The sequence below is a fragment of the Ruditapes philippinarum genome, unplaced genomic scaffold, assembly GCF_026571515.1.
Source record: "Ruditapes philippinarum isolate M1 unplaced genomic scaffold, ASM2657151v2 ctg1290_1_1_1_1, whole genome shotgun sequence".
Taxonomy (NCBI): domain Eukaryota; kingdom Metazoa; phylum Mollusca; class Bivalvia; order Venerida; family Veneridae; genus Ruditapes; species Ruditapes philippinarum.
The window spans coordinates 134,535-200,335 of NW_026861025.1; the positions used below are offsets into that span (position 1 = coordinate 134,535).

The 65,801-nt window shown below is 32.6% G+C and overlaps 1 protein-coding gene and 2 long non-coding RNA genes across 3 annotated transcripts; 1 reads left to right on the forward strand and 2 right to left on the reverse strand.

The window, feature by feature from the left end:
- Positions 1 to 2,540: 2,540 nt before the first annotated feature.
- Positions 2,541 to 11,579, reverse strand: LOC132714280 (uncharacterized). The gene is made up of 4 exons (XR_009623543.1): positions 11,428 to 11,579; positions 5,015 to 5,066; positions 4,022 to 4,078; positions 2,541 to 2,994 (listed from the first exon to the last, which is right to left on the reverse strand). It is a non-coding gene; the product is annotated as an uncharacterized LOC132714280 (long non-coding RNA).
- Positions 11,580 to 17,423: 5,844 nt separating this feature from the next.
- LOC132714276 (apoptosis-inducing factor 1, mitochondrial-like) lies at positions 17,424 to 60,691 on the reverse strand. Its single transcript, XM_060697105.1, has 19 exons — positions 60,592 to 60,691; positions 53,577 to 53,734; positions 52,951 to 53,108; positions 52,841 to 52,863; positions 51,230 to 51,351; positions 50,863 to 50,993; positions 48,716 to 48,803; positions 48,177 to 48,261; positions 47,105 to 47,181; positions 44,281 to 44,389; positions 43,683 to 43,727; positions 43,011 to 43,073; positions 42,302 to 42,390; positions 41,601 to 41,741; positions 32,257 to 32,399; positions 31,490 to 31,586; positions 20,790 to 20,910; positions 19,646 to 19,773; positions 17,424 to 17,991 (listed from the first exon to the last, which is right to left on the reverse strand). The coding sequence occupies exons 1-19, from the start codon at positions 60,659 to 60,661 to the stop codon at positions 17,920 to 17,922; spliced, it is 1,920 nt and encodes a 639-aa protein (XP_060553088.1). The 5' UTR covers positions 60,662 to 60,691; the 3' UTR covers positions 17,424 to 17,919.
- A 1,178-nt stretch (positions 60,692 to 61,869) lies between these two features.
- On the forward strand, positions 61,870 to 65,653 carry LOC132714282 (uncharacterized). Its single transcript, XR_009623544.1, has 4 exons — positions 61,870 to 61,977; positions 63,183 to 63,238; positions 63,882 to 63,955; positions 65,578 to 65,653. It is a non-coding gene; the product is annotated as an uncharacterized LOC132714282 (long non-coding RNA).
- The last annotated feature ends 148 nt before the right edge of the window (positions 65,654 to 65,801 follow it).

The following is a 65,801-nucleotide window of genomic DNA, read 5'->3' on the forward strand; positions in this document are numbered from 1 at the left end:
GGGGCACAGGAATGATGAAATAGTCATACATAAAGAAAACAGAATCCCTGTAGAACGTCCAGAATAATAAAATTGAACATGTTGCCTGCCCGATTTGATTGAGCATGTTCATAGGCGGTACATGTAAGTGCAAGCTACCCCTAGCACGGGCTTAAGCAGAATTCAACATTTAAACATGAAAACTTATAAACTACAACGTCTATCTGTGATATAAACCTTACAAGCTACTAAAACTGATTCTAATATATGGTTGATTGCTCCCCACACCATAACACCGCCTCCATTGTAATGGTCTTACTGTTTCACACAGTTATTAAAATAACATTCGTTTCGAACCTAATGTGCCAATAAGCATTGAAATAAAATATTAAATCGTGAATCGTCACTAATAAAAAAAGTTTTTCCAACGATTCTGAAGATGATGACGAGTCCATAGAGGACGTTGTTGACGGTGACGTTTGTTTAGAATGACTCCGTGGTATGATCTACGACACTGTTTGCCTCGCTCCAAAACGGTGTCTTACAGTATAACGACTAAAGCCACGACACGATTACCAATCACTGAACGAGAAAACTTGTCACGTACGTTTGCAACGACATTACCCTGTCTAATGGTTGTCACACGAGGCGCACTTAACGTGGCATCCCCGCATGTCAGCAAATGTTCAGGACTGTGTCTCCGCGTCGAACAAATCGTGTTATTGTTGATCGTAAAATATTTAGGAAATAGATATCAGTTTTAGTGCATTTTTGTAGAATAATGCGCAGTTCGAGTTCAAATGCGTGAGAATGTAATCACAAAAGTCATATACTATAATACACGAAGAATAAATTTATTTCTATTTTAAAATTCAAATAGAAAAAGATATTAATAAAAAATATATTGAACTACATTGAGCGTAAAAGTAATTTTTCAGGCGTCAGTTGGTTAATTGACGTCATATCTAACGCCATATGACATACAAACATTCCTTTTCATGTTGTGCATATATCGTGCAATAACGCACTTGACTTTCCTATTTTTTGTTAGGGGAATATTGTGAAGCATGTTAGAATTAAAAGACTTTCTCCCCTATTTTCAATAAGCCAGCATTTCGACATGGCTAAAACCCGAGCTGTCTTTGCTATATAGTCGCTCGTTTTCGTACAGTTTGTATTGTGACACACGCACTTACACGTATGATTTTACAACATGACATCGTATGGAGTCAGTGCAGCTCATGACGGTAGGATTGACTTGAGTCGGAAGTTAATTTTTACCGTTACATTGAATAAAATAGTCGACCATAATGCATGTCAATTGATGGGTATCCGGCTTCTTTCTTTTGTTCATTTGTATTTTAGTAAAGCGATAGTTTGGTATCTCATCAGTGTATATCAATCAATCTTCATACCGACAAAAGAAACACTATTTCTTTGCCTAAAGATGTAAATGACATGCAAATTATAAACTGAATTTTAAATACTTTATTAAGTTAAGTAATATTTTACTTACACAAAAAATAAACATCCTGCTGTTAAAACGGATATGATCACAAAAAAAACTCAAATATCATCATTATTTAAATTTCACACGGGTAGGCGAAAATAAAAAGATTTTCATATAAAGGCTGCATGATTAATAGTGGGGTTTATTCAGTTTATGTATAATGTTACCCGGAACTTGCCAAATGTGGTGTTTTCCCACGTTTGTTAGTTTGTTTCATAATACGCCTTTTTTCACCAGTATTTCAGTCATAGGCGATTTTTCCCATGTAAACTCGGGGTAAAAAACAACTTTCACCGTCACGGTTTACTATATTTAACAGTAGGGTAATCAACGCGTATATTATCTGCAAAGTTACCTCAGTAACTATGAGGCTTTCAGTCATCCAAAAAGCTCTTATTTAAAGGAATTAGCCCTTTGGAAACGTGGCAGTAAGTTGCGGAAAGAGGGGGGGATCGGTGCGGGTCAAGGTTAAAACCACAAATGTCTGCCATGGTATTCTTACAAGTGACATCACCGTAAAGAGGAGATTATTGAGCCCTTGAATAAGAAATTTGGTGCACTAACTCGCTGCAAGTGTGTTGCAGAGCATATTGATTAAACTAGGTATTAATGTTGAAAATTGAAAGCTAAAATGTTATTGCGAAAAAGCAGCAGCTTCTTATGCCTCTCATGACCTCGTTTCTGAATCAATAACATTATATTTGAACCGCGTCATGACAAAATCAACATAGTGTGTTTGCGACCAGCATGGATCCAGACCAGCCTGCGCATCCGCGCAGTCTGATCAGGATCCATGCTGAACGCTTACCAACTCTATTACAAATAGGGAAACTGATACCGAACAGCATGGATCCTGATCAGACTGCGCTGATGCGCAGGCTGATCTGGGTCCATGCTGGTCGCAAATGCATTATGTTGGTTTTGTCATGACGCGGCTCTTATCCTATATTTCCGTTAATGGAAGACTAACTGGTACAGGATATAAAAATTAGCTCTCATTCTCAATAACAAACAAAATACGCTACTGAAAACAATACAAACTATTCAAAAATAAAATTAATATTTTATTTAAATCAGCAAATACATTTTGATCTTTCTTTGAACAATTTCGGAACTTCTCGGCATGAAGGCTAAAAAAACTGTCAATTCATCTTGAGCGTCATCATATTTGAATCAAGTTCAAACATTTCAGCTCAAATGATGAAATTGATTTGTCCTTTTCCGAGAATGTCGTCATTACATACAATTATAACTAAAATGATAATTAATTTGCTTGTAAAGCCACTACTTATAAATGATTATGTATATAAAGTGATATAAACGCAAAAGGAATTTACTCGCTATATGACCGTATATAAATAAACGAGTGTTAAATAATCTAGAGTCTTTTCAGCAGAACGATGTTTATCTTTAGTTTCTTAATAAGCCAAAGATAAAGGCTCCAGTAAGAGCAAAGATTATTTGAAATATCACAGACGTCCCTTGCACGCTAACAGCTCCTGCTTCTGTAATAAAGTAAACAAATGATTTAAATTATTTTATCGAATAATACTAACATCAGCAACAATATTCAAATACGTGCAGACAAAAGAAGTAAAACCTAAACAACCAAAGTCATTTAAGGATTTATAAATTTGAAATTATTTCATTCAATATAAAAAACGTGAATAATCTGATTGTAATGTAAGCTCAAATTACCAAACTTTTGCATGTGTTTTTTTTAAATCTTATATAATATTAAAAGACAAATCTTTGCTTATCTCAACTCCTTCAAATTCGGAATTTTTTTAGTTACTTTCTGTGTCTTGTTTATTTTTTAAATGCTTCATACAATACACAGTCGCGTTCCTAAAGTAAGCGCCGTTATGATATGAAGCAAGATACAGTTTCTCTAAATCATGGCATTCGTTCAATTAGCGTCAAATAATAAGGATTCTAACACAACCAGCATTGTTCCCTATTGAACATAGAAGGACAGAAACTTTGTGTTATTATGCAATAAAATCACTGTTTACGTTCTATATTAATAAATGTGACGTAACCTATTGCTGAAAATAAACTTGTACCGAAACAAATCAGGCGCAATTTAGCTTAATATCCGCTACCGCAACATTTATTAGTTGATGTCGTGTTAGAATCGAAATACATGTAATATATCCAAATCCGTGATTTTATCGCTTGATAAAATCACTGTTTGTCGTTCGGATGCGCATCATTATATCACTCGAGCTACGCCCTCGTGATATAATTCCTCGCATCCGAACTCCAAACAGTGATTTTATTGAGCGATGAAATCTTTGTTTGGGAATTAGCGATAAAATCACTGTTTGGGAATTGGGATATATTATTTCTTAAACAACATACAGTCATGTCACGTCACAACGTTCCTTAATTAATTGCCGATATAATAAAAACAATATTCAGCCCAATAACAAGGCTATTATGAAAACACTTAATTGTTAGAATTATAGTAACTGTATTTATATGAGAAGACTAACACTTTTAAAATAAAATATTTTAACAAATGCTTACTTTGTGTTGTGCTGTTGGAAGGCGCCATGGTTGATGATTGGTTGTTTTGAGCATGAACTGAAGATAAACATACAAAAAAACATTTAAACATTTATATAAGTGGATCTATAAATCATAGATTACCAAAACGGAAGCTGAAAAGAAATGTAAAATACCCGTTCCCTTTTCGTTAATAACTCAATTTAGAGAATTAAAGAAATAACCACTCTTAATCATTAGATAACACAAAGCAAACTACTGTAGGCGAGTATATTCTTGATTTCAAAACGTTGATGATTTAATAACTGTTGATGTTGATAAATTTAAGAATTTGAATGTGTTGAAAAATAATCTCTATAAGAAAGATGAAAATGTATAGCAGATATATGTTTAGCTAAAGGACGATCAACGATTAACGTCAGATTAGAAGGGGTTGTCAATCTTCATATGTTACATTTTGATTTAAATATTTAAAGCCCGTACTTTTCTTATAAAATGCGATAAATTAATGATAAAACTGGTATCAAGTTTCCAGTTAATATTACATTTCACTGTTAATTAAGAAACAGACAAACTGTTTCTTTAGAGTATAAGTTTATAAAGTATAAAGATAAAATGCTACACAATTATCATTTCGGATTATTGAAGGTCATTATCTTCGCGATTACAGCTATAAGAAGGCGACATACATCTGCTCTAATTGGATTTTAATCTAAATCTAACACAATGAATGAGGAAGTACATGTACAAGTACATATATACATGTATACTCAAATGGACAGTTTGCAAAGTAGATGTAAATTTTGATAACAACATAATTTCCGCTTTATACCAACAATAGAACTTAGTGAAGGAAAATGAATGTTGAAACGAAATTATAAGAAGTTTCAACACATTCAAAAATTGCACTGGACACTATTGAAATAAGATAAGATATAGTACAATGAAAATAAAGTAATTAAAATAACGTAATTTAAAATGTATTTTGATAAATCTTTAACTGATAACACTTACCCAATGATATGGCGATCAGGCCAACAAGGAAGCACACAAGAGCCGTCTTCATCTGAAATGTATTAGTTAAGTTAATTAGTTAAGTACATGTATCTTTCACAATAATCCATACAAAATATAGAGGATATTGAATGAGTGTGGGTTCAAAACTAATTTTGAGCCGCGTCACGACAAAACCAACATAAAGGGGTCTGATCAGGATCCATGTTGTTCGTTTACAAACCGTATAACACGTAGAGAAACTGATAGCGAACAGTATGGATCCTTATCAGACTGCGCGGATGCTTGGATACTTTGGATACTTGCTGGTCGCAAACCCATTATGTTCGTTTTGTCGTGACGCGGCTCATTTATTGAAGGTGTCTCTGGCGAGCATTGTTTTATTTAACAAGATTAATAAATTTAGTTTTGAATCTACACGAATCTAATATTCTATTAATCGCTTCTTTTTCTTCTTCATACCCTAAATATGAACTGTATAAAATGAAAAAGAATCACCTTTACATCGACGCGGTAACATTTAGAGCGTCTTTATCCCGGTATGTTTGTTACAGTTATAACGCAAGTGACCACACGTCAAAATATATGCACGACCGTGCAGTACCGTTTTAACGGAGTCACATGAGCGGCACGGGTGTATGATAAAGTATACAATGATATTTAATTTAAAACTGCTAGTATTACGTGACCGCTGACATTTCATAAGACTCGTTTATATGCCAGCTTGTCTCACAGAATTGTAAGGCCAATGTATATATAAACAACAATATAATGTTTCGTCGTAAATAAATTGTCGCAAAAAATATAAATTTACATGACAGTAAAGAAAATAACTGAAAATTTCACCCGACATTAGTTTATGGCAAGTGAAATACATGTAAATGAATAACTCTTATAATTATATACGTAAAATTTCAAACGAATTATCAATTATCAACATTTGGTTTGATAAAGAAATATGTCAAGGTGATCACATGCATGTCTGTATTAGCGTGTTTCCTGTATATACACAGTTACATTACACTCTCGTTGTTATACAAAAGTAAAGTATATAAAACGAGATTTGAGCCGCGTCACGACAAAACCAACATAGTGCGTTTGCGACCAGCATGGATCCAGACCAGCGCAGATCCAGACCAGCCTGCGCATCCGCGCAGTCTGATCATGATCCATGCTGTTCGCTTACAAACTCTATAACAAGTAGAGAAACTGATAGCGAAAAACATGGATCCTGATCAGACTGCGCGGATGAGCAGGCTGGTCTGGATCCATGCTGGTTGCAAACCCATTATGTTGGTTTTGTCGTGACGCGGCTCATTTGTATTTACAATACAACAATTGTTTCTCAAATGCCATTTGAAAACATCACAATAATCTAATCCAAAATTTGGTTATTAATTTTATCGCACCAATTAATCGAATTTTATCACACCGAATTATGGCTATCAATTAAGGTTTCAGTTTTATCTTGGTAAGAAATTAACGTTAATGTAGCATATTTGTGTATTAGTGAAATGTCGTTTGAATATACCATTGTATTCAAAATATTTCCATAGCTTTCAAAATTGTCAAAAATGACTTTATACAAAAAAAAAGAAAATACCATGTTCCATCAGCAAATAACGTTATTAAATGGTATACTGCATAAAGAAATACATGTATAGTCAAAATGAAAACTGTATGTAATAGAATTAAGTAAAACAAAATTGGGCCAAATAGTTCGTTTTCGAGTCTTCTGCCCTTGACTTTGCTAATATTGCATCTTAAATGCAGATAATTCGCAAATAGCGTAAAGCAAGGCTTTATTATTACAGCTTTTCATGTAGCTGAGCAAAATGGAATATATGTATATATGTTAGATAGGACTTTATGAAAGTCTGGAGCGAAGTAAATAAAAAGAACAACAACTAGAAACCAATAATAGAAATAAGGTTTGTCAGAGCCACGTATCTGTTATGAGCATTTGTTTTAAATAAAATCAATGGCAAACTACTCAAAAAAACGAGCCCGATGCACTTTCTCCGCTGAAATGTTTCTGTTATCACGTTCTTTTTTTACAGTTTTCAATGTCCCTATAATTATTTGTCTTTATGTAACTTTAGCACACGCCTCATATGAGTCATTCAGATTATAAACTAAAATACATATAAATAAATGTCCGTGTCTGTTATTTTCAATAGTTTACAAAAACTGTTTAGCAAGGTTATTTTTTCTATGATAAAATTATTTATATGACAGTTTATTTGAAGTTCTTATTTTACTTTTTTGAGAACGACTTATTATTTCTTATTTGGAGCATCGCTATAGATGTGGTCATTATAACAGTGAAAATAGGCGCATGGACATACGCAATGCCTTCTATAAAAGTTTGTATATTTTGTATCAAAAAATAGGGTAATACTAACTTAAAGATATACTCAGGCAAATTAATGACAAAATATCAAAATGATTTTATGTACTCAACTCACGCTTAAAATGACATTTTTTAAAGTCCCAGCATGAATTTCTGTATAAATTCTATATATTATATATTTTAGTATTGTGTACTTTAACGTTTCCAGAGTTCACTGTGAGAACTATTGTGAAATCATATGGCTCTAACCTGACCCTCGTGGGTCAAGTTAGGATTCTTTATGGGGAGAAAAGGTTTGTTCATGTGACTGCTTAGTGTATTCATTTTAAGGACATTTACATAATATTGAATGAAAAATTCAAAACTAAGAAATGAAAATGTTGCTTGTGTCTCCCTTTAAACTATGGAAAAACTTTAGCCAAAAAGAGGAAAATACATCTTCTGCATCAGCTGATGATTATCAATACTCATACTAGGTCAAAGGTAAATGTATATGAGCCGTGTCACGACAAAACCAACATAATGGGTTTGCGACCAGCATGAATCCAGACCAGCCTGCGCGTCCGCGCAGTCTGATCAGGATCCATACTGTTCGCTATCAGTTTCTCTACTTGTTATAGAGTTTGTCAGCGAACAGCATGGATCCTGATCAGACTGCGCGGATGCGCAGGCTGGTCTGGATCCATGCTGGTCGCAAACCCTTTATTTTGGTTTTGTCGTGACGCGGCTCATATGTTCTTAAACAACATATTGAAATCCCATCAGACAAAATAAGTTAAGTTTGTTTATTTGATCGTGATGATAACAAAAATAGCAGAGATTGATCTAAGCCAGGAATTATGAGAATAATTTTTAATTGAGACGCATTTGAAACCAACACTATCTTAGTAACATCGGCATGTTATCCTTGAAATAGACTCAAAACTACTGATCAGATCAATGGCCGTTGAAAAATGATAATGCGCGATAGAAACAGCTGAATAGGTCCATCATTAGACTGTCATTGGCAAATCCCGATGCAGAAATTATATGCTTAACATCAATTACTGTGTCAATTAAAATATCATAAATCATTTAAGGATAAACAGCTAAAATCTTTAAGATAAACCGGTTTGTTTTGTGTTTGAGAAAAATAATTGTAAAGAATTCAAAGCGTAAAGTATACTGATATAAGAATCATTCATATTTACGTTGACTTTCTTACTTGTGGATTATCATCACCAAAGTGGTTACTTATACCTCCATTGGCGTTGATACAAAAGAATCAAACGCTTTAGATTTGTAACTTTTGAATTTGCTGTGAGTGTTTAAAGTAACAGGAAAAAGGTAGCATCGTTCAACATTTATCACAAATGAGCAAATCTTATAAATAAAAGAGCGCAAACATTTAATGCAGCATGCCTCGAGATCAGCCAAAATATTTCAAGTAAATCAAACTTGAAACAAACGTACTGATCGAGATCTTAAAAAGATTCAAAATTCAAGTATATTTTACATGTTATGCGCGATTAATGACTGATTTTTTGTAGTATTTATTATTATATTTTACTGCGTTACTAACGCATTAACGACTACTATCGTATATTTGAAATCTTCGTCTCTTGGTAATTTACGCGGATTGCAACCGCCGTTTGCAATGTGTAAATTAATATATTTGTAACAATATTCTACTTTTAAATATGTTTTAAGTGTCCATGAAAATTAGCATGAATCTGAAGGCATGCTGCTTTAATACTAATAAGGAAGTTTTGTGTATGATAAAGATTTTGAACACAACAGAAACTGTTCACGATCCATGGCAAGTTGATAATAACCGTAATATAATACTCCAACCAGACAACTGTATCTTATCTCACACGCATGGTTACAACGTTGATGCGAAATACAACAACTGTAAAAAATCAAAGGGCTGCAAGCTCTGTGGTATTTTCTGATCTTTGCAATCTAAATCATACTGACTATCTGTATGTATTTTCCTATATCAGTTTATTTTTATATACTATAATTCATCTTACGCAGCGACTGCGTTAAGAGTTTTTTCTATAACAGTTTGAGATTGATACATATGGAATTTTGCATGACTAGAGTTGTATCAAAAATCATTTTTTATGCCAGCCACACTTTATCCTTGCATATTGTGGCTACTTCCTTAAAAAAGACACTTCAAAAAAAAGTTGCCTCAACTAGGATTTGAACCTTAGGCCTCTCACACCCTAAACGAGCGCGATACGAGCGCGATACCCCTGCACCACGGTGAAGTAATACGTAATATGTAGCCTGAATAAAAACAAATACATTGTAATTCTAAATTGAGAATTTCCATTTCGTGTTTGTAATCCTTATCAATTTCGAGGTATTTTGTTCACGATAAACCTGTTTAACACTGATAGAAATAATTTAGCGAAAATCTTCTCGCCAAAACAGTCCGACATGTATATATTCCACTACTCGGTAGTCAGATTTATTTGTGTACTACGCCCTGGAGTATTCAGTAATCGACATAGCTAAAAATAGCATTTTCATTGATTAAAATGATATTCATCCGCGAAATTTGTGATTGTAACCTCATATTTCTATTGACTTATCTGAACTTTCAATGCACTGTAATTCGTTAAATGCCTACATTAAAAATTATTCTGTCTTTTAAATTGCTGGTTTTTAAGCAGTTTTGAGTGAGAACTACTTTGCGTTGTTAGGTCTTTTAGGAAATTTTGTGTTAGACCGTGGATGTTAGCTATGTATTTACTGATCTTGCGATCAGAAAATACAAAAATTTTTTCCCCCTGTTTAAATCATTCCAGTTGTACTTCAAATTTTACCTATTCTTTAACTAAAAAGATGGCTTTATGTCGAAATATGACTGTATAATTATAATATAAGTAAGAATTCAGCTAGAAAAACAAATGTACCCATACGCAATTTTCAATTTTTACATGACAGTACAGAAAAATTAAAACAAATACCTCCCATTATATAGTAAAAGAGTTACAGTAAACAACAACAACAACAACAACAAACCAACGAAAATCATATGTACTGAATGTCAAATTATTATTCAAAGTCTATTGCTATAGTCAGACCACATACGACCAAACCGTATACATATGAATATTTTAAGCTGCATGCCTGCATGCCTCCAGATAAAACAAAATATTTTAAAACAAAAATTAAACATCAGAAAAATTTACTAAGATTTTAAGAAAAATAAAAAGATTCAAGTAACAATGTACATGATATGTGCGCTTAATGATTGATTTTGTGGTATCTATCACCATATTTCTACTACTTCACTAACGCAGTAAGGACTACTTTTGCATATTTTGATCTCGTTTTAGTTATTTACGTGAATTGTAAGTGCCGTTTGCACTGTGGACATTACTTTCTTTGTCCACTTTTTACTTCAAAATACATTTTCAAATTTTTTATGAAAATTAGCATTAATCTAGAGGCATGTTGCTTTAAGTTACTGTAAAATCTCATCCAAGGACCATACTGGCCGTTTGATATAACACAAACATTTGTTTTAAGGGAAAGTTTTTAAAAAGCGAGTGGCTGATTAGAAGAACACGTAGAGACTGGCATTAATTTTATAATTAAATTTCATTTCACACTGAAAATTGATAGAGTTCCGGTTCATGTCTGTACATTATAATTATTTCGAGATAATTAAATGAAGCATTTTGAACGTTTACTCTTATTCATGAACAAGTTCTGTTCTAATTCATGTATGCATGAACAATCTACATAATAAAATTATGTATTACATTTTATTTTGTTTAGAACACATTTTGAGAAAAGTAAATCATGCCTTTGATAAAATTAAGACACAATTAAATTATTCTCATTTATAATTAACTTGTTACTTTAAAAATAGATAAACACAATCAACTTAACAACAAAAATTATCAGCATATATGTACACTTCTGTCAAAAACGCCCAGACAAATCATAAGTGCTTTCAATTAAAAAGAAATCTGGTAATTTAAACTCAACTTATCATTATAATTAATATTATTTTAGTTGTACTTTAAGATAAAAAAAAATAACTTAAATAACTCACATTTTCGTCCAGGAAATTTAAATTCTTAACCGCATATAAAGAGAGCAGTCTACTTGTGAACACTTTTGTCGCCTGCCGCCCTTTTAAATCAGCAAGTAGATAGGCCAAAGTAGGCCAAAGTATTTTTATCTTTGTTTTAAGTCAATCGTTGTTGATATATGTCATTCAAGAACTAACGATTTCTATCATATTGAAATATTGATGAAAGCAGATATTATAAAGTTAACAAAAGTCCTAAATAATCCGACGATACATTTTATCTGTATTTTGAAAGTCAATCATAAAAAAGCTTTTGAGAAAAAGAAAAAGGAAATCATTTCTGATGCATAATGGGCCTTTAACGTTGTCGGTGCGACATGCGCTGCATCAAAGTGATATTGTATCTAATATTATTCTCGATTTAAAAAATTATGTATATACCATGATTATCAATACCTCATTTTTTGTGATTTTGATACCAAATACTTTTACTCAGTGTTAATGATTTCCTGATTTGGAGACGGCCAATGTTTCCGTGCGTAGTCAACAGTCATCGCGTTATATCGGCGCGATTTATGTTTATTATGCTGTGGGCAGGGCTTGTTTTCTCTGGCATTTACCGACATGATTTGTATTACTATTTACTCAAACATTTTTGCAATCATATTTTACACAATTTTTTCCCTAAAACCAAATAACTGACATATATAGTTGATCTCTTATTAAGTAGTTTTGATATCATAAGGATATATTATATGTTTGAGTTCTCTCAAAAATATTCCGAATATGAGTCTACAAACAGGTTTCCAGCTTCGTACATGAAGATGGAATTTCAATTCATAGACAAATACCGAATTCCGCATGTTATAATGATAACAATGTACGAACCCACAAACTTACAAATACGAGATGCCATTCGGATAAAGACCCGTACCTGAGGACCCTTCTGTAATTAAGCCATACATCTTCATGAAATAACGTAATATGTTTACTGTTCGATGGTCTAATACTTTATCTAAAGTGTTACGCAAAATCCCTGTTTGTTTATTTATAAAAAAAACATTCGTAACTAATAATAATTGCCAGATGGTCTATATTTTATCTTGAAAAAATGACGAATCATGATCATTTATATTGCGTCTAAACTTACTGAAAATCCGTACCAAAGTATAGGCCTACTTACTATTTAAAATGGCAATTGAATATGGCGGGCAGTACAGTAGTGCTTTATATCTGTTGTCAAAAAAACTGTTTAAAATTAGTGTTTATATTAAAAACGGTTATCAAATCATCGGGAAAGGCTAGTTTATGGGTATGTTTATGCGATAGTATAACTTATTTGACATTTGATATACGCCCAATGGACCATAATAGTGATTTTGCAGTGACAACAAAGAACCGCTTTCAAATTTTGCAGGGGCGGGAAAAACTATTCCACAATTATTTACTCAGAAAGCTACAGTGCCAATAACAATGGTATTTATAAGTAGACAAACTTTTGCGAGTAGTTCAATTGATACGAAGCTAAACTATATGTTTGATTAACCTAAACATATTAGCAAAGAGTAATTGAGTTGTAATCGGGGGATGGCAAACGTTGAAATATAAACGACAAAGTGAATATAGCGATTCAAACCACCAATAGGCAAACTGACCTTTTGAAGGCATTAGCCTATAAGTCTATAATTGTTTGAAAAACAGTTTCATCGTTGTAACAGATGTCCCGTTCGTGTTTAAATATTAAAATAATTTTGAAAGAGTGTGCGTGCGCGTTGGTGCGTGCGTGCGTGCGCGCGCGCGCGCGCGTGTGTGTGTGTGATTTTACGGATCTGAAGAATTAAATGGAATTGTACAAGAATAAGTATAAATAAGACTTGTTTACAAAAGAATTAATATGAAATATAACTGTTGTAGCAAGAAATGTATGTAAATATATACAACATATATGTACATATAAATATGACAAACTGCGTGTTTGTACAGATTAATGTCTCATTTATATATACATGTGACATTCATAATATGCAATTAGCAGACTCCATTAGTAAATTGTTGCTTTCCTTGCCATTTAAACATCATCATAACAAGCGCCATGGTAACTCGGTTTAGTTCTTCTGTTTAACTTAAACGTTTGTTTGTAGTTGTTGTTTTCCGTTGTTAAGAACGGCTGATAAAAGTTTTTACCTCATCTCTAATTATTTTTTTTTTCATTTCGGAAAATTCAGTAATTTAAGATAAGAAGACAATGCTCATAATTTATTTCTTCTATTTTTTACCAAATTTACCGATTTTCATAGTTAATTGTTAAATTTACCACAGTGTTCCCTTACATCTTTGGAATTTGTTGCATTTCTTTTTAAATCAGCCATACACATCACCAGGGCGACACGTCTTGGTGGCGCTAATGTGACACGCACCTTTCATTTCAACATACAGCTACTGTCAGGCGCAAATGTAAACGGAAAATAAATAGAGTTGATAAACAGCTTTTATATTAAATTAAGACGATATCAATCGAACATTGAATTGAATACCATTTAAGAATCCTAATATCTAACATCATTTCAAATTTATATGGTGTACTAGAAGATCCGTAATACTAGAACATGGTATCGTTAAAGTAGATAATGGAGAATAATACTGGCTTTATTACTTAAAGGAAAATATTTCTTACGTGTGAACTAATATGATAATGAAGAATAATGACAGGTACTGTAGTCTAATTTCATTAAAAACTAGAAATGTGTCCATAGGACACCGGTGCCCCCACACTCCACTGTTTTGTCAATCTTAATTACTCTAGATCAAATATTTTTTGGGATACATGTGCCACAAATTGAAAACTAAAATTCTTTTACTAAGTTAAGAGAAAGAACTTTTAATACTGAATATATTCACAAGTGAACCCTAAGGTGCATAAGTACACATGCTGACCAACATCCTTGTAAACTTTCTGGCCTACAGGTCAAATACTTTATGAGCTATGCATGAACAAGTTGAAAGTTGCAAATTTATACTAAGTCAAGGGCAATAACTCTAACAAAACTGAAGAAAAAAATCCACATGCAAAATCCCAGGTGCATAGCTTCACAGTGTTGTTGATCATTATTCCTTCAAAGTTGATTGATTCTAACTCAATCACTCAAGGAACAAATAACACAACATAATGAAACGGTTTTTATTTTGTCAAGGACAATAACTCTACAAATACTGGATAAATCCACAAGCGAAATCCAAGGTGCACAACAACATATGCTGACCAACATTCGTTTAAAGTTTCATGACTCTAGGTTAAATACATTTTGAGGTACGCAGGGTACACTTTGAAAATTTTCACTTAGTCAAGGGCAACTCTGACAAAACATATCAATTCACAAGCGAAACCCCAGATGCAAAACTTCACATGCTGATCAACATTCCTGTAAAGTTTCATGAGTCTATGTCAATACATTTTGAGCTAGATATGACAATTTGAAAATTGCAATTTTTAACAAGTCCAAGAAAACTACAAATACTAAATACATCTAAACGAAGATACCCCGGTGCACAACTACACATGCTGATCAACATTCTTGTAAAGTTTCACGACTCTAGGTCAAATTCTTTTTGAGCTACGTGCGACACAAAATGAGAACGGACGGACGGAATGACTGATGGACGGACGGACAGGGGTAAATCTACCCCCCCCCCCCTAAAGTGGGGCACAAAAATCAACAGCTTTAGGAAAATAAATTATTTACATTAAGGGTTCTTTTCTTCAATACAAGGGAACGCGTTCTGATAACATATAACATTTATACAACTTCAAAAACAAGAAAACATTAGCTAAAAGTGTAACCAGAGAAATAAAGACGCGAGTACTATACGGCCTACGTGAGCCATATCTTGGATCGGACAAGACGCGAGTACGATACGCCCCACGTTAGCTTTATCTAGGATCGGACAAGGAGAGAAAGCACGTAGCTTTCTTCTCAATTCTATTTTGTATTTGATTGTAATGCGAATGTTTGATCGAAATAAAATATTGTTTAAACGTTATAGTTTGTAAAACAATTGCAGCAACAATGACCTTGATTTGCAGCAACATGATATGCCACCAAACCAGGCCTAGAAGTTCCGTTAGAGTATAAGCTTTTTATTGTGAAGGGCACATACCAAAAAGCAAATGGAAAAACATAACGGATGGACGAATGACATTCAGTTGATTTTTCATCAGAAACATGACAGAGACGTTAAAATACAATAATATAAGCTTTAAAATGCTTCAAAAGTCAGACATATAAATGTATTTTAACGTCTCTAAAATAAATAAAACGCATCTGCTCATAATACAGATAAAATGTCCTAAAAAGTGCTCTTGTTTTCAAATTTATAACTTTCATTTTATCTTAAAATATTTATTACTAATTAAGAACTTGACGTATTTGTTTTCTCTCTCTCTCAAAAATGAAGTTATAAATATGAGCCGTGTCATGACAAAACCAGCATAGTGGGTTTGCGACCAGCATGGATCCAGACCAGCCTGCGCATCCGCGCAGTCTGATCAGGGTCCATGCTGTTCGCTATCAGTTTCTCTACTTGTAATAGGGTTTGTAAGCGAACAGCATGGATCCTGATCAGACTGCGCGGATGCGCAGGCTGGTCTGGATCCATGCTGGTCGCAAACGCACTATGTTGATTTTGTCATGACACGGCTCATATTATGGTACTATGGTAAAACTTGTGGTACATATCCACATTTAATCAAGTGAATAGCTTAAAACTAATCATTGTAGAAGAAATTTGTGCTACTGAATCATTCAAGAAAATGTATTTCTTTTCTAATTCTCAGCAATTTGTTTTTCTCTAGAACTTATGTATGTATATATATGACATGTGATTTATATATGTAACTCAATACATTAAAGACATATTAAAACAGGAAATAAGTAAAATACTAGTAAGTGCAGCGACTTGTAACAAACTGGCAAGTATATTATATGCCTCACTCTCTACTTTTGAATAAGCTGTTCACCTCCGATTCGAACAGTCATAGAAATTAATTTAGGATTTATTTTCATATTGTACATACAATTGGTAATAAAACTAGAAAGGCCTTTTTTCCTCCCCAACACAACGTGACAACTACTCCATTTCCTGTCACAGTGTCTTAGCTACTTATGTGTAATTCACGATTGTCAAGTGTTATATTAAGAAGTAATAAATGCATGTATAACAGGTAAATTTCACAAACCTTTGACAAAGGAAACTAGGCTTATTCCTAGACTTATTATTGGCTGATTGGAAAGGGACTTAAAGCAATGTTTCACTGTAACATTGACCTTTGAGGTCAGTCAATAGGTGTCAATTCATCTGCCATGGGAAATGTCCTAACAAAGTTTCACAAATCGACTTACTCCTTTTCAATTCATTGCTATTCAAGGACTTCACACTGTCATCTGACTGACTTTAACCCACAAAATCTATAGGGGTCACCTGCTGATTATGGACATTGACCCTACATTGTTTTAAAAGCCTCGTGTTCATACTTTATTGTCGGTAAAGGATTTCACAAAAAGTGTCACTGTGACCTTGACTTATGACGTAAATAATCATTTGAGAAAAATCATGTACAGCCACTTGCAATGACCCTACTAATTTAAGCAAACTTAGGCTTATTCCTTAAGTTTTTGACAAGGTAAAGATTTTACTTGATTCAGCTTGACCTTTGAAATGACCCTAAAATCATCAAATGACCTATTTTGATAACAGATTTTTTTTAGTTGCAAAAATCCACTATGACATGAATCAAAATGAGGTTTTTATTTTAGCATAAATAAAGAGTGTTTTTTTATATGACTTAAATTTTTAACCTAAATAAACTTGTCCAAAGTGTACTACACACACATTCAAAGCTCGATTAGTATCAAGTATAACTGGCACCTGTACAGTGTTATCAACTCTTAAATGTTGACATCAAGACCTAAAAGCACACTTGAGCACTATATTCTCAGAGGAGTTAAAAACAAATTAACTACTGAGTAAAAACTTCTGCTAATTTTAATAATATTTCCACGCTAACATAACAACATGTATATTACACATATATTACAACTTGATTCATTTTTCAACCATTTCTACCTTATAGTTGATTTTCCGTATCTCTATCTTGTGCAGTGAAAAACCATATTTGAGCTGCATCATGAGAAAACCAACACAGTGCGTTTGCGACCAGCATGGATCCAGACCAGCCTGCGCATCCACGCAGTCTGATCAGGATCCATGCTGTTCGCTTACAAACCCTAGAGAAACTGAAAGCGAACAGCATGGATCCTGATTAGACTGCGCAGATGCGCAGGCTGGTCTGGATCCATGCTGGTCGCAAACCCACTATGATGGTTTTGTCGTGATGCGGCTCATATAAAGTGTTAACATAGATTCTCTGACACAGTTCTGATGCTCACACTTCTGGTTCCCTCTCATCACACTTAAGAGACAGTGATAGTTTACTGTTATTACAGAGTTTTATGCCAATCAGACAGCATAAACATTAAATAATTTGGCAACTTCTGATAAATCTTTTCCTTTGGCACCATCTGCTACCACCTGCAAAAAATGATGTCATTAGCTGAGAAGCGTAATATAGAATATTCTTCATTAAAGACAAATTATGTCACAGAAACCAATCAATTTTAACTTCTTTAGAAAGGGCAAACAAGAGTTTTATAATGTTAAACAATGCTTTAACAAGCATGTTAGATGCTTATCACATGAAGAAAGTAGCACACAATATGAAATTATTTGTCATAAAATAAGCAAAATAGTATTTTGACTTCCATTCAAAATCACGATAATAATACTTATTGCTAAAAAGCATGAAAAACAAAAGATGGTTCAGGTCAAAGGCCAATGTGAAATATTTTAGAAACACTAACAGGACACAAAAAATAAGAAGTTTTTGATAAATCCTTTCTTACACATGATGGGCCTTTAAGTGATCTCATTTAGACTTACACATAATGCAAAAAAATTTATGTGCAATACATTACTTCACCTATGTTACAGGGTGAGAAAAATGTGCAGCCTGACCTACCTAAATAGTGAACAGTTTTAACCGTAATATTGTAAATTATACAAAGATTTCATACCACCATTTTTAAGTTCTAAATACAAGGAGTACATCAATATAGTTTTCAGATTATTTTTTTCAAATGGACAGAATTTACAACACTTAATCATCAAAGTGAACTTTGACAATAAACTCAAGATTTGAATTTTACAAGTCCACTAATTAAATTATGATTTTAGATAAAAATGTGCTAAAACAATAAAGATCCAATAAAATCTGAAGATCATGTGAACCGTGTCACACTGTGCTATTTAAACAACAATGAAATAAAGCAGTGCTAAAATTAATTATTCGATTATCTTCTTTATTGCCATTGATGTTGCAGGACAAAACAAGAGCCGGTTGAACAGGGTAATGCTTCCCGACTAGGTTTTGGACACAAAAAAATATATCTTTTGTAGTTTTGAGAGTTATGTCCCAGACAAAGTTCAAAATGTGATAATTCCAAACATAGGCAAGGCAGAGTTATTGTTGTTTGCACTTCACTTCTACTCAATGAGATCTAACTACCAACTTGCGCGTGACACATCATCTCAATATGGTGATCATTTCTGTGAAATAGTTGTAAAATCTGACTTCAAATAACGAAGTTATGGACCGGACACCATTTTGCTGTAAGGTCATGCTGTGACCTTGACCTTCAAGGTAGTGACCCAAATGCTGCGGGTGAAACATCGTCTCAATATGGTGATCATTTCTGTGATATAGTTGTAAAATCCGACTTCAAATAACAAAGTTATGGGCAGGACATGATTTTGCTTCAAGGTCATGCTGTGACCTTGACCTTCAAGGTAGCGACCCAAATGTTGCGCGCAACACGTCTTCTCAATAAGGTGATCATTTCTGTGAAATAATTGTAAAATCCAACTTCAAATGACGAAGGTTTGGGCCAGACACGATTTTGCTGCAAGGTCTGTGACCTTGACCTTCAAAGTAGCGACCCAAATATTGCGTGCGACAAGTTGTCTGAATGTGGTGATCATTTCTGTGAAAAAGTTGTAAAATCAGACTTCAAATAACAAAGTTATGGGCTGGACACGAATTCAGGACATACGTACGGATGGACTGACGGACGACCCGGCGACTATATGCACCCCCCAAATTTTTCGGGGAGCATAAAAATCCGCATACCTGTTTAGCAATATCAAGACGAGTTGGTTCTCCAATAAAGCCCGGGAGATTCCACAAGACAACTCCAACAACTTCTCCGTCTCGCAAGTAAAATATAACACCATTATCATAACTATCCTTTTCTGGCTCTGAAATAAATCCATACATAATTTTGGCTATGACTTGTAGTTTAGTGAGATATGAAAAATCATATTACTTTTTTAAAAGTTTTTAGTTTTTTTTGTTTTTTTTTAACCACTTAAACTGGAAACTGTTCCTTTTTTTCTGAGGGGCACAAAATACATAACTTTTGTAGAGGTCTATCAGGCAATACTACATGCCAAATATCTTAAGGCATTGTAGACTTACATTTATACATTGCACTATGATCATTTTTCTGTAAAATACTTTTATTGTCAAAAATTTATTGAAATCTTGGAAATTCTCACTGAATATTTCTAATTTGAATAACACAATGCACTAACTATGTTTGGGAAGCTGTATTCCTCATAGCTAGTTACTGTCAAGTAATTTTGGGTCTTTCTTAAACAATAGAGCCATGATGACCCTAATATCGCTCACCTTATTATAATGGCTTTAAACGACAAGGAACAATTAATATTGTAAACTATAATGAAAAGCAGACATAAAATAGTAAAGTCTAAATCCACTAGTCTTGGTCATTTGACCACTGACATGAATTTTGTTGTTGACAACAACATGATGATGGTACATGCCAGATATCTAAGATCAGAGTATTGCAGTTTCGGAGAATATTTTCAACATTTGCATTTTTAGTAAGTTTTACTTGCGAAACACTGACTGGAACCAGTGATAAACCTTTTGTCAATGGATGGCCATCTATGAAGCATTCCTTTGATGTTTGGTAAAACCCAACATTTAGGTAGTTTAGATGATGTTATTTAAAGATATTGTGGACAACAATGTATGACTATCTACTTGTCATCATAAACCTAACATATGACTTCTTTATGTTCAAAAAATATTGTAAGAACTAAAACAAATGAACAAATACCAAAGCCTATCTTTAAGTGATCTTTACTCTTAGTTTGACAATAACACAAGGAAGTTAAATTAAACAATACAATACACATCATGCTCCAGATAGGCCTACTCTTAACCTCCTTTAAACTTGTGAATATACCTTGTGGTTTTTGCACTGTTTCAGTTGCTGATGATGTTTTGGTCTTTGATGACTTTGATTTTTTATTTTCACTACCTGAGTCAGTCTTGTTTTCAACCTTGTCTTTCTCCTCACTAGGTTCCTGGAATATCAATATTGATAAATGTTTATACAAGGTCATTTTTAAAAAAAGTTTTTTATAACAACCACCAACAGTCTTTGTTCTGAATCTAAAACTGTTTTAAAAGTCTCTTAATCACAAGACATCAACAATAAAACCCTTTTCAATAGGACCCAGTACTGTGCAAAACAAGTCTTTATCAACAACAACATTCATTTAAAATGTTAGATGGAAGATGGACGGTCTAAGAATAATAACAGAATTACTGTCACCATTTTGCCAAGGATAAAGAGAAATGACTTAACATAAAATTATTGACGGCATAAGACATTCAGAAACCTAAGTGTCTGACAACCAATTATAAAAGTTGAAGATGGAGTACCTAACTATGTCTTGGCTGATAAGAGAGGCCCCTGAGGCATGATTAAATTCACATCTAAGTAGTCTCTTAAAACTATAACATTGATACACACCCATATATTATAAACAAAAACTTTATTTATTAACAATGACTATTCATAATAAAATGTTAATGAGATTTAATTAAAACAAAATTATCTTTAGCACTGCAGATAATGAAAGAATAAATTCCATGTAGACCTGTTCTTATAGCCATTCTTTCACAGGCCTTTACTTTCCTTTTAAAACATTGCTTGTAAATTACTTTAGCGTACTTTTGAACTCTTTTACTAATATCTTTATGATGAATTTTATCATTGAATTAAGTAAGTAAAATATCATTTTTATATATATATCAAATAAATCTTAAGATTTTTATGGTTAGTAAACAATGAACTTCTTCATCAGTCATGATTTTATGATTTTTTATCAGTTCTTAAATTTATTTTTCCAGCAACATGTTTGTTTATCTCCTTTGATTTTAAGTGTTTATTGTGAACTTGTTTAAACTGTGTTACTAATGGATAATGATATTGGGTCAAAGTGGTCGCAACCACGTAAACTGTTGATTGGTCCATTAAAGGCCCAATAAGCCTCCTAAATGCTGATTAATTTTGTCCATTAAAGGTCCAATAAGCCTCATAAATGCTATTATTTTTATTTTTCATAAACTTTTCATTTTTGGTGTCCTGTCAAAGTTTCAATAAAGTTACTCATTTGCCATATAGCTGAGCATCTTTTGCTTTGTTTGCGTTTTATCAATGAGTACAGTCATAGTGATTCAGTATTTTGTATGGAAGTCAAATTATAAGACTACTTTGTTTTTCATTTCCTTACCTTTATGACAAATTATTTTTTATCCAGTACTATTTTCTGTAAGTGATAAGCATCTTACATGTTTTAAATAAACTACATGTATTAAAACATTTTAAAACATTTACAATAATTATGTCCCCTCTGCAGACGGACAATTTCATTCATTTCTATGGGGCATAATGTGCTTTTATGACTTACTCAGCTGACAAGTTTAATTCAAATAAGTTTAAACATGCTCAAATTAGTCAGTCAAAACTTAAATTAGAGTTGAAATTTACATGATGAATGTAAATGATAAATGTATGAATCAGCAGGATCAACTCTGCTTGATACTTTATATTGTACTTAAAGTCTGTTCATACATGTACATGCATGTCATAGATCACAAGAAAGCTTAACTTGCTGGTAAATAACATTATCATAACTGCTAAAATTCACTATAATCAACCAAAATATTAGATATATACATGTTGTTTTCAAATTATGCATCTTTTAAACTCAGGTCATCATGAACATCCTGGTTTGTTACAAATTCAATGGTGAAATATGAATAGACTGATACATTAAAGCAATGTACATCATGTATGCTTACATATTATTATTAAGGTTTTTCCCCCCTCAAATTTTTGATTTCCTTTTAATTCACATTATTACATGGTACCTTATATAAATGTAATTTGGTATTTTTTACTGTTTTCTGAAATTCTAAAAACGTCCACGTTTGCAAACTGTTGACCGGTCAATAGTTTCGACTGTTTCTCTCACACGCTCTGACGTCACTGACGTCACAGAAAATTCCCACTTGAAGAGTCCATCGATCTTGATCATAAACCAGACGTGACGTGACATAGTTAAAATATTATGTTTAATTATTAACAAATGTGCAAAAATATTTTCTTGTTCCTTTTTTCTTCTGCAAGTACTATTAAAACAGTAGTTGATCAGGTAATAAAACAGTTATTTCATACGTGATTTGGGAACAGTCAAACAGTTGTCCCTCGGTGTCGGGGATAGTATTTTGAACTGTTGCCCTCGGCAACAGTTCAAAACACTACACCTCCACCTCGGGCCAACAGTTTGACTGTTCCCAAATCACGTATGAAATAACTATATACTGATGCTGTAAAGGTCTTCATCAGTGGTGACTTTCAAGCTTAACTTGAAGTAAAAGATAAGGAGTATTATTGTAGGTATAACTGAGAAGCCAAGTAGAACCACCAACTTTCCATAAGCTGGCTATAGATACAGGGCATTTTTTGTCAAAATTGTGCAAGGGCCTGGGCCTGTTCATTTTGTGAAAAAAAGCATGATATGTCATAAATTTGTGGGAAAAAAAAAATGACATATAATTAAATTGGCATTTTGCAACATTTTGAAACGGTTGATTATAATTTCTGTCCTGTGTTAAATCTGCTTCAAGTCAGTACATAAACCCATTTAACATGAGCATAAACCATTTAACTTGATTAAGACTATTTCTGTGTTATTCATCTTGCAATTTGCGTAAATCAAGTTTTACCGGAAGGTAAACAATGTATTTCAAAGTCTCAATATTTTGTGAAATCTCTTTTGAAATTGTGAGTTTTTTTCTGCCGCTTTGTGAAAAAAGTGCAATTTTGAATTGTGAAGGGGCCTAATATATCAGCCCCTGTTATAGAAGGAAAAAAACCCTGATAGATAGTTTCTTTACATACAATATTCCACAGTCCATGTAAGGATTCAAACCTGCAACAGCAAGATGTACATGACTGTTCTAAATAAGAAGAAGTTAAGAAGATCTTAATGTTTTAGAGCTGTCATTGATAGAAACAATAATGATGTAACGTTAATATTTTGCTGTCCATCAATAATCGATACACATTTCAAACAAGAGCCCGGTTTGAGCCGGGTGATGCTCCCCGAATAGGTTTTGGACACAGGAAAGTACACCTCTTGTAGTTTCAGAGTTATGTCCGTGGAAAAAGTTCAAAGTGCAATAATTCCAAAATTAGGCAAGGCTGTTACAGTTCTTTGCACTGCACTTCTAATCAATGTGATCTATCAACCTACAAAGTTTCTTGATGATATCTCTTATGATTTCCGAGTTATGTCCTGGACAATTCAAAAAGTAAAAATAAACAAAGGGCAATAACTCCAGAATTAGGCAAGGTAGAGTTATGATTCTTGTGCACTGCACATCTACCCATTGAGATTTATCTACCAACAAAGTTTCATGTTGATATCTCTTATAGTTTTACAGCTATGTCCTGGACAAGATTTTTCTAAAAGGGGAGATTATTCAAAAATAAGGCTTAACAGAGTTATGGTTCTTTTGCAGTGCACATCTATCCATTGAGATCTATTCACCTACAAAGTTTCATGTTGATACCTCTTATAGTTTTAGAGTTATGCCCCGGACAAGATTTTTCTACAAGGGGAGATAATTCAAAAAGCGGGCAAAATAGAGTTATGGTTCTTTGACACTGCACTCCCCCTCAATGCCCTCTACCACTGTATGAAGTTTCAACAAATTATCTCCAAGGGTTTTCAAGTTATGTTCCGGACAAAGTTCGAAGTATTAAAATTAACAAAGGGCAATAACTCCAAAATTAGGACAAAAAGAGTTATTGTTCTTATGCACTGCACATCTACCAATTGAGATCTATTCACCTACAAAGTTTCATGTTGATATCTCTTATAGTTTTAGAGTTATGCCCCGGACAAGATTTTTCTATAAGGGGAGATAATTCAAAAACCGGGCAAAATAGAGTTATGGTTCTTTGACACTGCATTCCCCCCCGATGCCCTCTACCACTGTATGAAGTTTCAACAAATTATCTCCAAGGGTTTTCAAGTTATGTTCCGGACAAAGTTCAAAGTATTAAAATTAACAAAGGGCAATAACTCCAAAATTAGAAAAAAAAGAGTTATTGTTCTTACGCACTGCACATCTACCCATTGAGATCTATTCACCTACAAAGTTTCATGTTGATATCTCTTATAGTTTTAGAGTTATGCCCCGGACAAGATTTTTCTATAAGGGGAGATAATTCAAAAACCGGGCAAAATATAGAGTTATGGTTCTTTGACACTGCACTCTCCCTTGATGCCCTCTACCACTGTATGAAGTTTCAACAAATTATCTCCAAGGGTTTTCAAGTTATGCTCCGGACAAGACAACGGACGGACAGACGGACAAGGCCCCGACTATATGCTCCCCCGAAATTTTTCGGGGAGCATAAAAATTGATGATTTTAACTTATTGATTAAATGTTTAGAAATTAGGAAAATTCACCAAAAACATAAACAGAAGCAGGTGCCAATGTCTAACATTATCTGTTTTTAGTTAGTGGAAATATTTCATAGCAATGATCACAAAAAATGATCTGGATAAAAATTATGCAATGGGCTTTTTTTAATAAACAAGAATTTGAAGTTTTTAACTGAAATCATTTAATTATGAATATATATCGATGTATCATTTATATTTGTCATCCCATCTTGTTATATCGTTGAAATGCCTTGCCTTGAATCAAATGAGAGCTCTAATATGTTTTCTATATACTAAATGGGTAATGATTTATCATCTATCTAGATGCCAAACCTAATACTGAGTGCTAGGATGAGGCTACTGTCCAGCAATATGTCATGTACAAATATGAATGTTTCAATACAAGATTAAAGTTGTTAGCAGACAGACAATTAAACTGACAGAAAAAAAAGCATGAAAACTCCATACGGCCCTCGATCCACATGCCTAGCATCATCAACCTAAATTTTTGTTTTGTTTAGTTATGATCCAATTCAGAATCTTCAGATGAAGGGATAGAAGGATGGACGAAAGGTAAACCTATAAGTCTCCTCTTGTCAAACCGGTAGGGAACTTGTAAAATATTATATCACAGAAAATGAATCTATGGTCTCTTAAATATCAGAATCTATCTTTGAATGACACAAAACAATTTCCTTTTAGACCCTCTTGAAAAACTGTTTTCATGTTGAGCTACAATCTCACTACAACCTCATTATAAAATATTAGACCCACCATTGTTTATGATAAACATCAGGAAGTTTTGTTGATCACTTGAGATGTTACAGTAGGAAGTAGGAAGTTAATGAGAGGGGTGGGTTTTATATATTGTTAACCTTGAAATTCCATGTCAAGTAGATACATACAATCTGTATGAGCAGCTTATTGTATAATGAATATTTAAAGGAAGCTAAATTTTTTATTTCAAAAATAAATTTTGCCTTTAATGTCTTGATCATCGTCAAAAAGTATGATTTTGTTCAACATACACTTAAATTATCATATTTCTCTATTGACATCTAACATTGGACAATATTTTCATAATTATTAAGTACATTAGTATTTAAATCTATTTTAGGTAAGGAGGAAAATAAACAGGTGGTTGATCATACTATTATATAAAAGTTTCAGAAAAAAAAAGATTGTAATAAATAATAAGGTAGGCTTACGTAACACACCATAATGAAAGATGCTCTCATTCATTCAAACAATTTTTTTAGCAACAACACATTATAAATGGCCATCACAATAGTTTGTATCCAATGTTTAGTTTAAACTAGAACTGTGTCCAAAGGACACGGTTGCCCCCACTGACAACATATATATATGGTATATAGTGAAAAAATCAACAAAGGGCCATTATTCTGTTAAATTTGGTCGCAGCATAAATTCCTTCCTTTACTTCCATCTACACATTAAGGTTGTTCATCCCTGGAAGTTTAAGCAAAATCTGCCATCCTGTTTAAGAGGAGATGCGTTCACAAAATTTCTATATGGTATATAGTGAAAAAATCAACAAAGGGCCAAAATTCTGTTAAATTTGGTCGCAGCAAAAATTCCTTTCCTTTACTACCATCTACACATTAAGGTTGTTCATCCCTGGCAGTTTAAGCAAAATCTGCCATCCGGTTTAAGAGGAGTTGTGTTCACAAAATTTCTACATAGTATATAGTGAAAAAATCAACAAAGGGCCATAATTCTGTTAAATTTGGTCGCAGCGAAAATTCCTTCCTTTACTACCATCTACACATTAAGGTTGTTCATTCCTGGAAGTTTAAGCAAAATCTGCAATTCGGTTTAAGAAGAGTTGCATTCACAAGATTTTGGGACGTACGGACAGACGTACGGACGGACAGACATACGGACGGACGGACAAGTGCAACGCTATATGCTCCCCACTTTGTGGGGGCATAAAAAAAATCATTCTACAAATTACAAGTTATTCAGATGTGCCTTTGTGTTTTGTGATATTTTACATCATATTTGGTGATTTGCATTTTTTTTGTATTACTAATCACTTGTAGGGTTTCATAAAATTATTTTAAACAGCCTTACATAATGGCCTTGCATAATGAAATCAAATGCATATCAAATCAAGACTGATAATCTATCTAACAGCTCTTAAGAAGGACTGTTATCATGTTTTCATGATACAAGAACTTGAAATGTTTAAATAAGCATGATGATGTAAGAAAGATAAAGATTAAGTTTGGTGATAATCAGACTCTTCAAAATGATCTTGACCCAAAAAATGTCTTACCTTTAAATTTCTGAAATGCATGGCTACAATACATACGACACACTGATAATATGCATGGTAATGAATTAAATGAATAAAATTATTTGCATGTTAGCCGACCTTGGTCAAATTGACGTGGACACTAGACCTCATAATAATGAAAATTTGTGCAAAATTGTATAAAAAGGTGAAGATTTGCTCCAGACAAGGGTTTCCTCTTAACTTTTGTTACTTTTGCCTTTGACCAAGCTGCCTGGTTCATGATCAGAGCACTACACTTTCTGATTATGAATTCTTCTATCAAGTAATACAAATTCCATCTTGCCAGTAGAAGATATTCTCCAGACAAATCTGATCATTTCATAGTGACCTTGACATTGCATCCCCCTTGTGCTATTAAGGGTTGAGGCAATAGATCCCCCTTGTGACTATGGGGTTGCTATTAAGGGTTGAGGCAGTAGATCCCCCTTGTGGCTAAGGGGTTGCCATTAAGGGTTGAGGCAATAGATCCCCCTTGTGGCTAAGGGGTTGCTATTAAGGGTTGAGGCAATAGATCCCCCTTGTGGCTAAGGGGTTGCCATTAAGGGTTGAGGCAATAGAATTGCAGCCAACATTTATCCCTGTCTAATCATAAGAGGTGAATAAATGGGTTTGAATAACTGGTGTCTATGCATCTCTTAGCTCCAGCAGGTGAGGTGGTTTTTCTTCAGTTTGTAACACCCGAGGTAAGTCAAAATCATCTTTCCTGTTTCAGCATCATATGATCTAATTTGTGTTGGTGTGCCATAAAAACAAACAAACAAGCATATATGGACTTTTATTATACATTATGAACTTTTAAAATCCTTCATTTTATGATGAAAAAAATTATCTGTTCACATAATTCAGAACTTCTTCTGAACTTTGACCTATACAATGTATTATGTGTAACAAAATAACCTGAGTGCTCACAATCACAGGTGCTAGTGGCATTGATTTGACCTAAAATGTGTTTGACCTTGTTATTTATACAATAAAATATCAATATATTAAAAAAAAAAAAAAAAAAAAAAAAAATTTTTTTTCACTTTTATATTATTATAGAAAGAAAAGAAAATTAAGGGTACGCCGGTCTATAATAATATAACAGTGAAAAAAATTTTTTTTTTTTTTTTTTTTTTTTTTTTAATATATTGATATTTTATTGTATAAATAACAAGGTCAAACACATTTTAGGTCAAATCAATGCCACTAGCACCTGTGCTCACAATGGTGAACATTGTGCTATTTTATATCAAATTATTTCTCATCTAGGGACCTTATTCATGCCCTTGAACTATGTCTTATGATGGTTAACGGTTATATCAGAAAATGCTGACACATCTGTTTATTTAATCATCTTTCGAGTGACTGACACTGCATTACCTGGGCCCTGTTTACACATGACTCAGCGTCAAAATGACAAACATTTGAGTTAGAATCTCTTAATTAAGAGATAATTAAATAATCTATACAGTCTGAATTTCAAACTTTCATCTGACCTTTGACAACTACGTGTGACCTAAACCTTAGAAACAAAGACCTGAATTTGCATGAAGCACCCCTCTTCACAGTAGTGATTAGTTGTGCCATGTGCAATAAATGCCTTCATGCATATACATGTTTTGCTCCAAACAAGCATTTTCCTCTAACTCATAGTGTGACTTTGACCTTAAAACATGATTATTTGTGTGGCACTATGTCTCATAATGGTAAAAATTTGTATCAAGTTATACCAAACTCCCTCAATTGCTCCAGACAGATTTCTAATATAATATTCTCTTTGCAAATTTTCACTGCCTATTTACACAATTCAAAGTGAATTTGCATATTTATCATAATTTTTACACATTGTAATTGGAAGGCCATAAATCTGAACATTTTGTAAAACTGTAAATACCTAAACCTCTACGGACATTAATATTACCAACCCTGATACTGTCAGACAGTGCTCTAGTATAAATATCAGTGAGTACATGTAGTTGAAGTCAAAATTAACCTTAAATCTCAGAAAACCACAAAGCTAAGATTAAACTAGGAATCTGCAAATTTTGAGATTTGCATGAACTCAAAATTCCAAAAATTGCTAAGTGGATTATATTACTGCAAAATATGATTGTATGCAATATCTGTACAACAAAAATTTTGTAAGTAAATTTAGCTTAAATCGAGAACTACAAAGTTCTGATGTCTTGTGACATTTCGACGTCAATTCAGCCAAATACATAAATTGAAGTCTTCATGTCTCAAACTTTTCAAGCAATTTCCTTCAACTTTGTCTTACCCACAAGTTCTACTGTTATTATTTTGGTTTTTCTTACTCTCAGAGGACCTCTCTGACTTAAAATCTTAACAATTCTTTAACAATAATACTTCTTTGTTTTGATCTTATGTTATAAGTTTGAAGTCTTTCCCTTGCATACCGGTAGTTTAAAAAATAATAAAACTTTGGGAGATAAATAAAAAATGAGACTTCTCAGACACTACACTTCTTATTGTTACTTATAACATAAAATTATGATTTAAATTAAGACAATCTTTTGTTACTATACACTTAGATACTATAAAAACAATAGTACCATAAAGGTGAGGCAATATACCTCCAAATACAAACAATCTTTATCTAAATAAGGAAATATACAAAGTTAACACATAAACAGAATATGTATTCTTATTTTCCTACATAGCCTTTTCACTCAACAAAAACAAAGAAATTAAATTGTATATGTTTACAAAATTCAGAAATCCTTTTGCACACTATTAAAATACATGAATATAACAGATCAGTTAGAAAGTCAAGAGAGTTTACAAGATTGATACAGACAGATGGACAGACAGACAAAAAAAATCGAGGTAAGTAACGAAAGTGGCCTGTAAGTATCCTTGACCATGATCTATGTTTGCCAGTACAGTATTACATTTGCAAATCTATTTCAGGTATACAGACTTTTCTATTTAATAGTTCACTTTCATCTTATATTATTATGGGTATACACATGAAGTTGTGGCAAGTAATCTAAACTTCCTTTGATAATATTTTAAGAGATACAGAGCAGACATTGTATTGTTAAGAAAGAGACAGATAGACAAAAAGCCAACCAGAGGAATAAGATAAAACTGCATGCCCCTTTGGCATAATTAAGTTTCAGGGAATGGTCATAAATGGATCTCATTTTGAGTTGTTTATCTACCAATTTTCACTTATTTGCTATCTAAAATTAAATGTAAACTTAAATAAATTTCAAAATCAAATAATTTCTGAGCCACAAATGACATCAAATCTGCCAATCCACCAGTTAAAACTTATATACACTTTCCCAACTTTTTTAGGTCAAAATAAAAATATTGATCAATTCTTTAAAAACATATTGCCTAAAGACCATTCATAAGAACTGCCTAAAAACTCACCCCATCAATTCAAGTATGTGCTCAAACATTCATAATTTAAACAATATAGTAAATTATGAAGAATTTTGATCATAATTTTTTTAAACCTTTATAAACAATAGGCCAGAATCCACTTTGTCAGTATCTTGTTACCCTTGTAACAATTAATTTAAGCTATACAGTAACAGCCTGTACAGTCTACACAAACAAATCTAGACCAATGGTTTAAATATGTTCATAACGAAAAGTGAAGTTTTGGAATCATGTCATTCTATGAACAGACCTGAAAACCTCAGGTATGCCCCTAATACAATAAAATATATCTTTACAGTATAATGATTCATTTACTATAAGCAAAGGTTCACATGATGTTGTACCTTCAATACCTGTAAAATGAAGTATATTTCTGTCATAATCATTAATACAAAACACACACAGCATGGGAAACTCACCTCTTTGGGATAGGATTTTCTGAATGCTGAAAAAGTTTCCAGTCTCGAGTCCACCAAGCCCACAGCTTCATAGTCAGCCACTCCCCCTAATGTAGACCTGGAAATATACATCAATAATTAATATCAATTAACTTAAAAATAATAACAGGTGTCATTAGGTAAACCTGAAACATCTATGTATATCACTTCATTAAGAAGATAAAAGCCCCAAAACTGTCCAATACTTAAATGCAATAATTTAATCTCACAAATTACTTAAATTATTACTTTAATATGAAAGCAAATTTTATTTACCTAATTATATTGGTATTAGGAAATGAAAAATTGAAATGTAAAAGTTTTTCTTACAAATACTGAACATGTAGACTCCTAAGATCTCTAGACTATGATTTTGTTCATGTTTATGAAAAAGGACCAAAATTATTACCAATTAAATGCACATTTATATACCCTAGAATTATAAGTTATACTTAAATACACTTAAAACATAAAGAGTTGTTCATATACACACCCATTAATGACATAATTGGTATAGTCAAAATGACTCATTTGACAAATTATTCTAGAGTTTAGATCACATTTATTTTCTGATATTTTGGATAAGTGCAATTATTTATGTTTATGAAAGAATCAAAAATATAGGATACTGTACATAGATCCACTAAGATATATAATTATTATATATACATCCAATAAGAAATTATACACAAAGATGGTTAAAGACAGATATATTAATTAAGCAAAGTACAACAAGGGAGATAACTAACCAAAACATGGACTGATGTCTATAATGCCTATTTTCTCCTGCCATATTAAATCCTGCCAGTCTACCAGTCATTGAGGCGTGGTCAAAGTGTTCTACACGCCGACGTCCTAGTTTAACATCATAAAATGATGCACAGTCACCAGCCTAAATAAAATAAACAGAATAAAATAAAGCCATAAGCCTATATAAAATAAACAGATAAAAATATTTTCCCAAGCTTTGAAATAAACATAGAAATAAACAAGAATTTGTAACAGAGTTACCAACGTCCCCCACCTCAGGGAATTTTTAAACGAAGCATAAAATTGTGCTATTTCAAAAGATTGAGGTATGGATCTCAGGACTTTCAGTCCAAACTTATGATCAATGCTAGATCTGCAAATGCATCAATAAATTTATTAAAGAAATAAAATGAAACACAGAATTTAAAAATTCATCATGTAAAGCTTTGACCTCAAAGTGTGACCTTGACCTTGGAGGTAGGGGTGCAGGTGTTATGCATGACATATAGTCTTATTATTGTAACTATTAGTGCCAAGTATTTTCAAAATCCCTTGAACTATGAAGAAGTTATAGATTGGACACAAAATATACCCTATAACAAACTATGTAAATCTTTGACCTCTAAGTGTGACCTTGACCTTGAAGGTAGGGACACAGGTGTTACGCATGACATATTATCTTATCATTGTGACTATTTGTGCCAAGTATTTTCAAAATCCCTTGATCTATGAAAAAGTTATGGACAGGACACAAAATATACCATATAACAGACTGTTAACCTTTGACCTCTAAGTGGGACCTTGACCTTAGAGGTAGGGGTGCAGGTGTGGTACTTGACATAGTGTTTTCTTATTGAGACTATTTGTGCCTAGTTATTTCAAAATCCCTAAGAAGTTCTTGATCGGACACAAAATATACCCTAAAACAGACAATGTTTATTTTTGACCTCTAAGTGTGACCTTGAACTTGGGGTTTGGGGGTTTAAATTTTGGTTGTGCATGAAAACATTGTTTTTATTATCAGTGAAAAAATTTTGGCAAGTATTACAAAAATTTTTTCCGATCTTTTGGACAAATTAAAAATAAACCGGAAAACAAAAAATTTATACCCCCAAAAAATAAAACCCCCGGGGAAACTTAAAAGTTAAATTTTCCCTTTTGACCCCCCAAGTGTACCCTTGATTTAAATTTTTAAAAAGGAAAAAGAACCTCAAGGTTGAAAAATTGCCGCAAAGGGAACAAAATCGTCTCATTTTTTTGGAAAAAGGGGGATTTTTTGGAAAAGTTTTTTACAAAACCCCCCAAAGAAAGAAAGTTAGGGGACCGGACACAACAATATACCCCCCCAAATAGAAAATGTTGACTTTAAAATTTAGCAATGCCCCCCTTGGGGGCCCTTTTGGAGGTAAGTTTGGTTGTTGCGCATGACACATCGTCTTATTTTAACAAACATTTGTGCCAAGTTATTTCAGATTCCTTTGATAAATGATAAAGTTATGGACCGGACACGAAAGTGTGACGGACGGACTTTTAAAAAAGTACCAAACAATACATCAAAATTCATTAAAAATACCCAACAATACGTACAGAGTGAGTAGGATTGGTAGTTGTTGGGGTATTTGACGTACCTAAACATATTACCTCTTGTCGAGATGCGATAGACCGGAATATCAAAAATGGTACTTAGTGACTTTTCCTTTGATCTTTCTGGGCACATTTTTAGTACACAAATGGCTAAAAGACACACAGTAAACGGAATGAATAGGATCAAAAGAGAATTTTACTGTGTTACCCATATGTTCTTCAAGTCACACAAGTACCTAATCTGGTTCGTACAGATGTCCGTCCGGACAGACGTCCTAACAGACAGACAGACAGACAGACAGAGCCTATTTCTATATCCCCCTTTTTTCTTCGAAAAGGCGGGGGACAATTAGCAATGGATGCCCCCACATTCCACTGTTTTGCCGGTCTTCTGACATACAGCTGGATAGTATGACAGATGGACAGACAAAGAAAATTCTAGCAGACTCCCCCCTACCCCTAAGTGGTTGGGGTATAAAATGACATACAATTTTTTAATCTTGATTTTTTCCCAATGTTGACCTGCTAGAAATCCAAATATCAATTTTATATCCTAAAGTATGCTTAAAAGAAAATAAAAGCATGGCACAACTGCACATGCTGACCGACATTTCTGTAAAGTTTCATGACTCTAGGTCAAATACTTTTTTTGACTTTGTGCAATGCAAGTTGAAAATTTGAAAATCACACTTTTTTAACTAAGTCAAGGGCAATAACTCTATAAATATTGAATAAATGCACAAGCAAGTTCCCAAATGCACAGCTACATATGCTGACCAACCTTTCTGTAAAGTTTTTTAACCTTAGGTCAAATACTTTTAGAGTAACACATGACAAATGTTAAACACTTCAAACTTGTTACTAGGGGCAATAGCTATAAATACTTAATAATGCACAAGTAAACCCAAATGTGCATAACTACACATGCTGACCAACATTTCTGTAAAGTGCTATGACTCAAGGTCAAATATTTATAGGGCTACTTGTGACACAAATTAAAATATATATATTTTATTAAGTCAAGGGTAAAAAACTAACAAGAGGGCCATGATGGCCCTGAGGTCGCTCACCTGTATATAGGTCCCCGGAGCGGGGCCAGTTTAAACCCCAGGGCTTTTATTTGAGCAGACTTGGAAGACACCCATTAGAAGATGTTTCAAGATGTTAAGTTTTTACTACACACATATAATGAAAAACAATGACCTCCGCCCCCCCCCCCCCCCCCCCCTTGGCAGGGCCAATTTAAACCCAAGGGCTTTTATTTGGACAAACTTGGTAGACACCAACAAAAAGATGTTTCCTGCTTAAAATCTAACCTCTAGCTCATTGGGTTTTTTAAAAGAAGATTTTTTAAGTTTTTTACTATACACATATAGTTAAAAACAATGACACCTCTGGGGCGGGGCCAGTTTTAACCCCAGGGCTTTTATTTGAACAGACTTTGTAGACACTTACTAGAAGATGTTTCATTCTTAATATCTAAACTCTAGCTATTTAGGTTTTTTCAAAGAAGATTTTTTAATTTTTTTGCCTTAAAAACAAAAAGGGGAAAATAATAAACCCCCTTGGCTATCAAAAATGGGCCGTTTTTTTGCACCCCAGGGGCCTTTTAAAATTTGAAAAAAAAACCTTTTTAAGGAAGAAAAACCCAATTTAAACATGGTCATCCCTAAAAAATTTTTTTAGCTCTAGCTCTTTGGGTTCTTTAAAAGAAGATTTTTTAAGTTTTTACTATATGGGCTACTTTCAAAATAATGGTTAGAAAAGTTGAAAAAATGTTAGAATTGAAAACTTCATAAAGTACAAAAATGTTTGTTTTCTTTCCAAGACCAACCATTACAGTGTACAAATTCAACTAGGTGTTAAGCTAAAAATGAATAATAAAATTCTTATCAAGATTTTATTAAGCTGTATAGGCAAAAAAGAACAACAATACATGATCTTTTTCAAATTCTATTTTTTTGCAAAAAAAAAAATTAAGCATAGGTTCAAAGCCTATTTTTCATAGCTGTAATGTTGTCATACTAAAAAAAGTGTTAATGAGCTAGATAAATATAAAATATTATTCAAATTGGATTTTCTTTGCATTTTCCCCCATTGAAATTCAAATTTACAAAATGAAAGTTTTATTTGCTGATAAAATGGTGCATCATTATTATAAACATAGATCTATTCTTGGACTTTGGACAGTAACAAGCAACACAGTAAAATAAATGATGGCAGAAATAATGATTTTATTTCACAGGATCAGCATGAAAACATGAGCATTTTTGTAACAAATTGTTACACTCCTGACATGTATAGCTGCTTATCATTAACAAGATTCTAAAAACAAATGATCAATATCAATTGTAACTAATGGACATTTAAACATTCCTGAACAAATTTGAAAAAGATGTCTCCAATTTTAGACATACTTTTAAGAAAGTCACCCAAATCCGTACCATCACAAATGATAATGTATACTAGTGGCTTACAACATGAAGACAAAATTAGTGTCTGTCATAATAAACAATAGAACACTGAAACAGTTCATATATGATCTCCTGAAATTGGTCTTATGACTAGATTGTATAATAAAATGGGTTACAAATATGTTCCATATACTGTTACACTCCTGACAAAAAGTGCATCTCAAGCTGTTAGCTGTTTTTCCGACAATTCAAGTTCTGTAATATCAAACATGATTTTTAACCCACGACCAGGCAATAATGTAGGATGTGATAATTTTCGTAATATGTCATCTGGAGACTGCCATGATATGTCGTCTGCCTTGGGCCATGTGTAGATCCCCCGAGAATTGGTGCTCTCTAAGAATCTAAGCTGAATATCCCCATCTACCTGCAAAACCTGTCAAAAAGAAGATCTTATAAAGATATGTTTTAAGATAGTTTATTCTATTTCTTTTTAATAAATCCAAACATTAATGAGAAAACTGTATTTTAATTATCTATGAAATTTGAACCCAATGTTAAATAAAAGATTTACCTTGGCTACATAAAGAAACTTTTTCTTTTTGCGTGAGGTCAGACCAACAGCTACATAATCATCTGGTACATATCTGAAGATAGCAAGTATGCTTTTTAATTAGAAGTTACTTTACCAATATAGTATTGTTAATTTGATTTGAAAACTGTCATTTGCAAATTGGATATTCAAAGATCACTTGAATTTGTTTATATCTAAACAAGAATTTGTAACAGAGTTACCAACGTCCCCCGCCTTGGGAAGTTTTATATGAGGATAAAATTGTGCTATTTCAAAAGATTGAGGTATGGATCTCAGGACATTCAGTCCAAAATTATGATCAATGTTAGATCTGCAAATGTAATAATGAATTTGTTAAAAAAAATAAAATGAAACACAAAATTTTTAAAATCTATCATGTTAAGCTTTGACCTCTAAGTGTGACCCTGACCTTGGAGGTAGGGGAGCAGGTGTTGTGCATGACATAATGTCTTATTATTGAGACTAACCAAGTATGCCAAGTATTTTCAAAATCCCTTGAACTATGAAGAAGTTATAGATTGGACACAAAATATACCCTATAAAAGACTATGTAAATCTTTGACCTCTAAGTGTGACCTTGACCTTGGAGGTAGGGACACAGATGTTACACATGACATATCATATAATCATTGTGACTATTTGTGCCAAGTATTTTCAAAATCCCTTAATCTATGAAGAAGTAATGGACGGAACACAGAATATACCAAATAACAGACTCTGTTAACCTTTGACCTGTAAGTGTGACCTTGACCTTTGAGGTAGGGGTGCAGGTGTTGTACTTGACATATTGTCTTATTATTGTGATTTTTTGTGCCAAGTTATTTCAAAATCCCTTGAACTATGAAGAAGTTCTAGGTCCGCCACAAAATATAACCTATAACAGATTATGTTAATTTTTGACATCTAAGTGTGACCTTGACTTTACTTGCTACACTGATACACAGATGGTCAGCATATGTACCATTCATACTTTCTTACTCTTTCTTTTGATGAAGATGCCTTATTCTGCTCTATATTTGATCTTTTTATATTTTCTATTGACCTTCTTATAGCTGGAAGACTGACTATTAATTTGTCCATGCTTAATTTACTATTTGTTCTGTAGAAAAGGAATAATACCATTTTTGGTCAGGAGGGTAACAAATACACATACATGTTTACAAGTTATGATAGCAACACAACCTGTCCTATTCTATATTTATTTTTACATATAAATGGTTATTGCTAACTTTATTTAAGCATAAATGTAAAAAAAATAATCTTGGTTACTTGAAATAAAAAAGCAGCATTTATCTTGATTTAAATGTAAAAATTCAATCTTTCTAGACAAAAATTAGAAGTTTAGATAATTCTTTACTTACCTTATATGCACCAGATAGAATATTTATTCCCGGAACTGCACTATTAGTCAAAAACTCTGCACAGCAAAACAATAATGCATTCGAAAAAAGAATACGCGGAAATTTCACCAAATTACGTTACACTCCTGACAATTGCATGTCATCTATGCACGCAATATATAACCATGATCTTCATTCATGATTGTCACTTATGATCACTCCCAGTCTCAGACTTTCAGGAAAAATACATTATATGTATATGTGTCAACTTATGACATCACTGTTACTATTTATATACCAAATGTTACACTCCTGACAAAATTAAGCCAGTTTATTTAGATGAGGAAAAACTATAGAAATAGTAGTAATTTATCAAAAGTATTTTACCTATCTGTTATTATGAGATATATATCATAATTTTGAATATCAAAAACTGAAAATTTTATAAGGGCTATTAAAAGTGTACACCAAAACAGATTTTTTTTTTTTTAAAATAAGTGAAAAATATTTTAGCCCCTTATTTATAAAAAACTTATTTTTTATTTTCTGATAAGTAATTCATTATAAAGTTATATACTTACTTGAAGGACATATATTTTACTTTATCTTAAAAACAGTTATAATTATCAGCATTGTCAATGTTTTTCTTAGAAGTGTTTTGAAAATGGCAAATTTTGCAAAGTGTCACGCTATTTTGTTACACTCCTGACATATTTGGCCTGTTTTTTCAGCATAACTTTTTTATATCTGAAGCAAAATCCACAAAACTTCACACACTTCTTAATAACATAGCTTTACATGTTTGGAGAAAAAAACAGTTATAATAGACTGTTGAATACTTCTTTTATTTAAAGAAAACCTCTACTAGCCATTATTTTGAAAATAGCCCATATGCATATTGTAACGATCAAGCCCATCATTTTACGTCCGAAAATAAACCCGTATCCGGAAACTACTCAAGTACTAAAGTAATTTACTGTATTTCATGACATCAACTTTTAATCAACCATACATACACTGCATGTACAGATAACTTCATCCTTTTAATATTTACGATGGTTATATTACTTAAAATAACTTATTTTCTACGTTGTAGCCGTTTTAATGATCAATTAGCCACACGCTGCCAATTTAAACATGGCAGCTGGCACTGGCTAAATTTTTGCCCGCGCAAGCCAGGCAGTGACGTCATCGGAGACGATGACGATACTGCCAAGCTAGGCACCCTAGCCAAGCTAGCCACCCAGCGTCCGAGACTATAAATAGCAGCCTGAATCTGCCAAAATTGTCAGTACCTTGGTAGATAGCCACCAGACCACACCTATACTATATTGAATATGGATGTATCTCCAGCCACCAGAAAGGTATAGAATACTTTGTGCCAGTAATAGTTCATATAGAAGCTTTATATTAAATCATCTAGTTTGGCAGTTTGGCATTATTTTCCATTTATGATAGATCCTGACTGAATAGCCATAATCCCATATTTTATAGTGATACCCATATACCAGGGTAGAACACTACTGTATTTTGTAGTTACCATCTTAGATACCCCATCAACCTTATAGCATTTCATGGTAATTCCTACCATAGAATTTGTACCAGACCACAGGCAAGACGTGACACCGTATTTGTCAAGCCTTTCATTACATCTTATATTATACATTATTCTAGACGTAAGAGAAGAATATTCCTGACCTAAGACGAGGAGCCCAAGCCAGAGCCATCCACAGAATATACTATATACGAATTTTATTGTTTGTGAAATGTATATTTAATAAATTTTTGTGTTAATCTTATTTCAGGTGTCCGTATCTTTTAGTCCTTGTGTCCCTAATTTTCCCTTTTTCATTTACGTGTGTTTGAGAAGAACCCACGTGTCGATTTTTTAAATTTTTGCTTTACACATATAAGGAAAATCAATGACCCCCGGGGCGGGGCCAATTTTGACCCCAGATCTTTATTTGAACAATATTTGTAGACGTCCATTAGAACATGTTTCATGCTAAATATCTTAGCTCTAGCTCTTTGGGTTCTTTAAAAGAAGATTTTTTAAGTTTTTACTATATGCATATAGGGAAAATCAATGACCCCCTGGGGCGGGGCCAATTTTGACCCCAGGGCTTTTATTTGAACAAACTTTGTAGACACTCACTAGAAGATGTTTCATGCTTAATATCTAAACTCTAGCTATATGGGTTTTTTCAAAGAAGATTTTTTAAGTTTTTGCTATACACATAAAAGGAAAATCAATGACCCCCGGGGCTGGGCCAATTTTGACCCCAGGGCTTTTATTTGAACAAACTTTGTAGACACCCATAAGAACATGTTTCATGCTAAATATCTAAACTCTAGCTCTTTGGGTTCTTTAAAAGAAGATTTTTTAAGTTTTTACTATATGCATATAGGGAAAATCAATGACCCCCTGGGGCGGGGCCAATTTTGACCCCAGGGCTTTTATTTGAACAAACTTGGTAGACACCTCTTAGAAGATGTTTCATGCTAAATATCTTAGCTCTAGCTCTATGGGTTCTTTAAAAAAAGATTTTTTAAGTTTTTCTATATGCATATAGGGAAAATCAATGACCCCCTGGGGCGGGGCCAATTTTGACCCCAGGGCTTTTATTTGAACAAACTTGGTAGACAGTCACTAGAAGATGTTTCATGCCAAATATCTAAGCTCTAGCTCTTTGGGTTTTTTAAAAGAAGATATTTAAAGTTTTTTCTTTTGGTTGCCATGGCAACCAGAGTTCTGCATGGAATTAAATTCTTTGAACAATTTTTAAAGGTGACCACCAAAGGAACATTCATGTGAAGTTTGGATGAAATTGGCTTAGTGGTTTATGAGGAGATGTCATTTAAAGTAAAAGTTTACGGCCGGACGCCGGACGGACGGACGCCGGACGAAAAGCGATCACAAAAGCTAACCCTGTCACTTTGTGACAGGTGAGCTAACAAAACTGAATTAATCAACAAGAGCATCCCCAAATGCACAAACTTCGCATGTTGATTAACATTCCTGTAAAGTTTGCCGTCTATAGTTCAAGCACTTTTAGAGCTTCACGTGATAACATTTTGGAACAGATGCAAGCACAGACAGATGGACAAGGGAAAATCTAAATGCCCTCCCTAGTGTTAGGGCATAAAAATAAAACATGATTGAAATTCATTCCATCCAATCAGATACAGATTATGTTTTGGGTTTACCTAAAGTTTGTATAAAATTAACAGCAGGAAGCAATATAACCAGTTGAAATAGTGTGTGGTGAGAATTTTTTAAGTTATGTAAGATTGACAGTCTCAACAGCAGCAAAAAACAAAACACAAGTGATTTATTAATGTTTTCAGAACCAAATATTTAAATATTTCAACTTTAAACTGTGAGATAAACTTGTGACAAATGCACTTACTGCCCAGATATCGGAGCGAGCTTGGAGCTCGGAATTGACACGGAATCCTCCAAACTGATCATCTACCTCTAGATCTCCACTGTATGCTAGATCAGTGTTAGGTTCTATACCCACAGCAACTACAACATGATCCACTTGTAACTAGAAATAATATGATACCATATGTTATAATAGTGACTGATATTACTTAAAGCAGAAATCAATGCTTCAAAAAATGACAAAATAACTTACAAAATCAAGCCTGAAAGAGGTGACCTCTTTGGACCAATTTAAACAAAGCATGAAGTTAAGACTGCACACTTGCTTTGTTTAAGGTTCTTTGTAAATTGCACAGGAAAAGAAAATAACACAAGCCAAATCCTTTGCTGTACGCAATTATAAAGTGAAAATCATTTCAAGCGAGGAACCTACAGGACCAGGAAAATATAGAGCAGTGTGTCTGATATAACCATTTGCTTTCACAACCCAGCATTACCAACATTCTAGAGAATATTTCATTCAGTTTAAATAACATTTTTCATATTGACAATGTTTCAAATAGATGATGTGCAAGCTAGATAAAAGAGATATTTCTAGAATTCATATGAAAAACTTTCTAGAAAAACAATATGGTAGTTTTTATAATTATAGCCTCAAAACAAAGAAGGTGGAACAAGAAAGTGTCACACTGAGGGAACTAAATATTACAAGGTAAAACTTACATGTTTGCCATTGCTGAGACCCAATTTCACCTTACCATCTTCATATACTGCAGACTTTATACTAACTTCAGACATAATATCAATACCATCTATAAAACAAGAAAAAAATCTCTTATATATGATATCACATTTCTGTCATCTGTAGGAATGTTGTTTTTTTTGGGTTTTTTTTATAAAATCAACATCACACTAAAAGAGGTTTGTCCAGAACAAATTTGTCCTCCCTTACCCATCTTTTTTAACATAGACAATAAATGTCCTTGAAGTTGCCAGAACAAAATTTGGTAGAAATGAACACAGCTAGGCTTTCTCAATGATGTCTATTTCTATCTATGGCAAACACATGTATCAAATTTTTAATACATAAAGGGCCACAACTTTGTTTTCAAAAAATCTGGGTACAATATACAAATGAATAGAACTGGTAGGATTATACTTCTAACATCTTGAAATCTAGCTTATGCTTAAGTAAGACAAAGCATGGAAAAAGTGAAATTAATTGCAGACAAAAACAATGTTTGGCTGTGACCCTTTTGTTTTGGGCGTTGTGAATCGAAGAGTTTAAAGATATTTTTAATTAAGCTTACAAATTGTCATTGGTTTACTTGCCAAAAATTAATGCACAAAAGCACATGTTAAAATTATCATTTCTAACAGGCTAATATTTCATTTTCTTTAGAATATAAAGCCAACATGTGTATTTATTTACCGTCTTTAAATTTCTGTGTTGTCCAATCACTGAGGTATGCAGGAAGAACTTTTGCCATGATTCCTATGGAAGAAAATAAAAAAAAATTTGCCCATTTTATGTACAAATTAAACATAAATAGTACACAAGTGTGCTATAAACGGCCATGCACCATCTTACTATAATTAAGATGTAAAGCAATGACAAATTACAGGACTGAACATTTCTTTTCTTTCAGAAAGCACCTGTCTTGTTGATAGATTTGCTACCCAATTAACTAAGCACAATTATCACAACCATTGATTTCAGCTATGTTTGAGAGTTTGAGATCAAACTCTACCAAACATCAAGAAATCCTGGGCATTCAAGCAATTGGTTTACATGAACCAAGTTTAACTATAGTATCATCTGTATTGAAAATGTTCAAGAAATATTTTGCAATGGATTCTTATGCATACAAGGCATGGAATTTTTTTTATTTACTCAATTCTCATTACTTCATGTCACTGACAACATTTTATAGCATGCAAAATATATTTAAATCACCAATGGGATCCCAATAAAAAATTCCTGGAAGAGTCAATAAGTTGCATTTTTACTATTACCTTTCCAAGCTTTTACATCATGCTTAGATAACTGGTTTAAAGTACATACTGAATATATAAATGCATGTATATAAGACAAAACAACTACCTTTCTCTGGAAACAGCTGATGTACTTTGAGACCCTTTGAGTAACCTTTGAAGAAATAAGTAATACATGTAAATTACTGATGAAAAGAATTCTTAATAAGTTTTTAAAGTTCTAAAATAAATCTAATCATTTAGTCAGGAGCAGTAGTCCAGTGGTAGGACGCGCGCTTAGGGATCGAGAGGTCCTGGGTTCGAACCCCACCAGGGGCACTGCTAATTTCCTTGAGCAAGAAATTTACCTGCGATTGCTTCACTTCACCCAGGTGTAAATGGATACCTGCAAGGGTGGTATAAATCCATTGCGCCAAAGTGTCAGCTGCACTAAGCGGAGTTAAAAGACTCCCCAGGGAGATTGATAGATAGATACCAGTAGCCCGATGACCAGGGGTAATAGCTGTAAAGTCTGTGAACGTGCGTAAGCATGAAACTTAGACTATAAAATGCAATTACTAATCATAGTATGTAATGCTTCCAAGGCATCACCTTTACTAGATCTTTCCATAAACAAAACTTCTCCATTAATTCCACCTTCCAAAGAAGGATTTACTTATAAGTCCCCATATCATTTTGTTAAAACACAAACATAACAAAGTAAATACCTCTATAAGAAATGCCCACAGCAAGTTCACTGCCCAGAAATCCTCCGCCTATCACAGCTACAGATTTTGCTGATTTTACTGCATCACTTAATGATATTAAATCATTATACTGAAAATACAAAAAAGTCTGATCAGGAACCATGCTGTTCTCTATCAGTTCCTCTACTTGTTATAGGGTTTGTAAGCGAACAGCATGGATCCTGATCAGACTGGTCTGGATCCATGCTGGTTGCAAACCCATTATGTTGGTTTTGTCATGGCGCGGCTCATATTACATACAAGCATTAACAACATGAATAATAACTCTTTTACGCCCGTTTACGAAAGCTTTAGATGGAGATGGGGGCATTATGGATAAGTGTTATCTAGCAAGCAAGTTTTTATTCTTGGCACTGTGTTGTTAAATGAACCTTAAAACAAATCAGTAGGGAAGATATGCACAGGATGTGTGACCTTGACCTTGGTCGCAGGGACCTGAATTTTATGCACGGCACTCAGCCTCACAATGATGAACATTTGTGCCAAATTATATTGAAATCCCTCTATGCATGTAGAAGTTTTGCTCCAGACAAGCGTTTTTCTATGAGCTCTAACTGTGACCTTCACCTTTGACCTATAGACTTGGTTCATGTGCAGGGCACTACGTCTCATGGTGGTGAACAATTCTATAAAGTAACATTAAAATTCCTCCATGCATGTAGAAAATATGCTCCGGACAACATCTGGATATTTAATCATCTCCAGTGACCTTGACCTTGCAAATATTAACCTAAATTAAATGTGTCACACCTGTAGTCATGATAGTTACCATTTGTGCTACAATCCATCAATAAATGATGACTAAATGGTCCCTATTCCCTAAACACATCTTCAAATTTTTATCTGAACTTTGACCTCTATGTGTAACATTGACTTTGGTCGCAGGGATCTGAATTTTGCGTGCAACACTCAGCCTCACAATGGTGAACATTTGTGCCAAGTTATATTGAAATCTCCCTATGAATGTAGAAGTTATGCTCCGGACAAGCGTTTTTCAATGAGCTCTAAGTGTGACCTTGACCTTTGACCTGGAGACCTGGATCATGCATGGAGCAATACATATCATGGTGGCGAACATTTCCATAAAGTATTATAAAAATTCTTCCATACATGTAGGAGATATGCTCCAGACAAAATCTGGATATTTCACCATCTTTAGTGACTTGACCTTGCATATATTGACCTAAAGTACATGTGTCACAGCCGTAGTCATGATAATGACCATTTGTGTTACAATCCCTCAATAAATGATGATTAAATCGTCCCTATACACATCTTCATATTTTTATCTAAACTTTGACCTCTATGTGTGACCTTGACCTTGGCTGCAAGGACCTGAATCTTGCGCGCGACACTCCGCCTCACAATGGTGAACATTTGTGCCAAGTAATATTGAAATCCCTCTATACATGTGGAATTTTGCTCCGGACAAGCATTTTTCAATGAGCTCCAAGTGTGACCTTGACCTTTGACCTAGAGACCTGGTTCATGTGCGCGACACTGCTCCTCATAGTGGTGAACATTTCTATGAAGTTTCATGAAAATCCCTCCATACATGTAGGAGAGCTGAACTGATATTTACTTGAAAATTAAAATATAATTAAATTTCTATGAGAAAGTATTTACATTTGATAAGGTAATTACTGTATGATCTTTATGAACAAATACCAAGTCTACAGAACACCATAGTTATCACAGTTAAGAATCTTGACCAATGAATGAAACATGTGTAAATAAATGTTACATTCTTTAGAACATACTCAAGTCCAAGAAAGAGGATTATTTTATGCCCTTTGATTAAATTCTATTTTTAGAATTGAAAGTAGATCAAGGGGAGTAATTGTGTAAGTCATTTATGAACAAAGTAATAACTTTGTTGTCGCCCTTTGATTAAATTCTATTTACAAAATCTGGATATTTCATCATCTTTAGTGACCTTGACCTTGTATATATTGACCTAAATTATATGTATCACAGCCATAGTCTTGATAATGACCATTTGTGTTACAATCCCTCAATAAATGATGACTAAATGGTCCATATACACATCTTCATATTTTTATCTGAACTTTGACCTCTATGTGTGACCTTGACCTTGGCTGCAAGGACCTGAATCTTGCACGCGACACTCCGCCTCACAATGGTGAACATTTGTGCCAAGTAATATTGAAATCCCTCTATACATGTGGAAGTTTTGCTCCGGACAAGCATTTTTCAATGAGCTCTAAGTGTGACCTTGACCTTTGACCTAGAGACCTGGTTCATGTGCGCGACACTGCTCCTCATAGTGGTGAACATTTCTATGAAGTTTCATTAAAATCCCTCCATACATGTAGGAGATATGCTCCGGACAAAATTGGACGCAGCCCGCCCGCCCGACCGCCCGCCCGACCGCCCGCCAGGGGCGTTCCGATAATACGTCCCGTTTTTCAAACGGGCGTATAAAAAAGGAAATAATTACAAAATTAACATATGAAAAAAAAAAATCTGAAAATGTATGCTTATAGATTCCTCTTTTCCTAAAGAGTTTAAAGACGACAAAATTATTTTATACATAATGTCTCAAAATATCTGAATTTTCAACAACTGAGCTGCTTTGGCCTTTAAACAATGAACAAACACTATAAGTCAACATGAAATTAGAATACTAGAATAACAATGGCACAGATAAGTTATATCATATCTATAAGCATTCACAAGTAAGTTCTTTTTTAGGGATTGTCATGAATACCATCTCATTCTTATTATTAATCAGATAAAAATATCAAAATAACTTGTCACATACATTCCTAAATAAAGTTGTTCTACTTTTAACATCTTCACCAGCTTTTTCTAACACTTCATCATTTCTAGGATACCCGCCTGAAATAAATCAAAAGTGGATAATAATTCTTCAATTCTGAACGAAATATAAGAAAGTTAATGTCCCTACTTGTACAAAGACACTCATTCTACACAAATTCAGAAAAATACCAATAACTCATAAACCATATGGTAAATTTTGCATACAGGTGTCCTTTAAGGCATATAACTGTCCTATATGTTATCAATTTTACAGTTCCTTATAGTGCCAATTAGCGGTGTCCTACCTTAATCTGAAATACATTCACTAGGTCAATTCAACCAACTACATTCATGCAAGGATTCCATCAAACACTTAAACAAATTTACCGGTAGCTAACCTCATTTTCCATTATTTTAAAAATAATTTCTCCATTTGACACTTCTAACTTATTTCTTTTGTCACAAATATTTTGTTGTCCAATAACCATATCATAATCAACTTCTATTTGCATATTCATGACACAAAGATCATGTTAAAATAAAGCTTTTTTTTACAACCTTAAAAGACATGTATAATGTTATAACTAGAAAAGTAACCAAATTTTTTTATAAAACTAAAGAAATGTTTTATTTCATTTTTAGTACATTTTAAAAAAGATTATATTATCATCACATGTCAGAACAATAAAACTTTTTATCACATAAACCATGGCCCACGAGTGTAATAAAGCCATTTAATAAAAACGATATTAGACTAGTGTAATAACACTTTGATGTTACGTCATTTGCGCTATATATAAACATAGGGTTAAAGCACGCTAATGTTAGCGTTACACTACAGACATGACAATGAAAAAATTACTTGTTTTAACTGTAAACTGTTCTCTTTTGAATATGTGATAAATAGAATATTATATTCGTGTAGATTCAATACTAAATTTATTAAACTTGTTGAATCAAACAATATTATGCTCACCAGAGGCTGGCATAATATGATTTTATTCAACTCGTTCAATAAATTTAGTATTAAATCTACACTCATTCAATATCATCTATATATTATCTTTACAAACCTGTAGCAATTAAACATTTATCAAATGTTATTTCTGATCCATTGTCTAACATAACTTTTTTGTTTACAGAATCCAGCTGAACAACCTAGTGAAAATAAATAGATAAATAATCATATTGTGCAATGAATTACATGTATGTAAATAACCAAAATGTTACATAAAATATGTCACAAAATTATTACAAAATGCTGCATGTGAAGAATTTTTTTTTTTTTGTGTGTGTTGTACCCGCTTTTGTAAGCTCCCATTTCAATGACCTGAACAAAAACTATTTTCAAATACAATCATATAGGTATCATATCAACTACAAGCCTCCACTTGTTTGTTTAATAATTGGACCATTACAACATTATGTCATTTCATTTGTCAAAGATCAAGAAAAGTATTGAAATATGTAAGAAAATAGGAATGGTTGAACAAATATATGCATTACTTAATACAGGCTATTTAACTCATTTTAATTCAGTAAGTTACATTAACTTACATATTTAACACAATAAAACAATTACTGAACAATTTGCTGAGAATAATGTGTTTACCCTTGTGTTTTTAAGAAGACCTAATCCCCCTCTCTCAGAGAAAGGCAATTTCTTAGGCTCCATGTAAATACCCTCTAATAAAAATATCCTGAAACAGAAAAGAAATAGTGATCACAAATTATACTAGCATATAATACAAGAGCTGTCGGTAGGACAGCAACGCTCGACTATTCTTAGTGCTTGATAGTAAAAAAAATGCCTGATACAGTTACCTCCTCCTGTTTACAGGTTGGGGTCATGATGTTGAACAAGTGTGCAAAGTTTCAAAGCCATATGTCAATGGACTTTGAAAATATTTGAACTATTACAAAAACTTTAACGTATATTCTAAGTCGAAAAAGGGGCATAATTCTGTCAAAATGCTTAATAGAGTTACCTCCTGCTGTCTACAGGTTGGGGTCATGATGTTGAACAAGTGTGCAAAGTTTCAAAGCCATATGTCTATGGACATTGAAAATATTTGAACTATTACAAAAACTTTAACGTAAATTCTAAGTCGAAAAAGGGGCATAATTCTGTCAAAATGCTTGATAGAGTTACCTCCTCCTGTCTACAGGTTAGGGTCATGATGGTGAACAAGTGTGCAAAGTTTCAAAGCCATATGTCAATGGACATTGAAAATATTTGAACTATTACAACAACTTTAACGTAAATTCTAAGTCAAAAAAGGGGCATAATTCTGTCAAAATGCTTGATAGAGTTACCTCCTCCTGTCTACAGGTTGGGGTCATGATGGTGAACAAGTGTGCAAAGTTTCAAAGCCATATGTCAATGGACTTTGAAAATATTTGAACTATTACAAAAACTTTAACGTAAATTCTAAGTCGAAAAAGGGGCATAATTCTGTCAAAATGCTTGATAGAGTTACCTCCTCCTGTTTACAGGTTGGGGTCATGATGTTGAACAAGTGTGCAAAGTTTCAAAGCCATATGTCAATGGACTTTGAAAAATATTTGAACTATTACAAAAAACTTTAACGTATATTCTAAGTCGAAAAAGGGGCATAATTCTGTCAAAAATGCTTAATAGAGTTACCTCCTGCTGTCTACAGGTTGGGGTCATGATGTTGAACAAGTGTGCAAAGTTTCAAAGCCATATGTCTATGGACATTGAAAATATTTGAACTATTACAAAAAACTTTAACGTAAATTCTAAGTCGAAAAAGGGGCATAATTCTGTCAAAATGCTTGATAGAGTTACCTCCTCCTGTCTACAGGTTAGGGTCATGATGGTGAACAAGTGTGCAAAGTTTCAAAGCCATATGTCAATGGACATTGAAAATATTTGAACTATTACAACAACTTTAACGTAAATTCTAAGTCAAAAAAGGGGCATAATTCTGTCAAAATGCTTGATAGAGTTACCTCCTCCTGTCTACAGGTTGGGGTCATGATGGTGAACAAGTGTGCAAAGTTTCAAAGCCATATGTCAATGGACTTTGAAAATATTTGAACTATTACAAAAACTTTAACGTAAATTCTAAGTCGAAAAAGGGGCATAATTCTGTCAAAATGCTTGATAGAGTTACCTCCTCCTGTCTACAGGTTGGGGTCATGATGGTGAACAAGTGTGCAAAGTTTCAAAGCCATATGTCAATGGACTTTGAAAATATTTGAACTATTACAAAAACTTCAACATAAGTGGTTACGCTGACGCCGACGCTCGGGTGACTGCAATAGCTCTACTTATTCTTATCGAATAGTCGAGCTAAAAATGAGCCAATCAAACACAGATGCTTCCATCCAGGTGAACATGTTCTTGGCTACCTCACCTAAAAGATGCTTAACAGAATATTTTTTAGCATTTTAAATTAGTTTTGGGGCAACAAAATTGTACCATTGCAAATGAATTGTTACACATTTACTTTCATAAATCAGCTAACTACATTTGTATTAACCAGTCTTAATAAAAAATAACTTTAACCTGTTCATGAGTAAGCATTTACCAAATTAAATTTAGTGAACATCTCGTGCCATTCTTGACCAATGTAATGTTGTAAATGCTGACTAATGAACACTAACCTATACCTGATGAAAATTTCAGAATGATTAACTATGATAACTGATTGACTATGAAACACATATAGAACTGTTTTCCTTCAAACAGGTCTACAATTATTTATATATTAAAACTTGGGAGATACATACGTAGACTTTTTGCCTCTCATATTTGTATATTGGAATTCTTTTGCAGCATTTTCATTTTCATCATACCAGAAATGTTTTGATAAAGGTGGACGCCAGTATGGTAAATAATCTTCATCTCCAATCATTAAAACCTAAACATAAAAATATTCAGAAAAGGAATTTTAATGATAATAACATCTTCTGTAAATTATTCTAGTTATCTTTCTTAATGATAATGCAAATCTTTGATTGCTAGCAAGAAAGCCCAATTAACTGAAATTCCCTGATGTACTCAATCACTATCAGTTATTTAAGAATTTAATTAAATATTCTTTTCCTTACTAAATGCAATTAAATTTATTAACATTAAAACCATAGAATAACTAACCTTAGCTTTTGGATCTGTAGTTTTGATAGCTTTAAATGCCTCTATTGATGCTATACCACTTCCAATTAGTAAATAAGGTACATGACTTGGTATTTCTGGTACCTTAGACCAATCTATTTCTTCTGGAAATAAAACCATTTAAGAATCATCAATACGATTCTTACTAGAAGTTTACATTAGAGTTGGTGCTGTTGTTACTCAACATTATTTTTAAGGAAGAAGTTGGAGTGTATCAATTGGGATATTTATCCTTTTAACCTGCTGAAACCAAAAGTATATTTATTCTTAGAGTTTGTGGCCCAATGCTTGGCACATACTGATGCTCAGTGTATACCAATGCTTGGTGTAAGATAGTATTTTTGTCTAAACATCTGAAAATGTTTCATAGAATATCCACATTCATGCAGTCTGACCAGGCTCTTTACCGTAGGTAGTTCAATTTTTACATTTTGTTATTCAAATAATCCCTCCTTTTTAAAATGGACTGATCCAAGTTCAAAACAGGGCAAATTCACTACATAAATTTAGTAGGCTAAGGGCTGAAGTTTGTGGAAATCTGGTTTGTCTTAAAAAACAGGCTATTTGGTATTTTAAAAACTATAAATATCAAATCTAAAGCATAAATATAAAAACAATGACTTTTGAGCTAAATTCAAAATAATGGTGCAAGTGAAAAATAATTGAGATGTCCAGCAAGTATAAAGGCTTCAATGATGGACAGTGGACGAGAAAACTAGAAGTTTTTGTGACAGGAAAGAGACACATTAATAAGTCATTAAGAACTTTTTTTAAAGCCTGCTGCCTGCCAAGATGAGTCAAAATATTTCCAATAAGAATCAAACTGTGGAAAATGTAACTCAAGATGTAGAAGGAAAAAGTAAAAAGTTTCAAAGATTCAGAAATATATTTAACATTATTATGGTGTGATTAATGACTGAATTTTCATGTAATTTACAACTATATTTTCTAACTCGCGTATCTAACGCAGTAAAGGCTATTTATGCCATATTTTGACCACTTTTCGGTATTTTACTTGTTTGTAAAGTGCCCATTGATAATGGTGGGTTAAATTGCTTCCTTTTGTTACTTCACAATATTAGCACAATTCATCTAAATGAGCATTTTTTCAAAATTTCCATGAAAATATAGCAATAATTCTGGAAGACGTGCTGCTTTAAACATCAAGATGGTGTTTCTAGCACAATATTGCTACATTATGAAACGCCTGGTTGCTGTTTTCTCAATACACACGAATTATATGCAACAACCATTTCCATACATTAAAATAATTTTTCTAAATCAAATATAGTTCAAAACTTTTACTATAATTATATAATCATTCTCAGACTTTTTTCCTTTGACTGACTGCTTACTGTATGGCTTACATTATTTGAAATTATTCATTATCAAATGCTTTGCAACAGACAGCCTTTAAATTATCTATCATTGATTGGAAGGTGATTTTTACAAAAAAAAGATCATCTATAGACTGCTGGATCAATTTTGATTATCATTTTTTAGTTAGAGGGCTGTGTTAGCCGTATGTCAACAGCTGATTAATTCCCTACTTAATAATTATCAACATGAATTTTTCTTTACTGTTTATGTTACCTTCTTGTTTATCAAAATTGTTGCTGGCATTTTGTAAATTAAAGCATTAGTATTGCTGTCTTGCTGAATAAAAAATGGGATTCCCCCCACCTTTTTCCCAAAAAAAAGACCCAACACTTGTGTCTTTTTCAGACTTGTCTGTTGGCTTGACTGTTGGCTTGACTGTTGACTTGTCTGTTTGAGACTTCTCCTCTGACTCTGAGGTAGTTTTCGTGTTTTTGGAAGAAGCTCCGTTACTTGCATGTAGTTTCTTTCTTTCATTCCAGACCTGTAATATTCATTCATGATTTCAAATAGCAAATTCAATTACTTTAATCCTTTTTAAAAGCTAAATTTATTATAACAATTGTGTCTGATAGTTAAAAACATTATCACAAACACGGAGACATGCATAAAGTATCAAGTGAACACCTCCTTTGAAGTTTAATGTTGCATGCATAATTTTAACGAAGAATTTTAAGTTAAAAAGGGCAATAATTCTGTCCAAATCTATGCTAGATTTATTGGCCTTAAAGGATACTGAACTCCTAAATTCCTCTCATATAAGCATGTGAAGTTACAAGCAAATAGTATTAGTGGTTGATGAGATAAGATATTACATGTTAAACTTTAATTTAAGTGTTACGATGATGCCGACGCCAACTTGAGTAAGATAGCCCACTATTCTTTGAATAGTCAAGCTAATAAAAATTAAAGTATCATCAAACTAGAATATCATCAATAAAAGAATAATTACCACATAAGATGTAATGGAGACTCCTAGTCCTGCTAGAACAGATATCATATATGACCGTGACCTATCTTCAGTCTCATTCTGGTTGTGATTTTGCTGCGTGTGTGGTGATGTGTGTAGCTGTGAATTTGAGCAACGGGACAAACAACAGCATCGTGGAGCTAGAAATTTAAAATATATGTCATATATGGGTCTTTCTAGTAAGATTTGAACTGAACTGTTTTCAAAATAACTGTATCACATTATTTTTTTTTCTCCAGTTTTGATATAAATAAAGAGATGTAAAAAAAGTTAAATCTAAGTGTGTTTTATTTTCTGAATTTACGGATATTTTTGAGATTTTCTGGTTTTTATCTCCTCTTGTTGCATTTTATCCCATATAATGGCTGAGATAAATCAGCACCGCAAAGAAAATAATCTTTTGGATATATTGGTGCAAGCCACAAGTGCTGATTGCATCTATTTAATGTATACTTCAAGATTATAATTAATGATGAAAATATGAAAAACTGGGATAAATCTCTAAGTTTACCAATTTAGCTTAGCTTGAAAAATTAACAAGAGCTGTCTGAAAAGCAGTATGCTCCACTTTTCTCAGTACTTGATGGTATGATAAAAGCAAAGAAAAGGGGGCATTATTTGAAAAAAAAACAACAACAGAATTGTTTGCCCAAGATTAAAGTATTTCAAGCTTAAAGTGAATACATGTGATGGTTTGTGAAAAAATTACTAAAACATAAAAACTATAAAAAGGGAGATAATTTAGGAAAAGTGCCTTACAGGGTTATCTGCCACTGAGAAATTTAATCCAATTTTGAAAGCAATTCTAAACTTAAATTGAATATCTCTGATAGCATCCAAGGTTGCAAGCAAACAAGAATACCAAGTTTGAAATGATAAACTATGTTATTTATTGAGCAATTGGACCTTAACCTATTACCTAATATGAAATTAGGCAAAGCCTATAGATGAACAGGGCAGTTGGTTAAAATAATCATTCATTTTTCTGTTTTATAGGTGTCATTAGGTATTTAAATTCATGCACTGCTTCGGAACACTTGACATTTATTATTAATTTTAAAAGTTTTGATTGTTCCGTTATGTTTTTTATTTGATTTCCTTTAAAATATACATGTGTAGTCTATAGCCGGCAAGCCAAAGCTTCCCCGTATTAAAGGTTACTGTGACATTGAGTGATTGTCCGTTATGTCTGCTGCAACATGTAGAACTCATCAAGACATATATCCATTGTTCACGTTTCATTGTTTTAGCTTTCTTAGTACTGATGGAATTTACCATTAACAAAAAAGGTCAACCAATTCAAATGGCATTAAGTTGGAAAGGGCAACTATATAGTCAATCCTTTACCTTTACAGTTGAGTTCACACTAAAGGTTACACAAAGTGCACTAGGAGTGCACTAGATGTGCACTACTAGTGCACTACAAAGTGCACTAGTAGTGCAGACTACTAGTGCACTTCATAAGTGCCAGCTGTTGTAGTGCACGCCAGACCTATTATATGTATTAAGCAGTTACTTTTATTGTCACTGAAAAGCAATTTGACTTTTACAAAAAGATGAGAAAATATAGATATCTGTTTAATAGTTTTTCAATAAAAATTTTGAAATTGTGATTATTGGTTTTGTAAATATGGCGTAAAATATTAGAACAATAAATTTGCAAAGTCATTATTTTACTGATTTTGTACTTTAAAATTTAATTGTTAGAATAAGTAATTTAAATATAAATAATTATAACTTTAATGTGATAGTGCATAAATAAACAAACTTAATTGATATTTAATATGTAAATTCCTATTTTAATTATTATCTGGTAATGAAATATGAAACATTGAAATGCTTAATCAACTAAAATTAAGTCATGTTCTTTTTTGGGGGGAGGGGGGGAATTATATACGTAGTATTAGTTATTTTTGATCTTAACTTATGGTTTGTTGGTTTAGTTAAAGGTAATGAATTTTAAGGCGATTAATAGGCCTTTAATACATTAAAGAAATTAATATATTTATAATTGGCCGCTAAATTTTTGTCATTTTATTTCCATTTTTAGATCTCTCTTACCTTCTCAAAATGAGATTTACGCTAAGATTAATATAAATGATATATATTATTCTGAAAATAAATATTGTATATATATAATGGTGGTATGTATTGATATGTGTGGATTAAGTTATTGTATATTAACCTGTGGGATACTAGTGATACCTTAAACTGACATGGATATTAATTAACAAAAAGAATTAAGAAAATCTGTCGCAATTCCATTTTTGAGACGACACCAATCTTTTTTCCTTTTTTTTTCAGTGCATTGTATTAGATTATTTAATGCAAATATCGAATCTGAATTTAATGAGTTTATTATAAATTGCAAAAATAGTTCATTTTTCTTTTATTGTAGCTATGTTGTATGAGGTTTGATTTTTGCGTCGACCAGAACACGTCCAGAGAATACTAGAATTGTAGCTTTAGCCTGAGAAATCCTGGCTTATGTTATTTAACGCCTTAGGGGCTATCTATCACAAGGCAGGGTACTATACTTAAACACACCTATGAGCAAGCGTATGACTTTTTGGACACTTTATCTGGCTCCTGTAGATCGTGTTGTTCTAGCTCGCACATGGTATTGATATTAAATTATAAAAAAAAATATAAAAAAAAGAAAACAGAGAAAAAAACTACGCTATCTGGCATTGAAAGTGAAAAGGAGGTTGCAAGAAGTTATTGATAATCTATGTTTAAATAATAGTTTTCTTTAGAAATATATTATGCTGTCTAAGGATTATGGCGTAAAACGTAGACAAGTGCAATGTTGGTCAATTTCTGGTAATAGAAAGAAATAATGTCCCCCAGGTATCAAAGAAGATCCTGAATAAGATGCTGATGCAAATTTTAATGAGATCTGCAAGAAATGTGTAGAAAAATATTTGATGGACAGCTCTTTGGAGGAATTAGTTAGACCAGCATGAATATTGGTTTTAAACGCCCATGTTTGTATAGTTATTGATATAAGATTAGAAAGAAGTGTTCCTACTCTTCGAAGGACAATAGCAATTTGAATTAATAATATTTAGATCGTGCGTTTAGTGGACATTAAGATCTATTTGTTAGCATATGTATTATAGCAAAAGTAATGAGTGCATGATGATATCAGAATGACTATACATGTATTTTGGGGAAAAAAGGGAAAATTTTCAATAAATATTGCATACAGTTTGCATTTTTGTTTATATGTACGCCTAGCAGTGCCTGCCGTTAGTTAGCGCAGGAGAGCCATGTGTAAATGAAAAGCAGTTCGCTTCGTCAAGAAAGAAATTACCAAGATGTACCACAGCATGACTGCCGAGACTTTGCCTTTGTACGTAGTAAAAGTCATTGTCCATTATTATACAAGTTATCATTTTTAAGTAGGTAGAAATCTTGAGATTGTATATTGTAATCAGATTGTTTAGTTTATGTTGTAAGGATGGAAAATTTGTGAATTTGAGTTGGTATGATCAGCGAAGTTTCGAGTGTTAAAGGAAGTATGCGAGATGCATGTTTAATGGGTTGAGAAAGCTAAGTCTAGATAGTCAGTCAGTGGTATGGAAGCGATGAAAATGTGTTATGACGAAATGTTATATCTGCAATTAATAATTTCCGTTTCAATCTTGAACATGAAGGAATGTTCCTCTTAAGTTATATATTTATCACGGATTTATATTAATAGTATATATAACGTAATTATATGATGCGGCGTGATATTATTATGCAGAATGGCAAGAAATGTGGATAAATGGATACATATAGAAAATTCCCGCTTTAGAGACAATAATATCAGAGACATAGATAACATCTATCTATGTCTCTGATAATATCTATTATGCATTTATGCCTTTATGTTTTTTTTGTATATTTGATTATACAAAAATTATGGTCATTTACTGACTGCCAACGCCTGATGAATCCCAGGCTTATGTCTAACATGCATTTTGAGAAAACCAGGGAATTTCAATGCATTCTTATAAATCTTGCAAAATTGACTGTTCTTTGTTATTTACCCTGAGGCCCCTCTTATCAGCAGGAGAGTGTATATTGAAAACAGTCCCTCTCAGAAAATACCAATACAACAGCATGACTTGAGATTTTCCTCTTCAATAAAAGTATTCCCTTTATACATTAAATTTTTAATATTAAAATAATGAATAAAGATATCAAATTTATTTATTTTATGGATAAATATCTAAATTATTTGCATAAACATATGCAAGCATTACACAGTTGAATACTAAATTATCACAGTATATTGATTGTTTTAAAATCAATGTATTAATATTCTTTTTCAATATTGAACATGATGAATTGTCTCTAAGTTATATATTATAGAAATAATATTTTAGCTTAAATATAACCTTTCCTTGATTTGTTTGAGCTTATGAAAAAAGTTTATGATATAACAAACTAAATTAATCGGGCCAGAATTATCACATTGATTTATACCATTTGTACACTAGAAAAATTGAAATATATGGCCATTTAACAAAAAAGCTTTAAAAACACTTATTTAATTATCCATTATGGAGCATATTTAAATTTAACCTTATTAATTCTATAAATTTGATTTTAAGGGGTATTATTTTTCACTTACAGTTAAATACTGGTTAATAAAAATATGATTACAATAAATGAAAAAAACATTTTAATTTTAAGCTTCAACATGATAATCACCTAAAATGTTAAAACTGCTGATTTTAAAATTTACTTATTTATATTTATGAATAGGCCATATATATATTTTCCCAATTTATTTTTTTCATACAGCAGCGTAACAATGGTATACAATTATCCAATAAACCATTTAGGTGTCACCTTCCCTGGCCAGCCTGGTCATATGGTCTAGTGCACTAGAAGTGCACTTCTAGTGCACTTCTAGTTCAGCTCTAGTGCACTAGAAGTGCACAAGGGTGGGAAGTTTAGTGTGAACTCAACTGTACCTTTACCTTCTCCTTCTTCTGAGCATTTAAGCCAAGATGGCTTGTAAGCTCCTCCTATACAGTATTATCAAGTTAACTTCAGTAAATGTCACTTGTATTAAATCTTTGACTTTGCCAGCTCCGGTCGAGTAAAGTTTTAAATGTCAAAACACTTTCACTGAGAACAATGTTTTCATCTAGGGTTATTCCACTGGTCAATGGCATCTAATAGGAAATGAATTTTTCCTTAGTGTTTTATTCACACTTGTTTAAATAGTTGGAATATATGTCCACGTGTACAGTTATCATTGAACACAAAAAAATTTATCCGGGGTCAACATTATCAAACCCATTAATTATTTTAATAAATTTGAATGAGGTCAAATCGTTGTCTACGATATAAAAGTGTTGGCAAATTAAGCCTAACAAGTCTTTGTTCATAGGACAAACCTTTCAATGATGGAATAATTCTAGTTGCCCTTCTTTGAATATTTTCAATCAATTGAATGTTTTTCTTTGTAGATGGAAAATAAACAGAAGATCCATAGTCAACAATTGATCTTATCAGACTTTTGTAGACAGTCAAGAACATAGGTATTGTCATGCAGGAAAAACTTCTCTTTATTAAACCCGTTAATTTCTTCGTACGGTTTACAGTATTTAAGACATGTTGATCAAATTTAAGATTATCTTGGAATGTGATGCCGAGATCCTTCTCACTATCAACTTTAGGTAAAGAGATATTTTGACTATTAGTGTCTTTCATTTTGTAGATATATGGAAGCTTGACGTTACCAATCTGCATTGATTTACATTTTGGAATGGAAAATTGAAGCAGCCAGTCCTCTGACCAGTCACATAAACGTAGTAAGTCTTGTTGAAGTAACAACTGATGTTGAAGTAACAACTGATCGTTTTGAGAATAAATCTTCCTGTATAATTTGCTATCATCAGCAAATAATTTACATGTAGACTGAACAACTTCAGGCAAATCATTTATGTAAATGATAAATAAAACTGGACCAAGGACTGAACCTTGCGGAACTCCTGACGTGATATTAGACCAAGTAGAAAATCTATCTTCAACACAAACCCTTTGTCTCCTATTAGTGAGAAAATTTTGTATCCAATTCAGTATGGGATTGTCAATACCATAGTTCTTTAACTTCAAAAGTAAACGATTGTGAGGTATAGTATCAAAAGCTTTTTTAATGTCCAAATAAATTGAGTCTACTTGACAACTGTCATCAAAAGCTTTAGTCCAATCTTCTAAAACAGTCAGAAGTTGAAGAATACAATTCCTTTTGTTTCTGAAGCCAAATTGGTCATCCGAGAAAAGGTTATTTATATTCATGTGTTGCATTAGATTGTCACGAACAGTTTTTTCACACATTTTACATGTTATTGAAGTTAGAGAGATAGGACGATAATTTGAAGGATCACATTTATCACCCTTGTTTTTGTACAAAGCTTTAACATTAGCTTCTTTCCAAGCATCTGGTAAATCACCATTCTTAAAGGTTTTATTCATTATCCTACATAAAGGATCACATAAAACAGCTGCAGATTCCCTCACATGTTTTCTTAAAAAATGGTAAAAATAATGAGAATTTGATGCTAAAGGACATGTTCATGCTTGAAACATAATTAAACAAGTATGACAATAAGCAAACAGGGAGCAATTTACGGTATTCCAATTTACTACGTACCAATCTGATCAGGTGAAGAGTTGATTGAGGTGGGTACATTTAGTTTTGGGTACGATACGTTTTATAAAATTCGTGGCAAAGTGATATGGACATAACTTATCATAAGTTATTTCATATCCATGGTACATCCTATATTAAATATTAGACTAAACGTGTTCTGCAATGAAAACGCTTACGCCTACAGCCAGAAAACCGAAAAATACATGATGTAACCGGTGTCATTTGGGTACTGTAGCGAAAATGCTAGAAAATGTCAAAATAAATGTTGCAAGCATCAGTGAAAACAAGTGAAGCTTTCTTATAACATAAATAACGTGCAAGCACTTTTAAAACAATCACCTTTTAAACATTTTGCTTGTCTTGACAGTCTTACAGAATGTGTAAAACGTTGAATATTTTTACTCCACATGTTTGTAAATGTCAAAACAAATAAAGAGTTATAAAGGGAGACAATCTTCGGACCCCATGATCAGTTCAGTTCAAATTTTATAGTGTCTTAATAGAATATAATAGAATAGAATAGAATAAGAATAAGAATAGAATAAGAATAGAATTTACTTTTGTTTTCAGTCATGGGTCATTGTTGGTATCACACATTATAAATTGTATGAAACAATAAATTAATAAATAGCTAGTGAAGTTTTTGTTCCCTGATCAATATGCATTTCAAATGTCATTTTATTTTCCAGCTGTCGTCATCGTCATCTTAGTAGCTGATACTTTTTTAATTTATTATTATTATTATTATTATTATTATCATTTTAATAATAATTATTATTATTATTATTATTATTATTATTATTATTTGGCTTTCATGTGCTACCTGAAGTTTTTGCATTATTCAGAATGTTTTTAAATGTTCATAACTATACTGTAGCTTGTTTGCTTTTTTTTAATAAATTAGCTATTTAAATTTGATGACCTTTGTATAACATTCTTTTCTCTTGAAGCCTTTATAATTATAGTGATTGGATGAATGCCATTTTTCAATAACATGAATAAAATGTAAAATATGTTTATTTATATTATAAATGTTTAACATAAAACTAATACATTATATTGATTTAAATCAATAATTATACAAAGTACAAAAGAGTGAAATTGATGAATTAATTAAATGTTTTTTTAAAGTTTTTTTTTCAATAATAAAGAAAAAAAATAATGAAAAATACAACCATGCCAAAATATTAATATCTATAAAAAGTATGTGACAAAATCTGAAATATTACTTTTTTCTATTTTTTCTTCTTCTATTTGGTAACCGCTATACAATCACTTAGTTAGTGTACCTCTATATTGCACTTCAGGTGCACATATAGTGCACACCAAGTCCACTTTGTGTAACTAACCTTTAGTGTGATCTTCTGATGGTAGACCAACATTAATTTTAGTGACGTGTGACTGATATGTTAGTAACTGTTATGATTTTGAATCATCTACAGATTAAATGAATATTAATATTCAGAAAAAATATAATCTTTCTTATTTGTTAACTTTAAAATGAAAGGTTATAAAAAAGCGAACTACTGATGTAACTTGCAGCTGGGCATAACACGTAATATTATATAACAGCTTGCAGGCAAATTATGGCGTTCTTTAGGGATTCTATTTTCTTTTAGTGTTATAGATAGACACAATCTTGTGTTGAAAGTATGATCATCTGCGAAGTCACGGGCCGAGGCAGCTATCCTATGGGACGATGCATTCGAGAAAACGTGCAAATGGGTAAGATATATTGACATTCAGTACGTACGTACGTACGTGCTTATAGAGAATACCAAGATCTAATGCCGCGTTTTATCTTTATATTAGCAGCTTTGTTAATATCAACTACATAATTGTTATACATAGTATACATTTGCTATAATCAATTAGACCAGGGGATCGCTTCTAATGTGCACGGTGATCAGGGTTATACCATTCCGATTTATACAATTAGTAAGCTTATCTCGAAACTGGAACAAGTATACGTATAGATTGTCACAGCAGTTAATTAGCGCCTCCTAATAGTCAGAAAATTCTAAATGGCATAGAGATTGTTAAATGGCTAAGTAATTAATGTAAAAAAGAGAAAAAGTTTAACTGAACAGACTTGACTTGACTATAAAAGTGAGCATGATCCCCAATATCTTTGCCAACATTGTGCATCTAAAGCTTAACTCCAAATACCAACAACTGTGACTGCTTAAATCTAAGGTTATGGAAATGGTGTTGTCTATCTATTTATCTTCCAATAATATCATAACCCTCCCAGGGACGTAGACATGTTCAAAAAGGCAAAGAGATGGTCAAATCAACAGCTAGATCGAACTGTTCTCATTTATGACGAAACTTCAGACTTTTGGGTCGTTATACTAATAATGCAGTTACCACAAAGGCATGCTATGCACATTTGTATTTTATAATGGTACGAAAACGGGATAACAAATGCCAAGATTTGGACTTCATTAGACAATAAATATTGTTTGAAACAAATAAAATGTTATGCAGCCTAATTGTTAACGTTAACATTATGAACGTTTCAACCATTAATCATTTATTACTAGTAATTATTCATTTTTTCTGTGTGTTTGCACCGAGTAAATCAGCTTAAATGGGAGAACTTTGTTCTAGCTTAAGATTAATTTATCCCGGCAACATATTGTTCTCAGGTGATCCTTAAAACTATTGATTTCTAATAAAATAAACATTTCGTATACGTAATGTTAAAATAATGTCTTTAAAATAAAACGAATGTTAACAGAATGTTACATAATCTCACGAGATAATCTTTAAATTATGAGTTTTATCTCTGTTTACAAGAAGACGTGTCAAAACATCGTATAATCCAAAGCAATGTGTTACTAATCCAATTTCTTACAACATGAAGTAAATAATCTGTCTGTGTATCTGAAAATATCGACTGTTCCCCATTTCCTTTATATTTTCAGTGTGATATTCACAGACATATCTCTTTATTTGATACAAGCATAAAATACAGCAACGTGTGAGTACTCGACTTTCATTTTCTATAATTTTTGGTACCTAATTCAGATGCTTAGGAATACATGTACTTCATTTATTTTGATTAAGAACAAAGCAAAACGTGTCTGAAACATACGGTAATTTTGGTTATATAAGCACATAAGAAGAATTTTTTTTCTCATGTAAGAGAGAATACATGGACAATTTTTGTCTTTGACATAATTTCGTTGCTTGTTATTTTCTTCATTTAATAATTCAAAATGCATGAAGATATTTATGTAAAAAGTGTGTTGTTTTTTATGTTGGCAAATGGCTCAAGCTCACTTCAAATAAGCATACCTATGTTCCGGATCTTTATCTTGTCGTTTCGTCAATTTTCTCAGTATGTGATCAAATTTGTAAAGTACCGATTCCTCCTTTAGTTTTTAAAAAGAGCTATTCCTTTATCAATCCTTTTTCAGTAGCTTGAAGTGATATTTCATTCTTCATTGTTTTTGTTTGATAAAAATGAATATTTGCGAAATTGTTCATGTCATATCAAAATATTTATGAATTTTATACAATGTTTACGTGTGTAGCTTCAAATGTATTCAGACTTTCATTTTAATTATCTCTGGCAATATTGTTATATCGAAGAATTATAATCGTATTTTATGTTTATGCAGGGTGCAAGGACAACCATGTTTATCCTGCCGTTAATAGTATGGTATTTTATGGCTGCAGTGGTTGATGGATACAAGTAAAATCTTTTTATATTCCACTTTTAATGTACCTTTTTGATTACCATGTGTTTTGTCTATCTACTTACTTATTTTGTATACGGCTGTCTTTTTGTACAAATGGCGTCGAAGGAGAAATCTGAACCAAAAATAATTATGAGCGTTCTATAATATTAAATTATTTACTCCAAATATTTCGAATGTTCGACGAATATAAATTATTTTTAACAAAATGTATCAAATAATGAAGAAAAAATAATAAACACATATATAGATATAGATATATATTTTTTATATAAGTCTGATATACATGTACATGTAATTCAAATTAACATTTAGCTGTAGATATAATTTCGTCGAGTGGTATGAAAATAAATATTTCATGAGTAGTGGTAGAAAAAATTGAATTTTCTGTTTATCATAAACATTTCTCTTCTCTTTTGACGTTACAATTTGAAAGAATTTCCTTTAAATTGCGTGCATTGGCAGAATTAAGAAGAAAGTATTCGGCTAGACACCAGTGAAAATACTAAAAATATGTTTCACTGCAGTGAAAAGAAATTTTTTAAAGTGAAAAACAGCATTTAATTTCATCAATATTTTTCAAAATTTAATTAATAGGATACAGTATATAATAAATTTACTTACTTTATATATCAAAGTTACTGAAAACATCTTTTGTTAATACTTAGAGGATCTTGGAGGGTAATGTAAAACAGGAATGACTTTCATCGCATAATATAAAATATTATCATTTCATATCACTATAGATAAAAACAAATCCCGTGTTTAAAAAAAAAATATATAATATTTCTCATTTTATACCTTACGATTCAAAAGACTGCCACTTTAATTTTGTGTATTATCTGATCCACGCAGAAAATAGTCTGGAATTACGGAAAATATGTTTCATTGCAGTTAAAATATTTTTTACAGTGAAAATACGAAAAATAGAAACATGCATTTTATTTCATTAATATTTCATTCATAGTATGTAATAATGTTTTTATGTAACCGGCCACAGTTAAATAGTTTTGTATCTTTCTTTGAAGGAGAAGTAATGTTGATTTGTTAATTAAACAAACTCTTATCGTTCAGTTTATTAATAGAAAGTGTCCACTATGCCAAATTCACTTACTATAGGGGATGAATATCATAATGGTTTGCAGATATTTCTGACAAAAGAGAAGAAAACAGATATCCAAAATATCATTAAATATCAAGAACCTCTTTAGTAGATACTGAGAACCCTGAAGTATTCTTAGTCTATGTACATCTTATTTAATTCAATATGCTTCCAGGAGTAGTGCATTTAGAAGGATCAGTTTAAATGGTAACAGTAGGTCACTCAATTTGCCAAAGGCATAAAGATTGAAAAATATTCTTCAAAGTAGATAATTCACGCTTAATATCGCTGTGCTCATATTTAATTTTTATTTTATTACATTTGTATTTGTTTATTAATAAATGATTAGTCTATCGTTACAAATGTAACCCTGACGAAATCAAAATAAAAAACAAACTTTTTTAAATTGCTCTTAAGGCAATTCCGATTTGTCTTACATGAGTCGCTAAACATGTTTTATTTTTATGTTCTCAATGGCTATTTCCTTGATGTAGAACTAATATTGAATATTTACAGCTCCTACATAGTGTTATGTCCCGACACAGTGCGCCCCGGAATGGAGTTTACAGTCCAGTTGAATAAACTATATACACTCTAAATCTCAGTGTTTTGATTCCAAACACATGTGAAAAAACACCTATCTGTAACAGTTTTTTAAAACATGTTGCGGTGTTTTCACAAAACACTGATGTTTCACACTAAAACACGGGTGTTTTCCTAGAAAACGTGTTTAGGTGTTT

What these genes read in the sequence shown, in the direction of transcription:
- LOC132714276 (XM_060697105.1), bottom strand. Translation starts at nt 60,661, where the DNA reads ATGTGGAGTAAAAATATTCAACGTTTTACACATTCTGTAAGACTGTCA. An exon ending in AACACAGAAATTTAAAGACG is followed by an intron (nt 42,391 to 43,010) that starts GTAAATAAATAC and finishes CTTGTTTTATAG; the next exon opens with ATGGTATTGATATTATGTCT. An exon ending in AACAGTGCAAAAACCACAAG is followed by an intron (nt 19,774 to 20,789) that starts GTATATTCACAA and finishes GATTTATTTCAG; the next exon opens with AGCCAGAAAAGGATAGTTAT.